Genomic DNA, 72,089 nt, shown 5'->3' with positions numbered 1-72,089 from the left:
TATAAGGAGTGCCTTAATCTATCCACCTATTGTATTGGTAGAGCGCCTTAATCCACCTTAGAAATAGCCATTAGTGTGGCCCACCTCACAATAAAAGCACCAATTGTTAGGGATGGTTGTTCAATAGGCCGCTCAAATTGTTCACATTTTATGAAAAACCCGATCGTTGGTTACGATCTGATTTGAGTTTGCGCACAAAAAATTGATGACAAGGAATTACCACCTAATTAGTTCAAGGATCTCTAAGTAATCCAATGAGTTTATTGAGCAACCATCATTGTTACGACTTAAGAATGCGAAGAAAGTCCAACATAAGCACCAAAATGCAACACTAATTCAATGTTAGGTAACAAAGTACTTTCATAAATGTACATACAAAATCTTACTCCTTTGATAATAGCCTTGAAACCAACATGTTTGTAGATAAGTGAACCCTTAATCTCCACTCATATCTATGATTAGATAGGATTTGTTCCATTTTATCTCTCCATTATTATAATTTTGAAGATTTATTTTTTTAGGTGCAACGTTTAAAAAAGTTTTTAATCGTATAAAAAATTACCAAATATCACATTAGATAATGGAAAAATAGAGGGGGTAAAAAATGGAGAGAATTTCAACTAATATATGATAGACCGTTTGTTGATTGAGACATCTATTTATATGGCTACCAAAGAAGTTTAAAGGAGATTTGGGATTCGACTTCTGCTGCTAAGAGATTCACTCTTCCCCTAACAAATCAACCACAAATATTTACGTATTATTTGAAGTAGGCCTGTAAATAGGCTTTCAGAGCCGATATATATATATATATGAAAATGGATTTCCATGCCTCAAAGTTAGTTTCTAACTTAAAACTAAAGAATGTGTTGAGTTCGGCCAAAAAAACAATTAATAACTTAAATAAACTTATAGAGGAGATAGCTACTTCACTTCCAACAATGACCAACAAAACGACATAATGAGGGTCGTATATATGGAGTTGCTAACAAGTACCCCCACATATGATTGTAACACACATACCCTACAATGCACAAGAAGACAAACTTCTTTAGCATCATCAAATTAATTATCTGTTTTTTAAGTTAGCACTCACTTTATTAGCATGCATCACCCATGTACTATGTTCTTACATGAGTTGTCAGATACTAAAACAAACAAACGAAACACAAGCATACAAAATCTATGTCATCAAAATCCCCACTTCATTTTATTAAATTCTAGTACGAACAAAATTTTACAAGATCAAATCATTTTGGTCTAAGTACCAAAGTAACAACTAATTCAATGAAAATGATCCAAACATGATCTTGTAATGTGCATAAAAAAAAAAAAAAAAAAAACTGAATTCTTTTTCCCTCTTAAAATTTTATCCTGATTATACCCTTGTTTTTGTATTCAACAAGTGGGAAAAAAAAGTGGGGGTTTAAATCCAGCAATAGGTCATATAAATGACCAATTAATGAATGAGAAAGCCAAGCAATGAACACTGTTGTCTTCAGCATGCACTTTCCACGCGACGGCTTGATCATATGAAGCATGTCGCCCCATTGTTGACATGCAGATCCCAGCTGGCATACAAGCAAACCCCTGAACGAAAAAAAATCCGTGCAACAATTCAGACATTTACTTAAGAGCATGGTGTGTTGTTTAAAACAAATTTGAGGTTGTAACGATAAAAAAAAGCTAAGCTAATGATGCCAAACTCCAGGAAATTACCTGCTGCATTAACTTCGCAAAATATGCAATCAAATTCTTGCGTGCAGACTCATCAAATATTTTGTCCAGTGTGATATCTTGTAGAGCCACTAGAGTTGTTTCCAACATGTCAAGGCCAGCCTGGTTAGCAAAGATGAATACGGGCACTTGCTGCAAAACCAAACAGGATAGAGAAGTTACATTAAAATCTTCGAAGTACTGCATTATTTATACACTTCCAGATTCAATTGTACCATAAAATGAGATCATGGACATACCTTCAAAGAGCAGCATAAAATAGCATCTGGATGATGCCACAAATGTTTCAGTAGCATATCACCAATAAGAGAATCAGATCTCAGCAGTTGCGCGCCCAGATGATGACTGCTTTCGGACAAGAGATATAGAAAGAGAGGTAAATAGAGAATCATGTTAGAAACTTTGAAAGAGAACATCAGAGATTCATGCAGACTTTACCTATAACTCTGGCAGATCCATTGAGCTAGTGTAAGTGCTTCTGGAGTGCCAGGGGAGAGCTTTGCTCCACCAGAAGTGTTAACACTGGATGGAGATATAGCCGTTGCAACCGCCTGCACGGCAGAAACTACACGCCGGACATATTGACGTGCCATGGCTGCAACATTATCCTGCAGACCGCTCTCAAAAGGAAACTGAAAGGCAACAGTCAACACACATCGATTGTTAGGACACGATGCGTCTCCGTTAGCATGAGCTGTTGCCGGGCTTACTTCAAGACCAGATGTCAAATCCAAGGTTCGATTTGCTGTTGTTGTGTTCTTTGTATCACCCTGAAACACAATATGATGTCAACTAGATTACTATGCTTCATATATGAACAGTACCGATTAGAGAAAAATCAAATACAAGAAACGGGACTCAACTGGTTGAGAATTCAACAGGACAATGCGGAAACCAGAAGGCACTAAGGGAGCATCTTCTGGGAACATGTCATCAATTGGAGCAAATATGAGCTCGGAACAAGCCCCCACAGCATTCTCATCAATTCCAGTACATAACTGTTCAAACGATGATGATGGTGATCATAAGAATTAAGCAACAACAAAAAACCGATAAACATGCAGGTAAACAAACCATAACAAGGGTCAGAGGAAGCACCTGTAAGAGATGAACATCCCTAGAAACAAAAGAATCATCTTGAGCAAGACCTTCAAGGCGGATAATTTCTAGCATCTGGAATTTCAACAGAAATCAGTATAAACCAAATCATAGAAAGTATATAAACCAAATCTTAGCCAAATGCAAATATGAATCTACCATCTTAAAAAGACATGGTCAAGGTCAAGCAAGCAAAAAATCTCTCATACCTCTTCATGTTCAATTGTATGTCCAAGAGGCATGATTGCTTGATTGCCGGTGAACTTTGTAGACCTCATTCCAGGATAGCCATAGGAGCCAGCTTTAAGTGATGCAGCAGAAAAGGCATCAACACTAAAATCAGCCCACTCCGAGCGATGCTCCCTCAGAAAGCGAACTAAAACAGCAGGAGTGGTGTTCTGCAAGTAAAACAAAGTGAAAACTTTCCGTGTAACGATTAGAAGAACTAAATGTTAAATTATAGAAGGACCGATTACTGCGCCATGCCAATGGATTTACGCACTTACTTGGAGTAACATAGAAGCTTTTGCACAGACAATTCCTCCAAGGAGTGAAAGGGAACTTGCTGGATTAGAAGTGCCACTCAAATTCTTGATTGAATTTACTGAAATAGTAACACCCTCAGCACCATCACAGTTCAGAACAGACCAACCATCATCATTGAATCCATTGACAGCGTCATTGAAACCTCTGCAAGAATGATGTTTAAATTTATTTTTACCAAACACAACAGATCGTTCTGTAAAAAGCAAGGCTGAAATAGGTTTTGAGGCATAAATTTATTTCACGTGACGTACCTGCTCAACCGTTGGCTAAAAGTTCTAAGAACTGCAGGTTGCCGACCCATGCTATACACCACGTCACCACTTGTTTCTTGAGCTACTTGCCTGATATAGCGAAGTGCCTGCACAAAAGCCATAATATTGATCACATTAGTCCACCAAAGCTTGCAATAGAATCCTACATCGTGAATTAATAATACTATGCTTACCGCAATTGTCAGTCTCTGAGCTACCATTTGCGACGATTCATAGATCGGCCGCAGCACTTCTGGCACACTCCATGCCTAGAAGAAAATGTTAATCATGTTAATTAATGTATATGAAAAGAAAATTCTGGATTTTGGTCAAAAAAAAAAATGTATATGAAAAGAAAATAAGAATATAGTAGGTATTCTAGCTAATGGTCAAGAACTCAAACCTGCAGGTTTAGGTGGTCTACAATGTGGATGATCGATCCTCCACCTTCACATGGTCGAATCAAATAGCCACTAGGGAGCATTTCAGCCCTCTCAAACTGTGAGGCGGCTGCAGCATTAGGGCCAGCACCAGTACCAGACAGTGACCTTTCACAAACCTTCCAAAGTGCAATTATATTAAATCGATGCAGCTAGATATATAATCCCATGCAACAATAGTAACGCTTTTGACAGCAAATATACTCACCACAACACTTCCGTTTTCCAAATTTGTAGTGTATCTTAGAGTCCAGAAGTCGCGAGCAGAAGCCAGTGTCATTGGAGCATATGTCTGCAGCAAACTAAACGTTTATGCAAAATGCTCATTAAATAATAAATAAAGCATCCTATTCACATTTGATTCTTCACCTGTGTGTAAACAAGTTCAATTGTTCCTCCATTTCCAGCTGGGAACATTGTGAAAACTTCTGAACTCCGACAATCACGGTACCAAGTTGGGCGATCTTTTAATATCTCCACAATCTATTGAAATTTTTCAGCAATTCAAAATTCAGATAGCTTACAAACTACATAAATAACATCAAAAGAAATTACTGAAAATATCCATCCACATGTCCTTTTTAATTACCTTAGTAGGTTCTAAACTAACAAGACCACAGGCTCGAGCTGCCACTCCGTTGCCACCTTGAGAAATGGCAAATATCCCAACCGAATCCGGACCAGGCTAACAAACAATGGTTGAAAGTAAATATAGTATGAGATATTAGTGGAAGGAAATTAACCTCCATGTCATAATCATCACAGTATCAAAATTGTAAAAGCAAAAACCAATTGTCCACTAGAAACATGATTCTCTACCTTCATCCCAGGCATCTGGACCCAATCGACAGCAGTTCCTGTAGCCTTTGAAAGGAACTCTGTCAATGTCTCCTCCGCAATTGATAGGAATCTGCAAAGATCAATCAAAGAAAGCTCAACAAGCGAAATAATTAAAATAAAATAAAAAGCACTCAAATCAAGAACTTCAAAATTACCCAGCAGGGCTATTAGCATCTCTCAATGAGTTCATAGGAGCAGCAGCCGCGGAATCAACGCCACTACCGTCAGCATTTGGAGCTGCTGGGGTCTGCAATGACATGACAGTAAGTAACAATACAAATTTACATTCAAAATAACCCAAATCATATCATATCATACAACAACTACATGCCTCAACCAAACAATGATAATTACCATTTCACAAAAAAAAAATGTATAGTAGTGAATGAAAATGAACAATGATAGGGCTTACAGGGTGTAGTTGCTGGCGCATAAATCCATTCTCATTCACCAGCTGTGAAACCTGCTTCTGCAGCCTCTCATTTTCCTCCATCAACAGCTTATTCATCGCAGAAAGTTTCCTGTTCACACTCTGAAGCTGAGAAGCCTCTTTTCTCTGCTTCTCCCTACACCTGCAAAACAAGAAAGACACAAATCAAATCACACAACCAAAAAGAGCCAAACCCTTCCACACGACACAAATTCAAAACAAACAAAAAAAGGTGAATCAGAATCTCCATTACCTCCTATTCTGAAACCAAACCTTGATCTGCTTAGGCTCAATGTTGGCCAGAACCGGGCACTCCCGAATCAGCTGTTGCCTTCTCAATGAACTAGGCTTAGGGCATTCCACATAAACCTTTTCCAAAGCTTCAATCTGTTCAGCAGTGTACCTCACATATTTGCCAGACGAATCAAGGTGTCTCTCAATGCTGTTATCTCTTTGTTGTTGTGCAACAGCCATAGCCATCTTCCTAATCTCAAATTAACTTAAACAATCACACCCTAGAATAAAACCAAAAAGGGCAATACAGCACAATACAATACAACACAGCACAGAACACTCTTAAGACCCCAAATAAGGGTTGTGTTTATAGTACACTACACACACAAAATACAAGTACAAATACACATACAAATACAATTACGATTACAAACAAATAAATATGTGTAACCAAGTAAAAAAGACCAAGTATCACAGAAACTTCAGAAGTGAAACTGAACTAAAAACCAATAGTTCCAACTAGTGAAACATGAAATCCTTGTTCACACAACCTTAAAAACCGTTACTTTTTTTTTTTCCTTTTCTGGTTTTCAACAAAACCAGTGGCAGCAAATGTTTTTTTGTCTCAAAAAAACCGGAATTTTTTGCTGTCTTATCTCTAGAAGAAGTAAAAAAACAGCTTCTAACTTGGAAGCTTCTCAACTAAATTTACGCGTTTTTCTTTTATTTGGGCAAAAGCCCAATGTAAAAGCCATAAAAAAAAAAGTTGTAAAAATTTGAACTTTGAACCGACCCTTTTAACTTAAGTGCTTCTTCTTCCTCTATGGAGCTTGAGGAAGAAGAAAGAGAAAGATGGTATGAAGAAAACTGAAGTTTTGAACTAGTTAGTACTATAAGAAGAAAACAATGAATGAAGAAAGGAACCCTAAGCTAAGCTTGTTCAAGAACATCAACAACAACAACAAACAACTGAGTTCAAAAAACTTGAAGAGAGAGAAAGATGAGACAGTGATCTGAGCTGAAACAGTGGGAATAAAGTCAGGGAAGAGAGAGAAGAGAGAGAGTTTGTATTGCACGCATATCGATTTCTCAAAACAGAGCTTTCTTTTTTAGTTCAATTCATTTACGTAATTGTCCTTGTTGTTTGTTTCTAATGACATGTTTACATAGCCCTACACTACTCATGTCATTTTCAACATTCACCACCTTTGTTTTTTCACCACCTTTGTTTTTGTGGATGTTTTAAAAATTGAACCGAAAATAGAATGGATGAAAAGTTTAGGTTATGGTCAATCGATTCAACCATATTTAAATTAGGTGATTCGTGAATAATAAATATATAAGAAAATGAATCAGTTGAATCTTAACTCAACTCGTTTAAATCTGATTTAATGTGAATCTTATAAAACTTAAAATGAACTATGATTGAACCAACCGCTCAAATGGACGGTTTTTGGTTGAACCAATATGTAAATCGGTTGATCCTTATTCAACCATTTGAATCAACCAATCTGGTTTTGAAAACACTAGTTTATAAATTACGATGTGATTCAATTGATTCAATCGGTTGAGTATTAATAAAAATTTAAAAAAAGAACAAGAAAAAAAAATGAGTCGATTGAATTGTGGTTCAACGTGTTTTGATCTAATTAAAATTTAAAGTGAATTGTGATTGAACCAACCGATTAAACGGTAGATCTATGGTTCAACAAATCAACGTGGCCCATTTTCATAACAATGCTTTGCATTGATATGTGATTCACTTTATTCAATCGGTCGAACCATAATTAAATCAGATGATAATGAAGAATTAAGAAGTAATAAAAAAAATGAAAAAACAAATCGTCTGAACCACGACACAACATTCACGACACAACATGTTTTGATCTCATTCAAACTTAGAGCGAACCATAGTTGAACCAATATAAAAAATTGGCCAATTTGTGGTTCAATTGATTCAATTAGTTGAACCACAGTTGAATCATATGACTACTAAAAAATTATAAATAAAATTTTTGAAAAAAAAAGAAACAAAGTGAATCGATTTAACTATGGTTCACCATGTGCTGGTCTAGTTCAAACATAGAGTAAACCATGCTTGAACCAACCAATGAAATGGTAAATTTCTGGTTCAATCGGTCGATTCAATTTGATTTACAAAATATTTATGTATTTTTCTTTTGATTTTGTTGTGATTTTTTTATAAAAAACTATATCGAGAGAAATTAACAACCAAAATGACATCAACTATCAATCAATAAAAAAATTCAAAAGAAAAAATAAACATTGTGGAGTATAAAAAAAACACAAGATAAAGTTGAAACCTAGAGAATACAAATATGTGCACACCTTTTTCAGATCGTCAAAGGAATGCTTGCAAAAAAGAGTTTTGAAAAAACTAGATTGAGACAGGGTTTGAGAAACTAAAACAAAGACGATTGTATGAGTAAGAGATGCAGAGAATAATCAAATTTATAGATAAAAAATATAATAAATACGTTTATAATATCGTTGAATATTCAAACTCATGCACTGTTTAATTTAATTTTTAAATATTAAATAAATTGACCTATGAATATAATCACCCTCGTTCGAGAAAAGTCTTGTGGTGAAATTCAAAATTAAAAGTTAAAATAATGTCAGTCAATTAAAAAAATATTAATTATTAGTATAGTTACTCTTGAATAGAAATCGAACTTTCTCCCTCCTTATAACTTTGATCTTTTTTTTTTCTTTTCAAATAATCAAATTTCAGTATTAAATTAACATGTACCCTACCCTAAGGATACATGTTAAGGTTTGCATAAAGATCAAGTATTTATTAAGAAACTTTATATTTCAATCTTGTGAGAAATAAGTTGCCACAATTTCCAACACATAACTTCTATCTTTGGTACTTTAACATGTATCGTAAAGACACATGTTAGCATTTCCCTTAAATTAAAGATATTTTAAGATCTTGTGAATGAGATGCCATCGAAAAAAGTCGTTTGGAACATGCGTCTTGAGTTTTCGTTAAAAACAAGGACTAAATTGGTAACCAGAATTTCAATCCTTGTTTATAATATCGTTGAATATTCAAACTCATACACTGTTTAATTTAATTTTTAAATATTAAATAAATTGACCTATGAATATAATCACCCTCGTTCGAGAAAAGTCTTGTGTTGAAATTCAAAATTAAAAGTTAAAATAATGTCGGTCAATTAAAAAAATATTAATTATTAGTATAGTTACTCTCGAATAGAAATCGAACTTTCTCCCTCCTTATAACTTTGATCTTTTTTTTTCTTTTCAAATAGTCAAATTTCAGTATTAAATTAACATGTGCCCTACCCTAAGGATACATGTTAAGGTTTGCATAAAGAGCAAGTATTTATTAAGAAATATTATATTTCAATCTTGTGAGAAATAAATTGCCACAATTTCCAACACATATTTTCCATCTTTGGTACTTTAACATGTACCTAAGGGCATATGTTAGCATTTCCTTAAATTAAAGATATTTTAAGATCTTGTGAATGAAATGTCATCGAAAAAAGTCGTTTGGAACTTGCGTCTTGAATTTTCGTTAAAAAGAAGGACTAAATTGGTAACTAGAATTTTAGATGGACCAAAATTTGAAGGAATTTTTTAGATGGACTGAAGATAAAATTTGGTATATTTAGAGGAACATAAAGCATATTTAATCATTTATCTTTAAATATCGTTCATAAACTACCCTTTGAACTCCTAATTCTCGTCACTTGGTTATTTTTCTTCTTCTTTTCATATAGCCTAATTTCGGTATTAAAATAAGGGTTAATGGTGATTTACCCCCCTTGTAATATAGGTCATTTTTTATTTTCCCCCCTGTAATTTTTTTTTATTTACCCCTGTAAAATATTTTTTTTTGGAATACCCACCTAATAGGCTGTGAAGCCCCGATACTTCAAAATAGATGACGTACCGTATCCCATGCGTATCCTGCACCGATACCTGCCCGATACTTCCCGATACGTATCCGGAGAGTATCCAAATATTAAATTTTATTTTTAAAAAAAATAATTATCCGATACTTTTCAATACATCCCGATACGCACGGATACTTGTGTTTTTTATATTATTTTGATTTATGTTTTTTTTTTCTAAAAAAAAAATAAGAACAAAAACATTATATTACTATAATATATATATATATATATATATATATATATATATATATATATATATATATATATATTTCCTTTATCTTTCTTTAGTGCCAGTACGACCCACACCACATCACACAACCAATTGCATCTTTCCTTTCTAAGAAATTAGGGTTTCAACTTTTTCTTCCAAAGTGGTCGCCGTCCACTTTGGCTACCGTCGAACTATCCAAAAGCTTGCTTTAAAGCTTCTTGTGCAACCTTGTTCTTCCTCCTCTTGTGAGAGAAATTTGAGTACTTTCTCTTCTATCCATTCTTTGAAAAGAAACAAAATGGATCCAAAAAGGGTATAAGATTTGGTTTATGTGCATACTAATCTTCGACTATTGTCAAGGAAAGAAGATGGATATAAGAAAGGACAATCAAGAATGTGGGACATTAGTGGAGATGCGCATGAACCGCTTGATGGTGTTGGAATTGAGTTAGCAGAGTTGTCTTTGGATGAACCGGATTTGGAAGTTGATTTGTATCTTGATGATGGGAATGGAGGAGAGGAGATGTAAACGTTAGTTACTTGTTAGTGTTAACTCTTAGTACTGATGTGTTCTTTTTTTGGATATAGTGATTCTTTTTTGGATCGATATAGTATAGCACTAACAAGTTCCTTTTGGATATAGTGTAGCATTGATGTATAACATTGATGATGCTCTTTTCGGTATATATTGAGTATGTAATTGACTAATGACCACTCTCTTAATCGTCAATATTATTTATATTTATGTTAATGTGCTATGTGCCTGGTTTCTTGTGTTTGTTAATATCCTTGCATATTAAAAAAATAGTTATAATTATATTGTACATTTAATTATATAATTTTTTTATTAACGTATCCCAGCCGTATCGTATCTTGATTTTTGAAATTTTTCCGTATCGGTGCAATATCGTATCCGGGCTTCACAACTAATAGGTCATAAAAAACGACTTTATTTTTTTTTTCATAATTTTTTCGTTTTTTTATGACCTATTAGGGGGTATTTAAAAAAAATAAAAAATTACAGGGGGTAAATCAAAAAAAATATTTTACAGGGAGGATAACCAAAAATGACCTATATTACAGGGGGGTAAAACACCATTAACCCTTAAAATAATGATATTTTAAGATCTTATGAATGATGTGTCATCGAAAAAAGTCATTTGGAATATGTGACATAAAAATTTTCTAAAAGCAAGGACTAAGTTGGTATCTGAAGATTTAGAGGGATTGAAATTTGAAGGAATTTTTTAGATAGACTAAAAATGAAGGTTGATATATTTACAAAGACACAACATTTTTAATCGTTTCTTTTTAAACATTGTCCACAAACAGCCCTTAGAACTCCTAAAATAGCATTGGATATGAGTCAATGTTTTTATCTTTGATTTCCTTTAACTTTGTCTGTTGTATACAACTGGTGCTTATCCATCAAGTGTTTTCCATTAAAATTTAGAATGATATAGGGTCTGAGAAGGAAGCAATAAAGAGATTTATTGAGAAAAAAACACTAAAATAATTTTATGGTGTAGTTGTAAAATTCATGCTCATACCTTATTTTATTTTTATTTAATAAACAAATTTATTTATAATTACAACCACCATCGTTCGAGAAGAAACTTTTGTTAAAATATTATTAATTATATTATAAAAAAAAAACTACCTTTTATTAGTATAACTATAATTTAGTTTAGAGTAGAAGTTTAGCATTCTCTCTTCTTATCATCATACTCTTTAAATATACAACGATTATCAAACTATCTTTATTTTTATAACTTCTAAAAGAGTGTCGGATACTGCCCTTAAAAAGAGGTAAATGTAAAGCATTTATGAGTATTCTTAAAGCACCGAGGTCTTTCTTACTTTAGGCGGGAGCACCAACTCTCTCCATAAACTTTTATTATAAATGAAATTGTGTTAAATATGAAGCAACATTATTAACTTTATTATTAACACAAATGGAGGCGAGTGTGAGAGAGAGAGGGGATGACCAAACTTATCAAAATTATATTTGGATTGAGGGAATGAGACAAAATGAACTGAAATAATGTTATGTTCTATTGTTTGGATTTAAAAAAAAAAATTGTGGAATGAAACGGAACCCAATGGTATCTATTCCATCTTATCATATCACTTACACCAATTTTGTTCCCCTCCAATTTGAGAGAAATAAGATGGAATCGCTAATCATCTATTTTTTATGGTTATAAAACTACTTGTTTGCCTTATATTTATCTTTGCAATGTTTTTTATTTTGTTGTTTTCTCTTATGATCTTGCATCTTCCTCTCATGCAGAACCATGACAACAACTCCTCATCAATTTTTTTATCTGTGAGTATATATTTTCTTCATGCTCTATTTTTAATTTGTTCTAATAAAAGGTTTCCAACAAAAAAAAAATATCAAGTTTGATTGATGCCTTGTGCCCTCATCTCTTCTCTCTTTTAACTCATTTTAGCAACCATTTTCCTTTGATTATATCCAATTACATTTTTGTTGCAAGTACGAATAGTAACACAATTGTTGTGTTGTGTTGTGTCTAGTCTTGTAAGATAATTATTGTGTCATGTAATGTAATGGTCGGTGATATTTTTATGGTTAATATGAGCTACGCTATGTCATTTTATGTGTTTCTTTCAAAATGAGACGTGGAATTAATCTTGTACAAATGGAGATTAAAGTGTCATGTGAATGTTGCTTTCATGCTTGGATAAAATTTTAAGCTATAAAATTTAGTTATTTAAAAAAGTATAATGTTTTTGTAAAAAAAAGGAAAGTATAATGTCTTTATTTTTTTAAATAAAAATAAAATAAAAATTGGATAATTTGTTCCATTCAATGTCCTTTATAAACAATGTAATGACAACTTTGCATGACACAACATGCCCAAACAACATAATGTGATTTTTATTTCATCTCATTCTATCCTGCTTCATTCCATTGTATTTCATCTTTATTTGTTCAGTTTTGATTAAAATATTCAAACAGATCCTAAAAAAATAGGTAAAATAACCTAACAATATAGTTGCAAAATTCATGTACACCATTATTAGTTGATAAATAAACTCGTTCATGGTTACAACCATAATTGTTCGAGAAGAAACTTATATTAGACTTGAGTTTTTTTAAAAGATATATCATAATTATGTTGACCACCGTCAGTGCTTTTTTTTGCGATAACGCATGTAAACTATGGATTTTTTTTTTTTTTTTTTGTAAAATTAGTTATATTTTGATTAAAATTATACGTAAAGATGTTTGTAATTTCAAAGTGTAACAATATGCATCTTTTTAAATTACACAAACAAAATAACAAATAAAATATAAAAATGTATCATTTTCAATGACATCAACAATACAACATTATTATAAAAATTTTTGTTAAGGGTGTAATTGGAATAAAAAAAAAAGATATGATCCAAAATCTCCTATTTTCTTTATATATTGTTAAATATAAGAGTGTTACTATTGTAGAGAGGTTGTTTCTATCTTAATGGGATTTAACTATTTTTTAATTAGTAACTTTAAGTGATATTAAAAAAAAGATAAAATAGTAAAAATAATTTTAATCAATCTTCTTAATTTTTTTTTAATAATTGATAAAATTAGAAAGTGAAAAAGTCAGCCCAATTGTTGTATTTTCTTTGTATGTAACTAGCGTATTGACGGGCATTATGTGCTCGTCTGCCACGTCTTTTTATTCCGTTATTGCGTATAAATTACGAAAAATAGGTTTTAAGAAATTTTGAATAAAATTAATTTGAATTTGATTAAAATTAGAAGTATATATAATATATATTCCTAAAAAAAAAGTATATATAATATATATTTCGCACTTTCATGTTGTGACAAATTATACTTGTCTTTTTAAACGATACCAACGATATATTAATTATAATATCTTAAAAAATAGTAAATATAATATAAATTCATATATTTTTGGCTTAAATATGTAAAAGGTCCCTGTAAGTTCGCGTGTTTTTGGTTTTCGTCCCTGTATCTTTTTTTGTTCTAAAACAAACCCTGTAAGTTGATAACTTTTTGAATTTCGTCCCTACCGTCAACTTCTGTTAAAAAAATGTCAAAGTGTCTAACGGCACATGACGTGGCAATCGTTGACATGGCATTAGTTGCGTACGTGGCCTTCCAGGTGATCCCTACTATATTACAGGGACCAAATTCAAAATTGAAAAAGAATAGAGGGATGAAAATAAAAAACGTGAACTTACAAAATTTGAAATTTAAAACCCATTTCTCCATCTTCTTCCTCTCTCTGTCTCTTATCCTCTCCAATTTTCCAATTCTTCCCAAATTACACCAATTACACCATATTACACCAGCTTTGTCCTTCAGACTCTTCCCATATTACACCAAATCAACTTTGTCCTTACAAAATTACACCAATTTTCCAATTCTTCCCAAATTACACCAATTATTAGTGTTCTTCAAACTCTAATAATTTATTTTTACTGGTTTGTTGTTCTGTGTGTGCTTTTGTTTGTAAAGAAAATGATAGCTCAGGGAAAAAAGTAGTAGCAATGGTACTTCAAACAAACTATGAGTCAAATTTGTCAAAATTTCAATCGAAGATAAAATTGGCAACAAGTAAAACAAAAACCATATGAAACAGTGGAGAGAATCAAAGTCAAGGAAGATGTGAAACTAGGTGTGGCAAGTAACACAAGAATGAATTGTCAGTTAGAAAGTGAAACTCAATTGCTGACTAATGTAATAGGTTGATGTATACAAAATTTCAACTTCAATTTTTGAGAAGAATTGGAAAATTGGAATTGAAGTAATTTGAGGGTTATGGAGTTACAAGTTGTGTTTCACTCTTGTGGAATTTATTAATGTGGTGTGGATGTGTTGTTTAGGATTGAAAAGAATAGAGAGGGATTAAAGTAAATGTGGGTTTGATGATTTTTTGATGAATGATGAATTTAGTTTTGAAGATGAAGATTCGAGAAAGAAGAATTTTTATGAGTTAGGATTGAAGAATGATGGTTTTTCTGGGTTAAGATGGAAGAAGATGAGAAGAGGATGAATAAAATCTGTGAAAATTATAAGTCGTTTTTTTCCCCGTTTAATCCCTCTTGTAATTTTCGTTTTTGAAATTGGTCCCTAAAACACAGAGAGAGATGAAGAATATGGAAACAACAAGGGTTTTAAATTTCAAATTTTGTTATTTAGGTGTTTTTAATTTCGTCCCTATGTACCTTTTCCTTTTTGGTTTTGGTCCCTGTAATATAGTCAGGGATCATCTGTCACGACACATAAGCGTTTTTTGCCACATCATCCTTTGCCATGTCAGTCGCCGTTAGACAGTGAGGCGTTTTTGTAACGGAAGTTGACGGGAGGGACGAAAATCAAAAAGTTATTAACTTATAGGGGTTGTTTTAGAACAAAAAAAGATACGGGGACGAAAACCAAAAACACGCGAACTTACAGGGACCTTTTACATATTTAAGCCTATATTTTTTAATGACACAAACAAAATAACATTCTTAGAGTCAAACTTGTTTAAGTGTGTAATTGAAAGGTGAAAAAATCAGGCCAAAATAGTCTACTTTCTTTTTATATAGTATAGTTGTCTGTACTATATATAAATAAAATAACATGTTTCGGCTCTTTTGGGCTAAATTTTTTGTTATTCCTTTTATACCCTTAAAATATTTTCCTGCAATAATATTAAATTGTTGATGTTATTAAAAAAGATAAGAATTTTTATTATATTTGTTATATTATTGTTGTCAATATGAAAAGATAAATATGGTTAGTTTTTTTTAATAAAAGATAAATATGGTTTGTTGAGTTTGTTATATTTGAAAGCCAAATATTTGTACTTATAATTTTAATAATATGAGAAAAAAATATTGTTTTTAATTTACACGTAAATTTTGATAAAATATCATTGATAATATACCCGCGCTAGTGCAATAAAAAAGCAGAAAGACTGGCACGTAAGTACCCGTCTTTTCGCTAGTTAATAGAAAAAACATAAACCAATGCCAGTAAAAAAAATTAAAAATGATAAATTTAAAAGACATGAGTTTTTTCAATGTTCTTCATTGTTTCTAATTAACAATTATTTTTTAAAGAAAAAATCATTGGAGTTTGTAGAAACAACTATTTTATCGTCACTTACGGACACCCTGAATTTACTAAAGAGCAAATGAATTTATAACTTGTAGCTTTACCTTTTGAGAGTTAGGAAATGTTGCTAAGGAGAAGAAGAAATGAATGTGTGTGTATACACACATATGATTTCCATGTGAGTTTAACTAAGTTGTTAGGGAGAATATATAATATATGCAAGCTGTGGGTTCGAATTCCAGACACACAAAAAAAATACACATGTTGTGGGTGGGAGGAAGAGAGAGAGAGAGAGTGAATGTAACGTGTAAAAGCATAGTTTTTTATATAGGCTAAAATATGGTTTTAGTCCCTGCAAATATGGCTCGTTTTGGTTTTAGTCCCTGTAAACAAAAAATTTTGTTTTTGGTCCCTGCAAAATTTTTTGTTTTTGAAAATAGTCACTTCAGGGACTATTTTCAAAAACAAAACATTTTGCAGGGACCTTTTTTAAAAACAAAATATTTTGCAGGGACCAAAAACTACAAAATTGGTTGAGTTATAATGTGCCACGTATGCAAATCATCACAAAAGTGGGGTCAGGGACTATTTTCAAAAACAAAATATTTTGCAGGGACCAAAAACAAAATTTTCTTTTTACAGGGACTAAAACTAAAATGAGGCATATTTGCAGGGACTAAAACCATATTTTAGCCTTTTATATATAACGTGTAAAAGTATCCTATTGTGATTTTATATATACTATATATAAAGAAAATAATATATTTTGCTTTTCTGAGCTGACTTTTTCTTTTTCTAAATTTACCCCCAACTTTCAATATAAATAGCACATATGACAAATAGATAAGAGTAAATTCAAATATTAAAATAAAAGTGTAACAAACACAATATTTGTATATATTTGTCCAATTTTTTTCTTTATCATTTAAAAAGTGTAACAAACTAGATAGGTATATTTATACTTACTTTTTCATTATTGTAATGATACTCTTAAAACAATTTTTCTATAATAAAGATTGTTGTTGATGTCATTAAAAATATAAAAAATTTATATTATATATTTTTTGCTATACTGGTATCATTGAAATAGAGAATTATGGTTAATTTAGTTTGTTATAACTTGAAAGAAACAAACATTTATATTTTTAGTTTTAGGTCCTGTTTGGTTTGAGCTTATGTAAATAAATAGCTTTTATTTTAATTTATAAACTCTCACTAACGAAAAGTGTATCTTCATAAACGGTTTTTTTTTTCCTTCATAAACTACCTTAAAAACTTATAAATAATACATAAAAACTTATTTATTTGCATAAGCTGTTTTTTATAAGCTCTAAAATAAGCTAATCCAAACGGGCCGTTAATCAAAATCAAAATTTCATAAAACAATCACCATTCATAATTTTCAAACGTTGTCACAATAAAAAGAGTGGAAGGATGTACATGTGAGTGCCCATCTTTTTGCTAGTAGATATATCAAGGGGAATGATAGGGCATTTGGTAATAAGTATACATATTAGAAGTAATATTTATACCAGATTGACCCACCATGAGAATACTACATAACATGTTATGAAGTGTCATAAGATAGTCTCATAGTGATAATGATGTATACCACTCTTAGACATGAAACCACTATCATGAGTAGATGTGGACTCAAGTGCTTTATTATCAAATCAACATTATTTGTAACATGATAAATATAAAGTTGGTTAGTGGTTAGTTGATGAATCATGTTGAGGGACATGAGTGTCCTAGATGATATTTTCCCCTCTTATATAACATGAGAAATATCTTTTGGTCTCTTGATGGAATATGACTGTAAAATTACATGGCCATGCCGAACTAAGTCAATGTGAGATATTAGATTTATTCGTTACTCTATATATTTAAGGATAACAAAAATATAAGTATTGGGTTATACAAGGGTGACACGATTCATACCTTATGTTCAATATAGATATAAGGCCAAAAGAGTAATTATACAAATTGTCATTATCACTTGGGTGACAACGACGTATTCTTATATGTCTATCGTTGTTTATAATATTAATATATGATTTAATATTATTATCAATGTTACGAGAAACTACAAGGTCACACACATATTATGACAGACAAATGAAAGAATAAATAAATGAGACTTATATATATATATATATATATATATATATATATATATATATATATAATGTTAAAGTAAGGTTATTCTCATTACAACAATTCACAAGCGTCGTTCTCTTATGCATTTCAATTTTTTGCAATACGTTCTTCTTTATTTTCTAACATCTAAGTATTTTTTCATAAGATCAATTATCCGCACATCCACTTTTTACATTGGAAGGCCCCCAACTTTTCCAAAACATAGTAAGAAGTTGTTCCCCCTTCTCATGACGCGCTTTCTCCATGTTGAAAGCAGACGATAGAATTGCGTACGTCGAACTAACCGAGTAGACCCCATTCGTGTCATACTTCCATAAAGAAAAATATCCCTCATAGAGAGACTACAATCATCAAGCATCAACCTCAGATTGTCCAACATCTCATGCTTATATGTACTCTACCTCCCTCTATATCTCTGTCTCTATATCTATATCTATATATATATATATATATATATATATATATACACTGAGAAGAAAATTTCAATCTTTATCATTATCTTCCTCCAACAATAAAGAATGTTTAGATTGGACCTATACAAATTAATCATTTAAATATAAGCATTAATTAGACTGAAATCTAACAAATTATACCTAAAACATTCATTCGATATTTACTCTTTATAAAAAGCGCTACACATATCTTGCATTGTATTATTGTTATTGTTATTGTTGTTGTTGTTGTTGTTGTTCTTCTTCTTCTTCTTCTTCTTCTTCTTATTATTATTATTATTATTATTACTATTATTATTACTACTATTTTTATATATTGTTTGTATTTTAGAAAATCAACTTGAAAAATAGTTAAAAATCTCCCAATTCATATTAACTATTACTCACCAAACTACATGTTAATTTTATATATATTGTAATATTGATATCATTATCTAAGTCACCACGAGTCATCCCATATTTAGCACGGGTCACTACACTAGTATTTATAAATAAGTAAATAAGTAGTGACTTGTTATTTAATTAACGAAATTAGAGAAACTTGGTACTCCATAAGATACAATGTATTTTAATAAAACGTGGTGCACCATATGATATGGTGCACACTAGTGAGTCTATAAATAAGAATCATTAGGGCGCATGTTATAATCATCAGAAAAAATATAAACCATAGCCGCTCTAAGTTCTCTAACCGTTATCTCAAAAGCTCCGTGCGTTTTGGCTAGCACCTACCACCAGAGAAGAGCTGTATGTGTGGACGAGTAACCACTTTCATATTACTCACCTGACACACAACAGATGAGGTATCTTCTTATATACTCACCGTAAATACAATTGGCATTGCTAACTCAAACTAATGAACAATACACACAAATATATTAAATATAAAAGAAAAGATATTAGAAGTTGGAGGAACATAAAAACCAAGGCCAATAAAACTAAATGGATGGAGAGAGAGAGAGAGAGAGAGAGAGAGGGAGGGAGGGAGGGAGGGAGGGAGAGAGTATTCGTAAAACTTTAACATATTCAAAGACCCGACCCACTCCGGTTCTTGTGATTATTGTACACACAATTTAAATCAAACAGGATGGTCTGACGGCCCTCTCTTATTCGATGGTTCCAACGAGAAAGTCTAATATAGCCACAACCCCAAATCAAAAAGATTTAGACACACTCACATAAAATGAAAAAAATTACAACAAAAAATAAATTCAGTCACATCAATTATTATCATTTAATTTTATTCTTATTTAAATTTTTATCCAAATTATTTTGATTTGGGGTTGTGCCCATCTAAAACTTTCTTTGGTTCCAACTAAATAAATGAACCATATGACTGACTCATTTGGTTTTTGACTTTAAGTTATTAAGTTTGGTCTTTACCACTATGAGCTATGTGGGTTATAGGCTAATCATACTCATTTCATTTTTTCTCGTTACTTTGATATACTACTAGTTTCCCGTAATTATCGATTAAGTTAAATAATTTTAATTTTTTTAAAAAAAAATCATGTGAATATGTTGATAGTGGACCGATTCAAAGTTAAATTCTCTAGATGGAGTTTAAAGCCCCATGTATGGGATAGAGACAATTCATAATACAACTTGTTTTTGCTGTTTGAATTTTTTCCTAATACATGACAAGGAAGGAGCTATGAATGGAACCGTATATACATATTGCTTTAGAATTTAGATTCAAAGACAAAATAACAACTTATTATAATGAAGACAAACAATCATGTCTTTACTGCTTGATGTTTGATGGTACAATCGGCACAAGCAAACATCCACACTTCTATTAGCATGAAGATGGATGGACTTTTCAAGTCAGAGCTGCGTTTGAAGGATCATTTGCACACTTAACTTACCATTCAAGCTAGAGTTGAGGTCAAATGGCCCTTCAACGTCCCATAACTTGATATAGAATAATAAATATTCCTCCTTAACAATGATACAAGGAAGAGAAATCACAAAATTTGAAAAATAAATAAACTGTACTGTAAAATGACATAAAACTAAAACCAGACATTCCAAAACCACTCTTAACATGCCCTTATACAAGTTAACACAAACCTAGCTAATAAAATTAATGAAATCAACTTTTTTGTCTAAAAAAAAACTAAAATCAACTTTGTAATTGTAGTAGCCAATAATGGTTCAAACCAAAGTCTCGTGGATTTAGTTGGAGTATGATTTAAATCAATGTGGTCGAATCAGTAAAAATAAGATAGCATCATTTTTTTCTGTAGACATCAACTTTTTTTTATCCAGTTTTTACTTTTTTTTTTTTTATCTAGAGATAATATCAACTTATACAATTGATCTTACTACAAGTCACTCAATAATTCAAAAATTTTATTTACCAGAGAGAGATATTAGCGCATGATAAGGAAACTCTTTTAATTGTTTTGGTCAACCCTAAAAAGCCAAAAACAACAGAAGTAGTGGCATGTGGATGAAAAATGCTTGGTCAAAAATAAATAAACAATGTAAATGGTATTCTTTTACTAAATATATAGGTTACAATGAGATATACTTTTATTTTTTTATTTTTTTGAAGAAGCAACAAAGAGATATACTTAAAGTCAAATGAGAATATTTTCTTTTCTAAACTTTACAATAATGGGATTAACATCCTTCCACTTTGTCCCCTCCTAATCTGATTGCTTTTATCTTTTGTGTTCTCTTTATGATTTACAATTCATATCAATCTTCTTATTCTTTCTAGTTCCTAATCTTCTTTTGCTTTTTAGGTCACAGCTTTTATCATATAAATGAAATATTTAGTCATTTTCTATGACTCCCTCTAAGAAAAAAAACCCTTTTGGCCCCATCTTTGGTCCAATCATGTGGGGTCTTCTGTATGGGCTGACTTCATGAACACACCCTCTCATTCTTTTGTTTTTTTCATTTAAATTTAAAATTATTAATTGGTTAATCAATACATAAAATGTTGATATGAGTGTGATATGGCCTTTGCTTTGATAGGTTGGTCATTTGGTGTCGTCAAAGTGGAGACTTGGTCCCATTTGGTTCAAGTCACTTTGATAAGCAAGTTTTTACTACTAGCATTCTTGAAATCTTTATTTTCTTGCCCTAGAGTAACTTTTTATTTACACTTTTCTTTCTTCTTTTCCACAAAAAACTTAACATTCAAAATATTTGTACATATTGACTTGACATGAACATTCCCAAATTGCTTAGGGTTGTTGTCTCCACAATCACACAATTAGGGCAAATCACCATGTTCACATGGTTGAGACTTGAGAGGCACCAAAACCCTATTACTTAAGTAAATATATTTTATTTGACACATCCAAACATTTGGGGATGTATAGATAATGAGTTGCAATATCTTATTATAGTTATTAGCTATCTACAAAAATAAAATTAATCACATATTATAACTATCTAAGTTTTCATCAACATTTGATATAAATTTCGTGTTTCAAAATACCCTCAATCCAAGACATGCCAATTTGTTAATTATTATTACCACTACATAACAAGCAAAATAATTATGACTTGTATAACAACCTGATGTAAGCCACTACATTGTCAAAAAGACATGTTTATTTAGGGCATAGGTGAAATGCACAGGGGACCCATCAGTCACTTCATGTGAGTGAATGTAATCAAATCACCGATGCTTGACAAAAAATTAAAGTCAAAATAATTCAGCACCACCAAAAGTCTTCGTATAAGAAGTTCCCTTCAAAAAAATTCAAATACACTGTGAATTTGTGAAGTAAATCCATACCAATAAAAGGTTCCCAATAAGGGTGCAAACAAACAGCAATTGATTAAATTTGAAGAATAGTACCTACAATTGAGATGCAAAAGGAATCTTGAGTTGTTTCATGACCATTTTTCCCGCTGTTTTTGTCTTCACTATACCATGATGGAAATGAGATGTTTTACCATAATAAGTTCCTTTTCATTTCCTGTTATGCTACTCTTTCTTTTGTTTTATGTAAAAATTTACATGAAAAAATTGTTAAATGGCTATAAATAACTGGTTTATGTTAGGGTTGAAGGAGAGATGATAAACTAATATAGGCTATAGTCATTATTGTCAAGTGCTGCAATAGATTGTTTAAGTTAGTTTTTTATGCTATTTTTAAGGCAAATAAAAATTACAGTGGCTGATAGAACAAAACTATTTTATCTTGTATTTTAAGCACGTTTTTTGTGCTTACCAAGTAGACATATATATATATTTTTTAAGCAAAATTGGGATGCTAGCCTATTGGCACACAATGATTATCATCTCTATAAATATGTGAAAAGATAAAGTTCATCTTAAGAATGAGAGGAAGATATGATAACTCTCGATAATATGCATGTTTTTAGGGTTTTTTGAGTCTTTATTTGGTTATGTTCTAGGTTTTTGTTAGATTGATTCGATTTAAATAAACTTTGGGTTTGTAATTCTAGTCCTTTAGGTGTGTTTGCTTTTAATTTCTACCCAATCATACAATTCGTGCAATTTTGTTCTATTTCTTGTGTTTAGAAACAAATTATCGGTCCTCGTGAACTTAACTCAATTGATATGAACAATGCATAATGTATGCAAGATTCGAGGTTCAAACCCCGGCTACCAAAAAAAAAAAAAAACAAATTATCCGTGAGAAGTGAAATTTCAATAGGAAAGTTAGGAAGTGATTGTTAATATACATCATGATGATAGAATGATGTCAAAATTCAAGCATCAACAATAATAATTCACAAGCTGCTTCTTTATCTTTGATGGAGAAAATCACGACATTTGGGATATACGAGTGAAGTCCTATACCTAAAGGATTTAGATATTGTGAAACTTGCCAATTCAGTGATTGAACTTTCAAAATTAGTTTTTTTTTTTTTTCCTTCACATATTTGGAATTTATAGTTTCTTCCTGTATATCATCATAACATATGAATGAAGATATTAGCAACAAAAAAAAAAAGTAGGGTTTTCTAGTAGTGTTACTAAGAGTGTTTGGATGAATTAGTTGGAAATTTTGGGAAAATTAGAATTCATGGCAATTCAAATACTTCCATGGAACTCCCTTCATATTTACATTTTGTTGTTTGGATAGAGTAATAAAATTCTTCATTCTTATACATTGTTGGACTAATATTTTTTTTTTGAGAGATTAGTATAAATATATAATAAGAACTGATCCAAAATAAAAAAATTTAAAAGTCTTGGCTCAAATGTGAAATTTCAAATAGGGACCAATTTCAAAATATAAAAAAAAATATCAATTTATAAATTATGAAAATTTATAAGGACTTACTTGCAAATTATTCATTTTGAAAATTTATAAAGATCAATTTGCAAAATTTGTAACAAAAATCCAGGGACCAATTCTCTAAGGGTGTAGTCCATATATTGTTTAGATATTTTTTTATATTTTTTTTGAAAGAATATTGTTTAGAAATTTTAAAACTGGTCCTTATAATTTTCAAATAAACCCCAAACTTTTTAATAAATTGCAGATTAGACCTTATCCTTGTAATTTTCAAATTGATCCCTCAACTATCTTAAATTTTAACTTTGACCTAAAACTTCCAAAATTCTCATTTTAACCCACTTTTTACTATATAAATTTATGCTTTTATTTTTTTTATTAGACCAAAAAATTTAGAAACAAAGAGAATTCAATTGAAATATTTGTAAGGCCTATATAACTGTAATTCTTTTAAAAATTTCAATTCAATAAAAAATAACCTAGTGATCAAAACAATTTTTCCCCACTAAGAATATCCTTTATATATTTTGCTGATTTGCAGATTTGACATACTTCCACTAGACTAACCTTGTTAGATGAACTTAAATCCTCTATATCTGGCTTTATAGCTCAACTAATCTTGGGTATAGCTTTCTAGGAGTTAAGAGGATCATGCATTCACGCATTCAAACTTCGATAATCGTTCGATTAAACGACCAATAAATTAAAATTTCAATTTTTTAGATCGTCTGATTTTGATCGAGCGACTATCGATAACGTAGATGCATGAATGTGTGCTTTCTTTAATAGCAGCAAATCCAATTTCCTTAATCTTACGGTCTACAACCGACCGCAGCATAAACTGGACCATATAGGATATATTTTGATGTGTTATTGGAGGTGGTGTTTAATACTAGCATTACTACAAGAAGAGCCGGACAAAACAAGGTTGGATTGCAATAAATGAATGGGAATAACCAATTGTATGTTTTTGGGACCTCTGACCTAAATTATGACAATTACTTGCACTTTGTGATGGTTATGTTTATGGAAAAGAGGGTCTGCTAACTTCATAAGTAATTATTGACTCCTCCGTATGAAACGTGATGCAGCTTAAAATTCTGCCCAATTCAAACAAGCATTAAACAAACACAACTACCTCTCCATAAGTCATTCTGAAGTTCCATTTAAGTCTCCGACACTGTTAAGGTTCCAGATTATCAGTCTGTACCTCTGTTTGTTTAATTGTAGAATCTCAAAATTGTAATCTATCTTGTAAGATTTACATAGTAAAAATGTCCTCATCTTTGAATACTATTTCATACAGGTAAGGGGTTGTAATACAACTACTATAGGATGAAAATGACTTCACATGTTTTCTTTTTCTGATTCAATGTAACTTCACATTCCAACAACTTGAGTGCCTGTTTCAATTAGTTGAATAGAACATGACACAGATGATTGAGAAAATGGATGACAATGCAAGTTCATCAACAAAATTAGTGGTTCCATACAAGATATAGGTCTATTTCATGTGACTATTGTGTGTGTCCCTATGCACTAAAACTTTATGAATATCAGCCTGTACCATAAGACATTGTAAAGGAAGATGGATAAAAACAACATATATCCAAATGAATGAAGACAAATGCTAACATTTGCCGAGTGTCCTAAGATATTAACTAAGAAACAAACATGTGTTTGATACAGACATAAAAGAGCTTACACATATAGTCATGAATTGTTTTATAAATACATCTCAACAATAGTATAAATATGGTGTATGGGTTCTCGCAACCAAAAGTTGCAAAGATATTGTTTATGGGTTTTAAAACAAGGTAATTCTTCATTAAAAATGCATTAATCAATAACAGGTAAAGGTGCGAAGCTAATAAAAGAACAAGACCCCTGAATTAACCTAGGAACCTTTGCATAAGCCATGCCATTGTCTTGTCCGTTTCATGAGCAAAAATTCAAGAGAACCAGTATGTGGAAGCATCTACTTTTCTTTTCCATGTACATATTCTCATAACTCAGATTCGTTCACATTCACGTGAGCCAAAGAAATGAAGAATATCAATACACAATTGTGGAGCATTACTAATCACAGGATAAAGTGAGCAATAATCATTAATCATGCTCACATACTTGATTAAAAGGTATGATAAAATATAACATAAATACATACAGTACAAACTAGTAAAATTAATGCCAAACTGCTTTGAATTTTACAGAAATTGTACTGCTGATGCTAATTAACATGTGCCAACCCTTGAATTTAACAGGACAAAATGGGGTAAGGAAGGAAAAAGGAAGGGATAATTTTACATCACTCGTTATAGGATGCGAACCAAGCTATCACAACAAAAACATGATGGTGTTCTTCTGATGAATTCAGACTGACTCAAATAAATTTCAAATTTTCAACTGCTCCAAACTCTGCAGAGTCTCTGGTTGTGGTGGTGAATTGTTCTCAGTCTTGTCCATCTCAAGAATTTTAGCTGGAAGCTTATCTTGCTCGACAGGGGTACTACTGGCAGGTAGATCTTTTTGGATGGGGGCAGGTTCATCTTTTCTTAGTGGTGGGGCAGCAAATACAGGAACAGCTTGCCGAATACTGACTGGAGGAGCAATTCGTACAGGAGGAGCCCGTATTATCTGATGCACTGAGGTAGGTGGTGGAAGAGGTGGTGCAGAGAACACAGGTATTACAGTCCTAACAGACACTGCAGGTGCAATCCCATGGCAAGGTCTCATTTGTCGAATAGGAACATAAGGGGGTGCTCCTGCTGCAGGGAACCTCAGAGGACGGGTCACCCGGCTTTCTATTGCAGAAGATTGTGGCTGCTGCAAAATGGACTTGTCACTGGTTGCTGCGGCTTGCGGATGCCTGCTTCGAGGATTTTCATTTGGTGTTGCCGATGAAGGTCTGTTTCGAGGTCCTGTCTTTTGGCAAATTAGAGGAAGGATCTTTGATGTGGTGGCAGGAGATTGGGAACTAGTTGGTCTGATATTTTGAATCTGAAACTTCTTCTGAAATGGAATCCGAGCATTTGGATTAGACATTGACATCTTTTCCTTCAGACGGTAGTTCAACAAAGCCCGTGCTATAGTGATCTGTTCTAATTCGTCATTGTTCTCCGGTTCAGTTGAAGAGCTAGCAGTCTCTTTTGCCACTGATGAGAAAGGAAATTATTGTCAGTTCATATTCAGTTCTTTCTTTACAAGGGAAATAAACTATCTGACTCGATTACACAGAAAATGCTTAAGTGGTTTAGATTGTGACAAATGTAACAAACTATATGGCACATAGTGATAATATCACGTTGTTCAATGAATTTAACTTGGAATAAAAATACTTAGGCATCTAAATGGAAATTATTGCCCATTCATATTTCAGTCTGTAACACACCTGAGGCACTAGCTGGTAAGGGCTTAGCATTGTAAACCTCAATGTAGTGAGTTCAAATCCCCTCAGGATGGTTGTAAAATGGCTACTACCACTTCAATAAAATTCCCTCCTTCCTGATTTTTTTTTTATTTTATAAAAAAATCAGTCCTTAACAAGGGAAATAAAAAATCTGACTCCGAGAGACAGAAAATGATAAAATGGCTTAACTTGTGCCAAAGGTAACAAGCTTTATGGCAGGCACATAATTATAATATCATGTCTTTAAAGGATTTAACTTGGAATAAAAATATGTAGGCGTCCAAGAAGGTTTGTTATTACTGTGTTGAAGATCATATTGGCCCCGAAGACAAATAAATTATGGAAGCACAATAATTTTGAAAAAGTTTAGTTTTTTTTTTTAGAGCATCACCGATTCACCACAATACCATAAGATAAATTTTTCAGCCAAAATCATTGGGCAAATGTCCTAAAGACCTGAACAAATGTGAAAAATCAGGGAAATGGGCTTTAGTTAGGTATTGGCTTTGTGGCCTATGTATATTCAGAAGACGAGTTGATTGAACATCCATATATTTCCATGAAAGTAATTAATTTTTCAAACAAAAGGTTAGCCACCCACTTACATTGCTTTAAAGATGACCAAGCTGCCATAGCAGCATTTTTCTCGGCTTGTTTCTTATTCTTCGCAGGTTCACCAGTAAATGTGATTCCAGCCAATTCTACTATCCCAGTAAAAACAGGTAAATGTCCAAGGCCCGATCTGTACGTTGTGTACTGAGGCAATGGAGCCCCTACTCGCTGTGCAATTTCTTGCAAGAGGTTCTTGTAGACTCCAGTCTCATCCTAAAAAAAGTTGAGCGTGATAAGTATAAGAACAAAGCTACTGTGTAAAGAAGACATGCCAATCAGTGTAGATATATAAACATATTAGCAATGGTATCAGGCGAAAAGAAAAAATAACACATTTAGAACAAGGCTGCCTAAAATAAATCCAATAATGGATCAGACAGACCCATCAGTGGACCACTTATCCTTTTCTAAGAAACTCTCTTTTGATTTGGATATATATTGGATACTTGAAGGAGACGTAATACATACTGCATACATAGGAGAAAATATAGTGCCCTGCATCATGTGCGGGATTCCTACATATTCCACTTTAGAAGATAAGGTGAAGATCAAAGGTGATATCCCTCATATTCCACTTTTAGATAGGTTTCTAACAAAGACTATATATCTGTAATGGGCCTAACCCTTCCCTGTAACCCCTCACTATGAAAGAAGATTTACAGCACTAGGTTGTCTTCGCTTTTCATTAGCAACAACAATTAATGGTAAGATCGTTAGTTATATACCTATCAACACCCTATGAAGCACAAACATTTCTCCATCTTCAAGAGTTGGGGTTCAAACACACTTTCTTCAGACAAAAACACCGGTATAACACATGCATAACACTCCTTACTAGGCGTCTGATTAAAAAAAAAATATATTTTTTATTGACATGGAAATGTGCCATACATGGCTAGGATACCTCTTGGACAATTCACCAATACTCAACTATGGGTTGAAAAATGTAGTATACAACTCTTATAAAAGAATTTTAATTTTGTTTTCAAAAAACTTTTGTTAATGTCAACTATACTCAACTATCCATGAATGGTTGAAATTGACTTCATTCATTCATACTCTTAACTAACAGCACCATATATATATGCATGCATATCTTGCCCCATTGTCACATATACATTAGACATTGTGTTGGTGTGTTTGTGTTGATGTCAGTACACATGTCTAGTGTGAGTTTTAGTCTGCAAAATTTGTGCTTTAATTTTAAATTAAAAAAGACAACAAATGTGTAAGTACAACTCATGATAAAAAGCAGCAAAGACATTGATATGCTGCAAAGACTGAATATGAGGAGTCCTGTAAGTACAACTCATATGATAAAAAACTGCAAGAAATTGATATGCTGGGGCGCTGGTTTGAATCCGCAACTCCCCACATCTTAGCACATAGTGTTCGTAAATGTTACCACTAGACTCTTTGAAACAGAAACAAAAGATCGAATTCGAGGATTAATATAAAAGACCACTTAAAAAACGGTCAAACCACTATAATTTTCCAAACTGTGTTTACATAGTAAACAGTCAAACACCGTAAGTACAAGTCATACTGTGACACTTTTGCTATATACAAACGGTAAAACACAATAATTTTCCACTCGAACATTATCAACCAAACTCACTTTGATGCATTAGGTTCTTCATTAACCTTTGTTGAACCAATACAATATTTGATCTTATTCAACACGTAAAACACAAAAAAAAAAAAATGAGTATTCTCAACTTTTAATTTTCATTCTAAGTAACATAGATGGTTCAAATTCAACGTTCATCAGAACGCACAGTGCGCACGTTAGCAAAACAGATAATACTTTGCTATTGTACACTTTTCATTTCACAACACAAAAATTTCAAGCATTGAAATGAGAGAGAAAACGAAACTCACGAGGATCTTAGCGGCGAGAGAGTGAGAAGGACCACGGTGAGAAAGCGAATTAAGCGCAACTTCAGCGGCGGAGTGTTCAGCTTGACGGAGAGTTGAACAGTAGTGAGGACTTTCGAAGATCTCGCCGTTAAAGTTAACGGTAGCTTTAAACCTCGGCGCGTGATCAGGACCTTCACGAATGCAAGTGTAAGAAGGAAGATTGAAGCAGCTTCTCTGCGCCAGCTCTTGAAGCTGGTTCTTGTACATTTTCCGATCTCGAGAGAATACAATCAATGGTGGAAAATGGATCGGGTCGGGTTATTCTCCGCTGGAAATTGTTGCCGGTGGTTGAATTTGGTGTTAGGGTTCCGGGAGGAAGTTAGAGAGAGAAAGTGGAGGAGCGAGAAAGGGAAAGGAAAGGAGGAGAAGTAGAGGAGAGTAGTGGACAGAGTAAAGAAAGAGTAATTAGTCATTTCTGGGTAAACAACGGTATACTATTATTATTAATTATTAATATTATATTATTATATAATTTTTTTTAACTCGATATCAAACTAAAAACCGATTATTATGAAGATCATAGATACTTAAAGATCTCAAACCAACGTCATCAAATCAACTCAAATAATTTATTTTAATTGTTATTTTGAATAAAAAAATTATAGTTGTTATAAGAATTTAATCAGTATATTTTGTTAATATACAATTATTTTACACATACATTTAATAATATATTGTCACGTCAATTAATAAATATAAGAATAAGATTTATTATATTCATTAATTGATCTCCCATATTATAACGATTAAACTCTTGTTATAAGGCAAATTTTATGGTACATTCAAAATTTTGAGTGTACCGGTACACCAAATCGTTAAATTAACCATTAAATGAGTTGTTTTTTGAAGAAAAAGAATTATTTTCTATCATTCACAATTATAATAATCAAATCTTATTTACCAAAAGCTTCGACGAAATAAAATTTACTTTTTTTGTATTTTTATTACTCATAATAAAGAATATTGATTATTTTTTATGAGAAAATGTTAAAAATTTAATATGATTCTTATAAACAACGAAATGATGTTTTTCTTATAAAATGATGTTTTTTAAAATATAAATATTGAAAAATAGCTTTTTATTTCATGAAATGATCGTTAATTTATAATTTTATGGAGCAAGAGTATCGATACACCTCAATTTATGAGGTGTACAATAGAAGTTCCCTACATATAAACCCATAAAATAAAGTATTAGGAGGTTATTGAATGCGTTGTTGTTGTTGGGAGTCAATTTAACGTTGTTAGGCTGCTATGCAGGTGTAGCACTGCATGAATGTCATCTTTTCCTATATTATGTATCTCTATATTTTATTGTTACATTTTCTTATCTCCATTATAAGATTTCTCTACACAAGATAATCTTATTTGAATGATGAGAAATGATAAGATTTTTTTACCGCAAGAAGTGATTCATTGGGAAAAACCAATGAGAGGAAGTTACAAATGTAATATCGATGCCTCATTCTCCTCTTCTCTTAACAGAGTTGGTATTGACATATGTATCAGAGATGATGCAGGTGACTTTGTGCTTGCGAGAACTGATTGGTTTTCTCCTCTATGTGAAGTCACGATAGGAGAAGCAGTTGGGTTACACACGGCGATGCAGTGGATATTAGACCTCCAATTTGATAATGTTGATTTTGTCCTAGATTCAAAGCAGGTCGTAAATTCTTTTCATACAGAAGTAGATGATGATAGCGAACTTGGTTGTATTATTACTGCATGTAGACAGTTGTTTCAGGATAGTTTTCAAAACTCTCATGTCAAGTTTAATATGAGGCAAGCTAATGGGGTCACTCATGAATTAGCGAGGGTAGCCCCATCTGATCCTAGCCCCACCATTTATGATGATGTACCGTCATGTATTTGACATCTTTTGAGTAATGAAATGAATTAATTTCTTTCCTTAAAAAAAAAGGATTTTTTTACACAAGATAATCTTATTTGAATGACGAAAAATGATATTTAAAGAACTATTTTATGATAACTTTTGTGACGACTTTATCTCTTATATTTATATTGTATTTTTATTTTTTCTCTTCATTGTTTTAGTTTCTGTGTCAAACATTTTTTTGTGTCTATATTTTAGTTGTTCAATAAATTATTTTAAAAAGTAGCTGTTCAAATAACTTTTCTTTTGAATTATTGTTGAATATTAAATGTAAATATTTCTTTCTAAAATTTAAATTTTGATTCATTATACTGTGAAAGATGAGATCATTCGATTGATTCAACTTCGTTTGCAATTGCAAGGACAAATCTATGTCTTTTGCAAATCGATGATTTTCCGCACTTTTTGTCATTAGATTTTTTAGAAAAAAAAAAAAGTAAAGTTTTACCTCCATTAAATGAAAATGCATACCATGAAAATAGTTTTTCTTTTGTGAATTCTGAATTTTGTGAAGAATCAAACATGCATCGTACAAGAAATCATGTTTTTCAATGACCGTGTTGTAATATAAAGATACTATTTTTATTCAAGAACATAAAGCAATTTTTTTTTAGGGATAATATTTTGCCACTTATATATGTTTTTTCATATAGGTCTTTTATCTCTATAAACATACATAAGTTAATAATATTTTGAATTTTTTATTAAAAAACCGATGATGTGGCAAACCATATAGGATAATATTTTTTATGATTAAAAGTTAAGAATATGATGCATCTTCCTTTTTCCTGGTTTTATTTATTTATTTTTAGTGGGTTGAAGGTGAAAGTGAAGATTAGGATGAAGAAGAAGATGAATATTGTTATAATTCCTGAGTTTCTTAATTTTCAACATAAACTTTTTTTAAAAACTATATTATCCTACGTGGCTTGGCTTGTCACACCGTCCGTTTTTTAATAAAAAAATGCAAAAAAAGGATGAACTTGTATGCCTTTATAGAGATAAAGGACCTATATGAACAAAAAAGTCGAAAAATCGATTTGTTACAATTAAATAAGATAAAAGATTATGAAGTGATCTTGCCTAAAATTAATTTTAGCTTTATAAAAGAACCAAACACCCCTTAACTTTTTTCTTCTAATCGAGAACATTCAAATATGTTAAAATCATCTAAAAATGCTTAGATGAGATGTCACATGTTTCTTCTAACTTAATCAAGGTTCATGGTTCGAATACAACTTTGAGCATACAATAACGCTAAAACTCTTAGAGAGAGTTTGCCGCTAGGTCCTACAAGGTTTGAGAGATTAGTCTCTGCAGTTGCGCACACGGAAAATACTTGATTTTAAAAAAAATATTATTTAAAAAATAGTTTTAGCTTTCCAACGGAATTAAACACCCCTAAATAAAAGAACCAAACGCACAAATTACATTGATAATTATTTTAAATTTTATATTGTTTTTTTTAAGGAAAGTTTATAGTACTCGCCTTGGTTGCCTAAAAACTTGTCTTTTTCATACTCTAATCAGTAGCGTTTACACGACAAAGCAGACTTTTAGAAGTTCCGTTTTGGCTGTATTATTTGTTTAATGGAGAAGCAATATATTAGTAGAGCAAGTAGCATTTTTCTAAACAAAATCTTGTTCACGGGTAATATTTTAATCAGGGTCAGTATTAGGGCGAAGAGCTTAGATTCTCTTAAAAGTTTCCTTTTTCAGAAATAAATAATTTCTTAATTTCTGTGAATAATTATGTTAAAAATTGAAAAATGTGTGTCTTGATATACTAAAAATTATAATAGAGCTTTCCACTTATCATAAAAAAATATTATTCTGAATTACACTTTGTTTTAGTGGAGCAAAAGAGTGTTAAGTGTCGCCTTTTTGGTAATGGAATGGATTATGGAATGAGGGTGTGGAAGTTTGTCAGTTGTTTTCATGCTCATTCAAAGCACATTACTACTATCTGTTTTTGTGATAAATGAGGGGTTAAGTTGGGGAACATAATCTTTTTAAATTTCCGGAATTGTGGAACTTTGACATCAAAATATAGTTAGATTGCCATAAAGGAGTTTAATTGCACCTATGACAAATTGGAGCCACCGAATCCATTGTGAAGATCCTAAATGTAAATGTACATCAATTATGAACCCATGAATAAGGGAGGCTGAGAGAACGAAGAAAATTAAAGTTGAACGCGCATTATCCTTATTGACACTATGCATTAAATGGGATGGAGCATCATATGCCATTACAAGTTATTAATATTTTCAACTTTTGCTATACATTGGTTTAAATATGAAAACAATCAAAACATTGTATCGTTCACTAAGGTGTGGAGAAAGATTCAATAAACATAAACAAATATACAAGATTTAGATCTAACTATGAAGAAGTGTAATTTGACACCACCCCAAAAAAGGAAGTAGTGTTACAACCATACTATGGTTCATCTGCAAACACTCTGTTTTGAATCAGTCATGATTTTACAGTCAAAAAAGTGTTTCGAATCAGAAGTGAAGAGGAGAAGAAATAGTGCTCTATAAAATAGAGTTAAGATTTGTACCATACAACTGCTTTTTCAAATATGTTATAAATAACCATCTATTCCAATGGGCTCCTCCAAATAAAAGTCGTCATATTAATGCATGTGCAGAAATCATGTCACCATCTTTAATTCCTTTACTCTCACAGAGCTGGTGATGTTATTATAAGAATAACACAAGGTATAGTAATAGACACACTGTATACTGATTTAACATCCAAATATTTTCATAAGAAACTACATGAAATAATAAAGAATAAACTTTATAAAACTTTTATTAAATACTTTCTCTTACATGTTTACAGTATTTGATAGGAAATCACCATGAAAAAGGGCTACCTCCTAGCAAAAATAATTCATTTTCGACATCTTTAACCCATTGACATACCCGGTTGCACGTCTTTATTGCTGAGGCCTGCAGAAGGTCATTGTGCAAATAAAGTCAGAATTTTTCCCAGCAGAGTAGGGAAAATAAATAAACTTTCTACTTTCACATCACTTTTAGAGCCATTTTTCAAATAAATGGACCATTGGACCAGCGATGTTTTTTCTCCCAACTAACCATCAATCGTATTGATGAAAAGATGGATGAGGACTATCCTGATATTTTATCGGATCTTCATTTGATATCCATGATGAATATAATAACTAAGAAATCTTTTTTGAAACGAATAACTGAGAAATCTTGTAGGCAAGAAAAAAAAATACCTTGTCTGCAAGGGGATCAAATGCAGCATAAAGTTCAAAATCCTGAGCTACCCAACAGAGCAGAACTGCCACACGAAAAATGATATTCTTAGTTTGATCACTGTTCAATGAAGCATGCAAATGCAATGACACTTTATAACTCAAAGCAACAAAGACAAAAAAGGTTAACTCTGGAGGGGTAGATCACCCAAGAGTTTAGTTTTCAGGATCAGAGTTGATTTTTCGCACAAAAAAATAAACAAGTAAAGATTTCCCTGTCTTTTATCGCACCTTATGAAAAGCAAGGGGTCAAATTTTCTAAAGAATCACTCATTATGAAACAAAAAATTAAAGTAGAGAACAAATACCTAAGAGAAAAACTTGATCCCCACTCATTTCTCATAAAAACAAAACATCAGTTCATATAATTCAAGAACAGAGAGAATTGCATCAATACATCCATTTCTTGGATGTACCATAATACTACAAAATATGAATTAAAATATTCATTACCATAGTTTTCATCCCTTTTAAACTGAGTTTTGTGTGGCCCAATTCCTTTATCATGCATGGATGCAAAAAGCTTCTGGTACGCTCTAAACAATCTGAAACAATAAAAGCAGATTATGCTTTAGATAGAACAAAAATGCAAAAAAAAAAAGAAAAAGGATAGTGTCATAACATTACTACCTTTTCTGCTGCTGAGGAGTGTTTATAGGTGGTGAGAACTCTGAACATACATACTGATCCAGATATTTGCTACGATATACGAAATGCCACAAACCAGCAACGCCACCAACAACAGAATTAGATTCTCTCAATCTATCAGGAGAATCTGGTTGAAGCCTATCCTGGCCCAAATGAGGAGATGATCCAGAACGAGATAAGGGTGGCAGATCATCAACATGCATTCCACCATCAAGCAAGGATCTCTGAACTTCCGCAAGGACATTTGACTTCAAAAGGACCGACTCAATACGAATCCTATGAATTGGCAGGCAAATTTTTTAACCATGCATGAAAAATATAGTACTTCAAAAGGATCTCTTTGCTATGAACCATTATGTTCTTTCCTCTTTTTTATTTTACTTTTTAATAAAAAAAATAATGAACAGAACAGATGCAGTGATCATATTACCAAAACATCCTTTACCTGCAATCCTTGAGATGGTAAAATGTATCAGAATTATTTGTCAGCAATATCAAGTATGTGTCATCCTGCGACAGATATACATAAAACTGTCATTTATGAACTTAATGTATAACATATGTAAATTGTCTATGCACTTCTCACTCACATCAAAATAATGGATATAAGCATACAAAAATGCTAAAGGGTTGTATCTTGGCAAGCAAACAGGGGAAAATGCCTCTGAGGTCCTGCATGATTATAGTCCAAAAGAAGAGAATGAGAAAGCCAATAAATCTACTTGCAACTGAGCAACATAAAAGTAGTTTACTGCTCATAGGGTCAACAAAACAAGACATACAGAGTCGTATATAGACTGCACGAATAGAAAACTATGCCATCAAACCATCTCTGAGATGCTATTTGAAATATAAAATAATGCCGGTTCTACTTGCCTAAAGGACTCTGTGGACATAACAAAGTTGGCCAGTAGCAGCATATCATCTGGATGAAGAGAGGCTTTCTGAGCACCAAATAGACTGATTACCTGCCTTCAACCTTTAACAAGTTATTTTATCATTTTATGTCTGCACATGACTTGACAAATTGAGTATAGTGCTAAACCTTGTGTCTACACATCAGTATTGCAAACAGAACCCCGGAATCAGCAACGTCTTGCAAGATGGCACCAGCAGCTTGCCTTGTTGCATATGCAAGAGGCAGACAAGTATAGGCATGAAGAAATGTAGCTGGATTCCTGATACAATCACACAATAACAACCTTAACTACTGAGATATAGCATAGGGTGATGGGAAACCAGAAATATTAAACAAACGAACAACCTCCACAACTCTTCCCACCAAGGGTAAACACAAACAGCAGAAAAAGCGTATAAAGATACTCCTATACCTTGGAGAAAAGATTTTATAGTTTCTCCTTTAAAACAAAATATCAGACTGCCTAGATTAGAGAAACGAACCAACTAAAAGAGTGGATCAGCGAAGAGAAGACAGTGTCTGTTCCACCAAGCAAGGGCGTCATATCAAACTTAGGATTCTTCTCAAAACATTTGTTTACTGACTTTGTAAGTATAACAATCATCTGCATATGTATAAAAAATAGGAATGCATCATATAACTGTCACAATTCACAACATTACCAGTCCATTTGAATAATTAAAAAAGTGATGCAACGGCGTACAAGCATCAAACTCAATTATACCTGTCCATAAATGAGATCCAATTGCCTTCTTAGGGACTCGTATGGCTCTTCTGTGCAGGTGATGCAGACTAAGTAAATCGGTCCTTTCACAAGAAAAACCACCTGCACCATAATTTCAAACTAAGATTTCACAACACATAATCATTGCGTTGCTACAGAAATGCCTAATAAATAAAATCCTCTCTCTAAAACCACTGATGAACATAATATGAGAAACTCAGCAACCAAAAGAACAACATACAACCAATATTTCTATCTTACAGCAAGGATTGAAATATCATTTTGCATAACATGATACTAGTTATGTGGGCTTCAAGTACCGACTTATAGGAAATAATGCTAAACCAAACAATATATTGATTAACAAAACTTTTACTAGAGAAAAATGTGTGATCAGACCTGATGCTTTCCAGCCTTCACCAATTTGACACGGTCACCCCTGAAAACAAAGAGAGAAATCTTTGAAAATTCCTTCTCAAATTATATCTAGATAACGAATCAAATACATTCAAGAATGTTTTAATAAATTAACCAGAACAAAGCCAGTTACAATACCCATTCTCAACAAAGGAAATGATTGCTTGCAAAGTTGCTGAAAAACCAGCAAGCTTGTGTTCATCTCCATACCTGGAAAAAAAAGTGAGAAACAAAAAATAGAGAAAAGGAGCACAAGTTTAAGGCAGCAATCATAGAGATATATGAACAATGATTGAGGGAAGCTCGCATGAGGAGTTGATAAACACTAACCTAGAGTATATTGGTTTTCCGGAATGACTCAGAACAAAAAAATGCTTCTTCCTTTTCCTCCATGATATGGAAGCATCATCCTGCACTTTATTCATTAATCAATCAGGATGTGGTATTACAGGTATTTTCAGTGTAATGCCTCATAGGGCATGAATTTGAAGAGAAATGTTTGTATCAGAAAGCTAAAGTACTTAGCAAGAATTGCAGAACAGCTCTTAATAGTATCTATAACAGATTCACAGTTGATTTGAGTTTGGAAGTCAGTGCTTAGCACCAAAACAACATTTATCCATTTTTAAAGCTGAGATGCTGTTAGGATATAGAATAAAGGGGGAATTAGACTATTTAAGAGTTGTTGGAGCAATTAGTTAGTTAATTGGTTACTGACTACCATGTGTTAATAGTTGTTAGAGTAGTTAGAAATTATCATGCATATATCAAAGAATTTATTGATAGAGGGAATCATCGACTATTGTAAACGTTTTGTAAATAGACTAATAGAGTGGTGACTCTATGATTGAACTGGAAACCCTTGCAGGAGAGTTTTCTCTATTATTCTTTCATATTTTCTCAATAAAGGTGTTCCTACTATTCAGTCTAATTTTCGGGTTACTAACAGGGTTACTAACAGACGTCAACTTCATTCCTGTTTTGTCATTCATGCATTTAATTGTGTGTTGCGACCAGAATCTTAAGCACAGTGGGAAATCCTTAAACAGACGTCAACTTCATTCCTGTTTCCCATGCTTTTCATTTTCACTCATGCATTTAATTGCTCAAGTTAGATGCTTATGTATGTCTTTTGATTTTCATTTTAGACCGTCTAAATAAATTAACATATATGTGTCCTTGTCGGAGTCCATGCTTCATAAACGAAAAGTCAAGTGATTTTAAATTTGATAACAAACAACGCTGTTTGTTTAATAAAACCTATACTCTCAATATTAATGAATCTTCATCCTTAAGGAACAGCTGAATGGAATGAATCTGTAAGTTGAATTTCAAAGTCATTCATTGAAGACTAAACATCGGTTCATAATCAGTAGCCACATGAACAAATCAAAATTTAGATTTCTAAACAGTCAAAACAAACACAATTAGGGTCTGTTTGGATTGGTTTTTGTGCTTATCTACTGATGAGACTGTTTGGGAGAACTATGAAAACAACTTTTAACATTGTCCATAAACTGTTTTCAACTTATTTTCATAAGTTCTCCAATATAGCTTATGAAAACAACTTATGGCATTGTTCATAAACTGTTTTCAGCTAATTTTCATAAGTTCTCCAATATAGCTTATGAAAACAACTTATGGCATTGTTCATAAACTGTTTTCAGCTAATTTTCATAAGTTCTCCAATATAGCTTATGAAAACAACTTATGGCATTGTTCATAAACTATTTTCAGCTAATTTTCATAAGTTCTCCAACATAGCTTATGAAAACAACTTATATCTTATACCAAAACAATTTAACTTCATTTTGTTTTTAAATAGACTATACATAAACGCTTATCACGATGGGTGCACACTTGTGCTATAAGCTACAAATAAGTTGTTTATCCAAACAAAGCCTAAAACAATGAAGCAAAATCACATTAATCCTATACCAATGAAAAGAAAATGAACCTAATTTTCTAAACTGAATGACACAAATTACACCTAACACTATCATCACGAGATCAATCACAATAAACGAGATGTTGAAAGCAAAATTGCGAATAAGGAAGAATATATACCTCATCAAGATGTCGTTCATCAGGAAAACAAGAATCATGCGAATCATTAGAAACTGAGGGTGGAGGATGATGAATATTCATTTCTTGAATTTCATGAGAAATGGAATCTTCATCAACATGAGACACACTTGTGGCGGTGCTGCTGGCGCTACCTCTTTCGGCAGCGTAACCGCTACTGGTAGGACTTGAAGGTTCGGAGGAGTGTTTGGAGGGAGTAGATCCATGAAAGACTTCGTTTTGTTGTTCGGAGGATGATGGTTCGCCGTCGAAGAGGCTTAGAGAGAGTGGTGGGAGGTTGAATTGGATCGGAGAAGAGGAGGAGGAGGAAAGAGATTGGTCCATCGGTGGTGCAATTCAACTGTGATGAGAGAGAGAGAGATTGTTTTTGTTTGGATTTGGATTATGATAGAGAGTTCTAGTCGTTCGATCAAGATTCGATGATCTGAATTTAAAACAAGTTTGCTTGTATCATTTCATTTCTGCTGTTTTAAATTTGAAAACTTTTGATCATGATCGGATAATCAGATCTCTCATGACTGCATGCCATTTTAAATGCATAATTCAAACTTGTTTTTTGCTTTTGGCGAGATTTGAGTGGTGCATCGGATGTGAAACCTGCCACGCAATGAAATATTTCGTAATCAGATGCTCTTCTAATTACCTATTTTACCCCTAACAAACATCGATTTTCCGAATTTAAAAGGTAAAAAATATACATAAGTTTGATAATAATTTTGAAACTCGTAAACTTTGATATTTTTTGCGTTTAAAACAATGGTTATGTAACTATTTTTTTTTAAGGATGCAGCTCTAAAGTCATTATCATTGTTATTTTTCGTGTATTTTTTTTGGTGATAAACCTAGACGGGACATGCTTGGAAGGTACGTTTTGGTATGATAAGAAAGTGTGTATGGATTGTCCATCTAGTAGTTATGAATTATGGTTTTTAAAATTTTATTTCCATTTCATGATATTATGTAGGTTATGGAATATCCTAAAATTGATTTGACATGGGACATTACCAAACCAATGATTTTGAGGATCTTAAAACTTTCTTTGTATATGAGTTTTGAGGTGGTACTTATCACTTTGTCTTCAAACAACAAAAAAACCGTATTATTTTGCAGTCAATCCAATTTACTTTTGAACATGAGCACGCAAGTTTCACTTCCAATTGTTTGGCGTCTTTACATCAAAAGTAACAATGCTTGTTTTAAACATTTTGAGCATGCAAAATTATGTATTATCGATAGGATAATACATAATTGATCACATACCTTTTAATTTAGTGTTCATATAAATTGGATTGGATAGAATCATAGAAGTCATAAAATATCATGCAAATAAAAGGAAATTACACTCAATGTGAAAGAATCAAAATATTTTTTATTCAACTGTATATTCAATTACAATTTGACAATTGCATTATATAGCAATGTCCATCAACCAATGGCGGAGCCAGGAATATTGTAAAGCCCGGGCAAAAAAAAATTTGCAACACATTTATAGGGCGTACATAAGAAATTGCAAGCAAATAATAAAAAATGTAAAGAAATTGCCCAATTTATAGGGATTTATATAAGAAATTTATAGGGATTTACATAAAAAATTGCAAAAAATTTGGCCCGGAGCCCGGACAAGTGCCCGGGGTCGCCGGGCCTTAGAACCGCCCCTGCCACCAACGAACCCTAATTACAAATAACTAACTAAGCCACCTCATCAATTACTAAAATTACTTTCTAAACTTATCCAAACTGAATTTTCTTTTAGTATTTGACATTAGTCGACGACACTAAAGAATAACCATCCAGTCGATGGGCTCCTTCAAATAAAATTTGCCATAATAATGCAGGTGCAGAAATCATGTCATCACTTTTTCTTAGTTAACTATATGTTCTATATTTTAAATTTTTGCCAAGAAAACTCAAAGTCTTTTTAAAAGAAACTCAATGAAACTGATTGAACTATATATAATAGAATATCCATGAAAATTTGAAATGTGAAGTATCTTGAGAGAAGAAATTTGAAACAATAAGGCACTGGAATTTATGCATAGTTTCTCTTATCCACGAGTTTGCCAATTCCCTAAATTGGAATCAATTAACAAGTTAGTGGATAGAAGTAAATATCATTGTTTTAACAATGAAATGAGACAGATTAAGCAGGATATAATTAAGGTGTACCTGAGGAAAAACAAGAGCTTCCAATTTAGGACACCTTAAGAGGAATTCCATTAATGTTTTTCTACTGAAGATAATCTCCAAATCCAGACAAAGATGTGTCAAATTGTGGAGCTCAGGAAGGGGATGGAGATGATCAATTACATAGAGAGGTTCCTAGTAAAAGGAAACAACAATAGACTTGCATGGGAAACACAGCCAAAGGCAACATTGTGCGTCAATACGCATCTTATTATATTATACACAATATTTAAAAAGATAAATGAAGATGTTCAGAAAAAAGACAATACATACCCTAAAAGTGTCCGAATAAGGAGAAGAAACATATTTCATTAAATAAGTAATTGGAAGGTGTATGTCAAATTCAATATATGCATCAACTATGGAAGTTGGGGGGTTAACAATGATATATTGTATGGTTGGACGACTTGTGCAAGTTAAAGATACAAGATTGACAGCATCAATCTTGACTGAGAAATCGGAGAAATCATCACAATTTAGGCAATAAGGGTCAGAACGGATGGTCAAAATCCTCAATGTGGAGGTAGCAATGGTGATTTGCTTGATGTACAACCAACAGCAATAGTTCAAAGTCAATTCTTGTAGGACAGGGCACCCCTCAGAAAAAAAATTGTTCAATTGATTTGTCACTTTCAAAGGTAGCATATGAACGATTTAAAGTTTTGAGGGTAGGGAATCGAATATCTGTAGGAATAAATAGAGTAAAGCCACCAAGATGTAACGATAGTTTAGTCAATGAGTGAGATGTTGAGAAACTACGGCGTAACACACAAGTGGTATTTCAATATTTTTCTACATTTTGAGTGATGATTCATTGATGAGATATGCTTTACTCCCCAAAACAAGGTATGGAAGAAGATGATGGACATCATTGGACACCAAGCTGCTGCTGATTTCAATCTTCTTTTTCTTAAACATCTTTGTTTGTATTAATATACGTATTAGAAGATTATTATATATAAATATTATACGTTAACTTGTCAAAACAATAATCTAATTATATGTTAATTTGTTAAACACTATGCCTATTGGACATTTAACTTCTTATATTTCTCAAATTACTAGTCATAACCAACAACAAGAAAAGAAAAAAGTGAGATAGAGATAAATTCAGCATTGTAATGATCTATGTCTAGTAGAATCTGTTAATTATCACCTGGTTTCACTATCTTTCTATATTGATCAAGAAAATGAAGTACTCATTCTGAATATTATTGTTATTTTTTTTTATAAAGGCTAAAAAACAATAAAAGGCATGAGAGGGCCTGAACCCTATACAAAGAGAGAACATACAAGAGAAAGCAAGCCAAAACTACTCCTAAGATGCAAAGAAACTTCTAGCATCTAGTTTAAGCTTTGCTTAAAATCAAAAGAAACCTAAGCTGCTAAACAAGGAAAAGCAGCCATGTTCACCAACATAACTAGCACTACAGCAGAGAAAGACCAAAAATCAAAACAATCAAAAATATCCCACTAAGAAAGAATTTTCAACCATCCAAACAATTACAAATATTTGGGATTGCTTTTGATGACACCCTTTTTAGAACGAGTTTGTATTTGTTCACTAAATGTGTTGTTGAACCCCTGTATCATTTAGCTTATTGGCATGTTTCTTCTTCTTATTATTCTTCTGCCTTCTTGACATAAAAGGAGTGAATAAACTTCCCTCCGCAATATTTCTATCAAGGTTCTGCTCTTGCTCATCACTCATATCCTTCTCCTCATCAGAAGCATGATCAGAATCCAATTTATCAGCCCATAATTTGCTTAGAAGTTTTTCACTTTTCTTGCAAGCTTCAAAAGTATTTTTAGAGTTGGCAGGTTGAGATATCCTGCCTTTGTCAGGTCCAAGATTCTCATCATAAGTGGTAATGGGAGTGGTAATAGTAGCATCCTAAGTAGCTATTTTAGATGAGGCAGCTTGCTTGCTTAGAATTGGATCCCCAACAAAGATAGCTGACACAGTAGCAGCACTGGGGTATCTGCTTTGTAGAGGAACAAAAATGTCATTGAGGGGCAGCTGCTGCTCAGCATTGCTGCACAGCTCAGAAGTTGATGTAACTGATATGGGGAGCTTATCAGCGTGCAACATAACATGTTTGGAAGCTCTCCCTTTGTCAGGCTCCAACACTGCATCAGAAGCATATTAATTAAGAAAAGAAAGGGCATCATTTGATATCATTGCTTAATTATAGCTTTAAATAAATTCAAAGAAAAGGCACAAACACAATCAGAAGATTTCCTTAAGTAATTAGAAACCTAAGGTGTGGCAGAAAATATGTGGTACACATATGTACTACCATGTTTATTAGCCATTGGATATATTACTACAACAATGGATGCTTGAGATTATTCAGAGTGACTTGGTAACTCAAGGTTGCAGTTCTCCAACCAAACCATTTCAAATTTGAGAAATGTTTCATGAACACTCGTGCATTCTATCTACACTTCGAGAGACAAATAGAGAGAATGGTGTGATAAATGAGATATGTTTGTGATTTGATAGAAAAAAATAAGATGTTAAATGAGTACCAAAGAGTTAAAATGTGTCCAAATATAATCACCATTCAAATGTACTAACTAACAATGAGGCTATGAATTCAATGAGGCTATCACATTATACTAACTAACAAACTAACTTCTCTGTAGATCCCAAAATTCCAATGTGGAAAGCAATTATTTCAAAAATGATCATGAAATGTGTAATAGCACCAAGTAAGTACTAATGTATGGACCACAATAATGATCAATGTATCCTTTAATCAAGTTAAGTAATCATGCACCTTCATATAGATAGATAATAATTACAATTGCCTAAAAAATGACACTAATAACTACAAAGCATGAAACACTTTGTTTCCAAACCTATGTTCAATCTAACTAAAATAGGGAGTAAAACTCTATTTTTACAGCTTTTCCTGAATGGTTTATCACCATCCTATCAATATCGCCAGCTAATACTAGTACAAATGTTATATTCATTGTATGAGTTGCTATCAATCACAATGCAGTACACATTAATGCTAAAGAACGGTGGTGAACTCAATCAAATCAAATATATGATCATTTACTTCCCTTCAAAATAAACAGAAATACCACTTCTTCTACTATATCCTCTCCTTCACCCTCTTTATCACCTTTTCTCCATGCTTCATTCTTTTTGTTACAATATTTGACATGTCACCATCTCTAATGGCATATTTGAGGTGAAAAGTGACAAGAGAAACAATTGTGCAACAAAGGCAGTGAAGAACATGTTAACTAAAACCACAATACTTTGTACCGCGGACCGTATCTCTAAGGGGAAAATTTCACTTTGAACCAACCATCCCAAGGGATCCCATGGTCTTCAAAACACCAAAACATACAAGCAAATCAGGATGACAAGAAATGCACTTGCGTGCCTTTTGAAAGTTCCTTGCCATGTCCGACTACACAATTACATTTCTTGTTATAGTGATTTTCTTGTATGTGTTGATGTGTGGATGATTATGGGATCCTTTAGGATGGTTGATTCAAAGTGAGGTCTTCGCATTGGAGATACGCTCGGCTGCACAAAGTATTGTAGTTTGTGTTAACATGTTCTTCACTCTCTATGTACAATTGTTTCTCTTCTCACTTTGTCACCTCAAATATGGATTCTTCTTGATTTGCTTTGTACTCTTCCTTTTGCCGGAAACAAAAGAAGTTTCAACTGAGGAGATAGATTTATCTTCTTTTCGAAAACCATTGGTTCTCGAACAACATTGTAAGACAAGGGACGAAAGAAGGAACAATATCAAATGGGAAGCCAGTAGCTGCTTAATATTCTCAACAAGGTAGATTTACAGCTTGGTGATCATCAAATTTTCATGCAATTTGGTCTATGTAGTTATTGATTAATTAATTTGGGATATTTTGTATGAAGGTGAAAAAAAGATTTCTTTATGATTAAGTGAAGCACTCATCTGAAAGCACTTATGGATGCTTATTGTTACCTGAAGTACTTAATATTTAACTTTAGAGATCAATTATAAGTATTGATTCACTTAATAGCATTTGTACGCCATTTTACTATTATCTATGTCTTTTATTGCGGAAAATTTCATTTTGCTATGAATGAACAACTCTTCAGAAAAAGTGTACACTGTTAAGATGATTGAAAAGTGAGCAACAATAATTCAGGTTATAAAATTTTGTTAAGCATGCATTATAGTTTTGGCAAAATTAATTTTTTGCAGCTTGTTATGTGAGTGTATTTTTTTTTCGCCCCTGCATATTATATGCAATGTCCCTATCAATTCATGAGATGTGTATATTATTAAATTATTAGTAATTGTTGCAGACTATGCATCATGTAGAACTTCTTTTGTAGTTGTTGCAGCAAATCTGGTGCAAAATTGGTAGCATTTACTGCAGAATTTAGTTCACTATTTTTTTTCTCATGAATTTTTCTCTACAAGTTTCAAGAATTGTCATCTTCATGCAGGCCTTGTTCTATTAATTTTGTTTAAGTCTTGACTTTACGGTACATTAGTGTCACTGTCACCCTTCAAAACTATTGATGTAGATTCAACAATCATTATGAAGGACCCTCAAAATTTGCATGAGTCTTGCACCACACAATATTTATTCAGAGGGAAGATACACAGCAAGGACAGACTAATGTCTTGCTAATTTATTTAATTTTTCTGGAATTAAAGAGGGCTTAAGCTAAAGAAAAAATACAAAACAATCAAACAAGGAGTAGCAACTCCATAACTATCAGCTGCAAAAGGAAACCTAAGCTGAGCAGGAATGTCTTACAAATATTTAATTGAAAGAAAATAGACTTCCTTGATAATACAAAAGCATTTGATTTTTGGGGTTTGTGATGGATATGATGTTAATTAGGAATCAAGTGTTACTACAGGAGAGAACATAAAATTGGAGATAATTGGTAAGATAACTATGTGAATATTGATTCTTCATACACATATTAGCTATATCAGATTTTTATATTATTATTCTTTTTTTAACATGATATAATTTATCATGTAATAAACACAGTCTTACAGTTTTATATGTTGATATGTAAAATTGCCTATGGCCCTCTACTTAAACTTTGCTCCACCATAATGTTGTCCAATTTCCATTTGAACTACCTACTCTATCAAAGGGTAACATTTTTATAACAAAACCAGTTCTAGATATTAAAGTACAAGGAAAAGATGGATAAATTATTGACAGTAAGAATAAAGCTTCATTCATATCACTATGTGTTGAAGAAAAAGTTTTACCTTGTAAAATAATTCACATTTTTGTACTCTCCATTAAGAACTTATGGGCAGTGTATGAGTAGATACAATTACCTGGATGTGCTACAGGGACAATACAAGAGGTGAAAACTAGAAACCCAATACATCTTCATGTTAAGAGAATTCATAGTTCAAATTTCCAGCTTAAAATCTGAATGCTTGCCTCTGCTGGTAGATTATCATTTATGTAATTGCAGTATGACATCCCAACCACTTGCTATAAAATGTGTGCCGTACTTGCTAAACTTCAAATGGCTGACATTGTCTAAGTTGCATGTGTAGTTTATCTCTAAAACTATTGTTAAGTTCTCCACCCGATTAGTAAGTTCGTCGTGCAAAGTTTTTCCACAATATCAAATTAATTGGGCTCATACTGAATGAAAAAATAGACAGAAACTCAGTAATTCAAGTGCTCACTTGCAATTGTTCCAGACCTCGGGAAAACAATATTTTCAAAGACAACTGCAACTCCGGAGTTCAATTTTGGACCCATACATCTATGTCAAGTTAAGGTATGGGAGGAATTATGAAGTTAGATATGCAGGTGGATTAAACAAGTGGCCATTTCTTCATCCGAATGCAACAAAACTATTTTGGATCTCCACTACATTCAAGGCAGGTGCAATATGTCACATATTTTATTTATCCCCTTCTCGAATTTATGTAAAGGTTGACAAAATTTTGAAGGGATGCAAACAATGAACTCAATTTTAGAACTGAATATACATCAAAATTTTACCAATAATCCCGACAAGAACATGCACCATCACTGAAACAATGGAATCTATTATTATCCCTAATGACTATCTCTCTCCCTGTAACTTTTGAAATGTGTTTTATTGCCTCATGACAATCACCGCATACACGAAGATTTTTAACAACACGAATCACATATTTGGCACCAGTACTGATCAGTGCAAATGCAACAGCTAATTTCTCACTATGACAGCCAAGGAAGTGCTCTTTTTCCTCTTCCTCTACATCAAAGAGCACAAACTCGGTGGTCGGATTATAACCAGCTTCTTTCAAGTCCTTAAATAAGCTTTCAAGCTTTTCATATATCTTCTGTGATAACGGATGGGAAGTGTCCCCCACAAGGAATTCATGAACAACCCCATCAACTTCAACCCAACTATACCCAGGTAACTTTTGCATCCCTTTCTCATTCACTGTTGACCTGATTTTTTCTGCCTCGTCCCATCTACGACTTGCTGAATATATATTTGATAAGAGAACATAATGTCCCGAATTCCATGGTTCTAACTCAATCAGCTGCTTCAGCACATGTTCAGCCAACTGTGTTTCCCGATGCAACCGACATCCTCCCAACAGTGACCCCCAAACAATAACATTAGCCTTCATTGGCATACCCTTGATCAAATTATGTGCTTCATCTAAGAAACCTGCACGGGCTAGGAGATCCACCATGCATCCATAATGTTCAATAGTAGGAGTTACAGAAAAGTCATGACTCATGCTATTAAAATAATGACGGCCATCATCAACCAGACCGGCATGAGTACATCCACAAAGCAAACCAACAAAAGTATGCTCATTCGGCGGAATTCCAAACTTCCCCATTTGGCCAAAAACACCAAATGCAGCTCCAACTTGTCCGTACATAGCCAGTCCAGAAATAACAGCATTGAAAACCACGCGATCTTTCTCCTTCATCATTTTGTAAACCCCCAAAGCCTCCTCCATGCTTCCACATTTTGCATAAAAATCAATCAAGGAAGTACCTAACACAGGGTTAGACAAAAACTCCTCATAATTCATCAAACCCTTAGCCCAATTTCCCAACTCCAACGCTCCCAAACTCGCACATGAAGAGAGAGCTCCCACCATAGCATAACAATCCGGTCTCACATTTACCTTCCTCATTTCAAAAAACAACTCAATTGCCTCTCTAGGCAACCCATTCGACGCATAACCCTGAATCATAGCACTCCAACAAACAATATCCTTCTCAACCATTCCATCAAACACAAACCTCGCTTCCTCCATACTTCCACATTTCGTATACATATCCACCAAAGAAGTTGCCACAAAAACATTCCTAGACAAACCACACTCCCTCATACACCTATCAATCCACCTCCCACTTTCCAAATCACCTAACCTAGCACAAGCACGCAAAACCCTCACAATAACAAAACCATCCGGCCTCAAACCACTCTCTAACAACCCTCTGAACAAATCAACCGCTTCCCTAAACTTACCAAACTCAATACACCCACAAATCATACCAGTCCAAGACACAACATTTTTCACAACCATATCATCAAACACCTTCCATGCATCCCTTAAAAACCCACATTTTGAATAAAAACAAACCACATTCGTTTTCACAAAAACATCACAATCAAAACCAGTCTTAAACACAAGCGAATGTATCATCACACCCAGATGAAAAAGGTTGAGTCTTGCACAAGCTTTAAGTACAAAACTGAAAGTGAAGCTATCAGGAACAATAGCAGCTTTGTGCATTGAAGCATAGAGATGAACAGCGTTGTTGAACCGGTCTTTAGACACCATGCCGCGGATCATGGTGTTGTAGAGAAATGTGTTTGAATTTGTTGGAGTTTTGTGGAAAACGAGGATTGGGTATTGGGCGTTGTTGGAGAAGTTTATGGTAGAGCGGAGGATGATGCTGAGGAGGTCGTTGTCATGGTGGAGGTTGAGGCGGAGGAGGCGGCAGTGTGCGAGCTTAGCGTGCTTCAAGCACTTCAATCCTGATGCTATGCACCAGTTCGTTAGTTCTAAGGCCATCTTGCTATACGTTCGTTGTTGTGCTGATACATGTTTCAAACTAGTGTAACGCCCCGTGCCAAGCCAAGCACGGGATATATTTTATTTAAATTTTTTTAACAGGGTTTACACATAAATAAGTTTTTTAGATATTATTTGACTTTTTTAGTTTGATTTCATTCATAATTTTGATATTATGTAGTACTTTATCTTCATATTTAAAACTGAGACAGAGTTGGCACGGACATGCCAACTCTACTTAAAATAGTGAGAAAAAGTACAACTATACTTAAAATATAAAAATACTATAAATAATTAGTATATTCTTAAAAATATATCTAATTAATAAGAGGTATGATTACCTCTGTTATAAGAGGTACGAAACCTTCATCACTTACGATGTACCAACATGCAACGATGGTGCGATGAGTGATATCGTCCTCCCGCACCACCCTTTTTTCCGATTCCCACAATAATTTGTGTCGTTGGTTTCCGATTCAATCAGTACCGCATCTGCTACAGGTGGTGGTTGCTTAATTGTTGGTATTCGTAAATTGTTGGTTGTCACCGGCGATCTTGTTTGATTTTGTGTCTTGGCTTCTTAATGGCAGAACCCCGCATTGGTTTGGTTGAAACCCGAAAGGGTCCGCTCTTTATCCTCTATTTTGCCACCGTTTTAGACCTTTTTCTCCGCCGTGTGGATTGGTTACGGTGGATCATTCGAATCCGCCGTCTCCACCATTTCTTTGGAGGTGGTTGTGGTTTTATGTTGGGCCATAATTGACTGTTAATTTGATGTTGATCATAGCAGTAAACAATTAGTGCGTGTGAATTTGTTAATTACCGTGTTGGCGGTTTAATCTACTCCTCACTCTCAAGAATATGTATGTGTTTCGTATCCCATTAATCCTTGATTGACATGAGATTGTGTGGACTTGAAAGAGTCGTTAATGCTTGTTGCCGTTGTTGCAGGGAGCTGATAGCACGTGATCCGATTTTGTGTTGAAGATCGATCAATTCGCCAAATTATAGACCCGATTTGCTCTCACAAACGTCTATCGTTAATGGTATTCGTTTGTTAGAATTAATTAGGGTTGAATCCATTTTGTTAATCTTTTTTTTGATGTATTACCCGTTAGGGTGGATCCACTTGGATTGACTGGATCATTTTTTTTTGTCCTCCCAGGTTTTATATAATTTTTTCCTTTTTTTTAATAATATATATGAGCAACTGGCAATCGATTAAAGTAGGGTACCAACTTAATTGAGATTATTCTTTTTGCTCTTGTCTTATAAAAATATAATAAAAAACCTACCACTTTGAATAAAGCTATTACTTTTTTTATTTAATCACTCTCTCGGATTTCAATTATAAAAAAAAATATCTAAGTTCAAAAATTTACTCATATGCAATTAGTTTTCTCGAATATTTCTAAAAAAATATAAAATTATGAAAAGTACCATCTATTGGAACTTGTTTCATGAGAATAAAAAAATATTAAAAATAAAACTTACATGAATTAAAATGTATATTAGAATAAATAACATTAAATAAAGTCAAAGTAAGTTATATATATTTTTTAATTTAAGATAATAAAATGTAGTTGTTTATTTGTTATATTTAAGATTGGACTGAGTCCCTAAAAAAATATTGGAGAGAGTATTTCTCTCGGATGCAAATTATCTCTAGTGAGAAAAAATTGAGAAAACAATTTTATTTAATCTCCTCTCTTCATTTTTTTTAATTAGAGATCAAGGGTCACAAATTAAAACAATCTAACCTAATTTTGTTATATTTTAGTGTAGTTATGATTTCCAATTCATCGTTTTCCCTTTTTTTCAAGCAAACACTTCCTCCTTCTTAATGTTCCTAACCGAAATCCACAAACTAAAACCTCCATCAAACATGGGGAAGAAAAAGGTAGGAGATCTATGTCAACCCACTCAATTTCATGCAAGTTCTTTAACTTCAATGGTGATCCTAAGAGTAAGATTAAAAAATTCTTCTGGTATGCTAATGTGGGATAGATCAAGCAACTAAAAATAAAGGTAATTGTTTTACCATTTATTAGAAAATGTATTTACTAAAAGGATTGTGGAAAAAAAATCTCCTTCATCAAAATAAGCATACATTTTCTTTAGTTCTTTTTGTCTCCATAATTTAACGGTTGAATTTGATCTTAGTTGATTGAAAAGAATTTTGTAACATCGTTTTCCAATCTCTAAAGAAACAAATAAAATGGTTCAAGTAAATGAATAAATATGTACGTTTTAATGGTATTAAATAATCAAGTTGATAGTTATATATACTTACTTAGGAACAACTTAACTTTTGCAACAAAATTGTCAGATTCGCCTTTTTAAATTTACCGGAAGATAGAAAAAAGAGTACGTTCAAACTGATATCTCAAAAATTATTGACAAATAATTAAAATAATAATTAAATATCATAATGTATTATATATTAAAAATGAAAACAAATCGATTTCACCCATTCGAATTCAATTCAGTGTTCTTCTAATGTATCTTTGTATTCTCCTTCAATATCCACCACAATTGGTTTAATTTCTTTCATTCTTCAAGGCTTACTTAAGTAAAAATTATTTTATTGAATCCTTATTATTTTTAGTGTGGACAGAGTGTGGAAGCTAGTAAAGTCAATTGGTTTAAGTGAGATAAGGTGTGTCTTGGTCGATATAGTTGTTGCTTGAGGGTTCATATAATGCAGAATTTTAACTTATCTTTGTTACGTGAATAGTTTTGAAGGCTGATATGGATCAATGAGTTTGCATTTTAGAGTTTTAGCTTCTTAGAATAGGTAGGATGAGTTCATATGAAGAGTGGGGACAATTAGGCGTATGTGTGGTAAAATTACTTCCATGATGTTAAAATAGGGGCGAAGATGGGGATTAGAAATTGGTTTGATGACAACTTGATGATAGTGGAGAGTAATGAGAAAAATACTCCTTTTTTTTGCAATGATTCGTGGTTGTAGAGTGGTCCTTTGTGTGATATATTTAGAAGAACTTTTGAGTTATATCAAAATAACTCTATGCCATTTAAGGAGATACGTAGGTTAGGGTTGGATGGGGTGGAGACGATGTCATAGAATTTTTTTTGAAATGAGATTGTTGTTATTTGATGGACAACATTATTTTTAAGGCTAGCGTTTTTTATAAGTTTCTTTAAAGTTGATCATGGTAAAAGGTACCCTGACAAAGGGGTATATCATCTAGTTGCAAGTGGAGCATGATGTACCTATGGCTCTAAAAAATCTCATTAGGAACAAAGTAGCTCCTCTAAATGTCTCTCTCTTTTCGTGGAGGCTCTTGAATATCTGAATTCTAATAAATGACAACTTAGCTTGATGGAGTATTTAAAATATGGACTTATTTTTATGTTCTGGCAGATGTGAAAAGGAGGAGAATTATCTTTTTTATGTTTAGTGTGAATTCTTTGGTAGCATATGACATAATATTCTAAAGTGGTTGGAATTATTGTGTTCTTTCAATTAATTATTGTGAGGGTACTCTTCATTTCAGTGGTTCTCAATTGTTCCAAAAAAAGTTCGTTTTAGTTTTCAGTTGATTTTGCTGACTTGCATTTGGATTATTTGAAAAGACAAAAATTCTTACATTTTTGTCACAAGAACCAGTTTATGGTGTTGTTAGATAAATTATATTTCTCGTTTACTGGATACAAATTGCTAAGCAATCATGTATGTATTTTGAGTTGAAATGTTGGTGGAATAATCTTTCTACTTGTCTTGGTTATTCTACCTCATGATTTGGTTCTTTTGAATCTATGCATCTTGAACTTTGTATTTTTCTTTAGTTGGCACATCTTGTGCTTGAAGGGTTTTTAATATAATTAATTTGAGGTCTTCATACAAACAAAATCCACCACAGTCATGACACAAACTACATTAATATATAATTTATTTCATGTTGTTAGAAAGGGATGCGGGTTTGAAATTAGTTTGATGATAAAAATATGATTCAAATTACATTTCATGTCGTAAAAATTATTGAAAACATCATATGCAGTGTAAACGAATACATGTTTGTAGGGACCAAAAAAGATTTAGGTATTTTGATTTTTGTGTTAATTGTAAAATTCAGTTTGTATTCGTTGTGTTATGGTCTATACAAACCACTGTTGTAAGCAAAATCAAATGAGAAAATCGTGAACACCATTCCCTCTTGGAGCTGCTCCTTGAACTTGTAGATCAATGTTCTTCGTATAAACGCACTTATTCGATCACCCTAGATATGAACAAAAAAAAAACAAAAACGGTATGAAAAAAGTACCTTTCAATCCATTAGAATCAACTCCATAGAAAATGGTATTTTTATTTTTATTTTTGTAGTCTTGAGCAAACCAAGCACGAACAACCCTCACAACCAATGTTCACGATTATTTTCTTGGCGAAACATTAGAGATGAAGTCGTGTTTCGTATACGTTTTTCTTTGTAATAGAAAAAATTAAAGAAATTATTTAGAATATAGATATCAGAGAACCATAGAATAGAAAAAGAAGAACTATATTTTGTGATTGTTGTGTACTCGTACCCAAAAGCGCTACTATTGATATAAAAAAATACTATAACGGTTAATATCTATTAATTATTATTTTGACCGTTTTAAAATTAATATTATCAACGTATTTAATATTATAAAATGTGCATTAAACGATTAGATTATATTTCATGTAACCTACAAAAAATTAACTTCATAACATTTAAAATTTAATAATATCTTATTAATATTAAGTAATATAATTTTGTAACGAATAAAAATTAATTATATAACCTTAAAAACTAATTACTACAATTAAATTTTTAATTAGTAGATTACTGTCATAGTGTAACGGACAAAAATTCAAAATATAATTTATTCAAGTTATTTATTATAATTTTGTAACCTACCAAATTTTTAATGTACCATATAAATGTTAATTGAATAATAATTATATTAATAATCATTTGATTGTAACGTACAAATTTTTAATGTAACATATAAATTTTAATCGAAACAATTATTATATTAATAATGATTTGATTGTAACCAACTGTGTATTTTATGTACAATTTAATGATTAATAAAAAACGGTTTTTAATAATAATTATAATTATTAAGCTTGTATTAAAAATTAGGAGAAATTTTTGGAACAAATGCCAAGTAGGATTATGATGATGTGGACATCTTTAGAGGAGAGGATTTTGAAATAGGCTATTTCTAAAAACTCTAAATTGTTATTATAAAGATACTATGTTCTTTCTCCTTTAGTAAAAAAATAGTATATCATCAATTTGGTTCATGTAAGTCACTCTCACATTAGAGTAAATGACTAATTTGACGGTAACTTACGAAGATAGTGACCAATTGAGTGGTTTACTCATTAAAAATATGTTTCACTAAATTTTGATATGTGTGCTCGCCTAACACAACAATAATCTTAGTTGAGTAAAACCTCAGTGAGTGGCAAAGTTCTCCTTAAAAAATTGAATCCTTTTGCATTCTTATGATGGGAATTAGACCTCTTTTTGAGCTGGAAAAAGACCTTAATTAATTTAAGTAAATGTTTTTTTTTAACAGTAAAATTTGTTAAAAAACTTGATATTTGTTCAAGACGAACAAAGACACAATACGCCCCCTTCGAAATATCATAAAAGACACAATACACTCATCACCTAACCAACCAACATCATCACTAAAGTCAAACTCCATCACAAACGACCGCTAAAAAAGCAAAAATCATAAACCCCCTTCTACTTGCTACTCACCCAAAAATCACCCCTCTAAATCAAACGCCCTCTTCTCATCACCTTAAGTAAATGTTATTGTTAAATCCTATTAAAATATGAACCGCGCTCCAATATGAACAATATTACATACTATTAGATACACTAAAAAAAGGTTATTTTAATTTGAACAATGTTATATATCAAGAAAGATTTTATCAAGAAATTGTCCCGAAATTAATATTAGCCAATAAAATCTCACCCTGACCGGAAATTATGGGGTGGTGGGTGTTATGTATTTATTTTTTATGAAACGTTAACAAATAAAACTGAAATCTAAGAGTTATTATTCTACCATGTCATTCTTGAATCCATCGTGAAAATCCATTCTTGATATCTAGCATTTTCCTTTTAATTTATTTGGAGAAAAATCTTATTCGTCGAAAATAATTAATAATAATATATATATCAAATTATATGTCTTTTTATATACAATTAAGGCTGCACAGTAGAAAAATAAATAGTTGATTATGTCTCTTCTCTAAGTATGTGTTTGGCATCACTTTTTTAGTAGCCAAACCTGAGTTTACTTTTTCAAACGTGGTTTCCAGATTTTTTTTCTTGTTTGGGAGAATGAAAAGTGCTATCAGGAAACTCAGTTTTGATCTCAAAACGTCAGTACAACATAAGCTGGTATTCCTAGTTTCTGCTTTTGTGAAACTCAGTTTTGATTACAATGACATGTATAGTTACCAATATACCCATGTTTTCTTCCCCAATTTCCTATGAATAAACATTTTTCTTCTTCTTCTTCCTCAAAAAGAACATCTTTCTTCTTCTTTATTTTTGCTGATCTATCCTAATTTTGTTGGATTTGCAGATGAAATAGATAGAAAAAGATGCAAAAGGAAAATAGTGATGAGTGATGGAGAGATTTGTTCTTAATTGGTGAGTTGAGTAATAGAGTGATTTTTCAAAATGTCGTTATAGGAAGTGAGTTGGATGATTTTGGGTGCCTGGATATATATAGAGAGGACTGGGCAAGTTTTTGGATCAAAAAAGAGATTAGGGAGCTTAAAAATGAGGATTTAGTGTGAAAAATGTCAAAACTCCCGAGAGAAACTATTTTCTGCTCGCCACGGCGAATGACTTACTCGTCATAGCGAGTAGCCATTTCCTTGAGCTTGCCATAGCGAGCAGTGCACTCGCCTGGCAAGATTGCACAGTAGCTGATGCCACCTTGTGTTTTTCGCGTATTTGTTCGCATACGTTGTTTTCGTTGGACTTTTAGGTAGAGTAAATAATTATGATTAATTATGTTATTTTTACCAGAGCTGTTGATTTGAATATGATTGATTGTTGATTGTTGATTTATGTGTAATTGCATTTAATTAAAATATACAAAGTTGTTGAATGCCATTGCCAAAAGTTGTTGTGTCACAAGTTGACCATGTTGAGATGTACGTCATATTTAAATATGCACTGTTGTGTAGTAGTTGTTGTTGTTGTCCATGATGTCGTTGTTGTAGATGATGTTGTATGTTGATATACACAAAGTTGAGTCCATTGCATACTCATAAATTGTTGAGTAAGACATAAGTTAAAGAGTTAAATTTAGAAATTAATTATTTTTTTAGATATTAACTTATGCCTTTAGGAAACAAATTAGCATGACCCATAATTGAATGTGACGATGCTTACTAACTTTGCAAGCACAAAATGAAAACCACACTGGCCATAATTAAGCAGCTACGTACCTTCAAAGTCACATATTTAGCCAGATGCACGTTTGTGTCCATAAATAAAAACATCAATGGATGTGAGATTTATTGTAGAGTATGGTTAGATCGGTGGTATATATGTAATGAAATGAAGGGGAATAAACTAAATGAAATGGAATGATGACAAGTGCAATAAAACAAAACCTCATCCTTGAAAATTGCTCTTCTCTCGACATAAATTGCTCACTCCAAACCGAACTTCCCAAAATACCTCTACGTGACTTAACTCGTGTAAGTATATAATCTATGTGACTTCAGCCACGTTGGAATACAACCTACGTGACTTATGATCCATCCGGAGTACCAGCACACGTCATGAAAAGGCGCCACGTCTCGTCGGTGCTCGTACGGCATCCAGATGACATGACAATGCACCATCGAATCCATCAAGCCTCTGAAGTGATCAGCATCAGCAAATCCCCTTTTAGGTCTCCATCTACCCTCATACGGGTTCTCCCGTTCGTAATCTTCATATTTCTTCCTCGGAACGACATGTCTGAAGTGAGTTATAACTCATCCTTGCAAACACAAAGAGACAAATTTATATCAGCACACAAGTATCATACAAAAAACTATACATTTACGATTAATTTTAAAATATATATATATATTACCACAAGCAAGGTCATGTAACCACCAATGACGCCAACATTTGAGTTGGAGGTAAGAGAGAGCTGCTCATACAAGAAAGCAAGTCACATCCCGCCCCATGCATCCATAATGTTCAATAGTAGGAGTCACAGAAAAGTTACGACTCATGCTTAAAATAACAACGACCATCATCAACCAGACCGGCATGAGTACATCCACAAAGCAAACCAACAAAAGTATGCTCATTTGGCGGAATTCCAAACTTCCCCATTTGGCCAAAAACACCAAATGCAGCCCCAACTTGTCCGTACATAGCCAGTCCAGAAATAACAGCATTGAAAACCATGCGATCTTTCTCCTTCATCATTTTGTAAACCCCCAAAGCCTCCTCCATGCTTCCACATTTTTCATAAAAATCAATCAAGTAAGTACCCAACACAGGGTCAGACAAAAACTCCTCGTAATTCATCAAACCTTTAGTCCAATTTCCCAACTCCAACGCTCCCAAACTCGCACATTGATGATATCTCGTCATTACGTAATTTTTATATGTATTTTGATCACAAAGTGGAGTTCACAAGGCAACTTATGTAGCAAAAAGAGCAGAAAAACTGGAGAAAATACAAAGAAGAAAACGTGTCACGATTTGGTAAAAACGTGACACGATTTTAGAAGACCAAAATCATGCTTCGACATTGAAGAAATCGTGGCACGATGGCATAATCGTGACACGATTTGAGGAAATCCTAATTCAGATATTTGCGATTCAAGGAGAATCGTGCCACGGTTTACTTAAAACGTGGCACGATTTTAGGTGGAATTTTGTGCCTATTTAAGCTGAAGTCTATTCCAAAGACAAAGGTTACGATTTTGAGAGAGCAAAGTGCGATTTTGAGACTACAAGACGGCAAGAAGGGCGATTTCTTCACTCATTTACCAATTCATGTATGTATTGATTCCTCTAATGATTATGTTATTTGTAAACACCATCATGAGTAGCTAAATCCATCAGAGGTTAGGTCTGAGATGATTCTTTGTAACCCTAATTGACTCATGTTGTTGTGAAACTCTATTATTTGTGAATGACAATCTAGTTTTTATTCAATTCAATTGTTCTTAATGCTTTTTATATCCTGATCAAATATAAACATGATTTAGTGAGAACGAATGACTACTGACCATAGTTTTCGACTTAGACCTAATTGAATTGTTCTAATAAACATGGTTAGTTTAGGAATGGATAATCATTTATTAGTGATATTAGGTTAACGTGCTTAAACCTTCAACGATTATTATACCACCTAAGGAATTAGGCGCTGTAACCCTATAAGAAGGTCCTAACTCAAGGGATTGATTAAGACTATTTTGTTAACTATCGTAAAACTAGGGACTCATTCACAAGAATAGGTGCAGTATACCAATTAGGGGAACATAGATGATTCGAACGACCTAAACTCATCTCTCTCTTATTCTTAAAACCAATCTTTATTTTCTGTCATTGCTTATGCAAACAAACCAATCAATTGCCTAGTGGCAAATTAAAAGAACCTTTATACATCCTAATTTACAACGTAATTGAATTATAGAGATTAAAACCAGTCCTTGTGGGAACGATATTTTTACTACTTCGATAGTATTTGGTACACTTGCCAAAAATCTATCACACATGAAGAGAGAGCTCCCATCATAGCATAACAATCCGGTCTCACATTTACCTTCCTCATTTCAAAAAACAACTCAATTGCCTCTCTAGGTAACCCATTCGACGCATAACCCTAAATCATAACACTCCAACAAACAACATCTTTCTCAACCATTCCATCAAACACAAATCTCGCTTCCTCCATACTTCCACATTTAGTATACATATCCACCAAAGACGTAGCCACAAAAACATTCCTAGACAAACCACAGTCCCTTAAACACCTATCGATCCACCTCCCACTGTCCAAATCACCTAACCTTGCACAAGCACGCAAAACCCTCACAATAACAAAACCATCCGGCCTCAAACCACTCTCCAACAACCCTCTAAACAAATAAACCGCTTCCCTAAACTTCCCAAACTCAATACACCCACAAATCATACCAGTCCAAGACACAATATTTTTCACAACCATATCATCAAACATCTTCCATGCATCCTTTAAAAACCCACATTTCGAGTAAAAACAAACCACATTCGTTTTCACAAAAACATCACAATCAAAACCAGTTTTAAACACAAGGGAATGCATCATCATACCCAGATGAAAAAGATTGAGTCTTGCACAAGCTTTAAGTACAAAACTGAAAGTGAAGCTGTCAGGAACAATAGCAGCTTTGTGCATTGAAGCGTAGAGATGAACTGCGTCGTTGAACCGGTCTTTGGACACCATACCGTGGATCATGGTGTCGTAGAGAAATGTGTTTGAATTTGTTGGAGTTTTGTGGAAAAGGAGGATTGGGTATTGGGGGTTGGTGGAGAAGGATATGGTAGAGCGGAGAATGATGCTGAGAAGGTCGTTCGGAGGAGGCGGCAGTGAGCGAGCTTAGCGTGCTTTAAGGACTTCAGTCCTGATGCTATGCACCAGTTCGTAAGCTCTAAGGCCATTTTGTCATGCGTCCGTTGCTGTGCTAAGACATGTTTCAAATACTATGTTCTTTTTCCTTTTTTTTTTTTAAGGAAATCCGGAGCACTGGTTAAGGAAACAAATGTAGAAGCTTTTGCATTGTAATTAAGGCTTCAAAAGTCAAAAAAATGTCTTTTTTTAATTTAATATTTCCTTTTTTAGATACCTTATCCAGTGCTCGGGGGCACCGGTTAACACAACCCTTTTTTTTTTTAAATAGCACTGGTCCTTGTCTAAGTTTTTTATTTTTTATTTTATTTTTTATTTTTTATGACGAGTTAGACAAAAATACTAACTAGTTTGAAATATTAGCAGAGTAAATGACTAATTTGACGATGACTTACGAAGATAAAAACTAATTTAAAGATTTACTCGTAAAAATATGTCGTACTAACTTGTACTAACTTTTCGTAACATGATTCTAAATTAAATTAAGTAAATGTATTGTTAAATCAATCACATTCCAATATGAACAATATTGCATGCTATTAATATTAGGTACAATAAAAAGAGCTTATTTTAATTTATTTGGACAAGAATCTTATTTGTCGAAAATATTTAATAATAATATTTATCAAATTGATATGTCTTTTTTTATACAATTAAGGGTGCACGATGAAAAATGAATAGTTGAGCACGTTTCTTCTCTAATACTAGTAATAAAAGAGATGCATCATTTTTTTACTATATTCTACTTTTTTTAGTGGCCGGGATTCGAACATGTACCTTGAATATATTATACATTGTCCATACCAATTGAGTTAAGCTCACGAGGACAATTGTATTTTATTTTTGATATATCTAAATTACCCCCAAACAATTTTATATAAACATCTCTTTGTAACATTAATAATTCAATTTTTGTTTTAATTTTAAATCTGCCCCATAATTTAAAAAACTAAAAGCTAACTGCAATTTTTAGTTAATCTTTTTCTAAAACAAATTATAATTTTTTCTGAGCAATTATATTATAACATTAATTAAAATCGGTATAATACAAATAAAAAATGCACATAGATGTTTAGCTAGTGAAAATTAACGGTAACTTTGAAGACGTAAAAGTTTAGAGAAACCATTGCTTCATGGAAATATTTAGAATTGTTAAAAATGAAAGTTAGTTTATTTTGTTTTTGATATATCATGAGCATTATTTATTTATTATTGTCCTCATCATCATCATCCAAAGAAAGTGTAAAAGTAAAAACAAAAATCCCACCAATCATTGAACTACTGCTACTTCTACAACAACGGGTCCACCAACCATACACGATCCAATTGTGGAAGAAATTCAACCAAATTATTCCCAAAAACAAACTCAATAAACAACGTAAATGAACAAGAATCATATTAATTAATAATGATAACAGAAAAATAACACAAGACTAATAAAAATCCTCAGAAAATTTCCATCAAAATCAAAATGAAAGGCTCCGCAAAAAAAAAAAAAAGAAGAAATTATAACAAAAACAAGTTTCAATGATTTTGTGAAGTTCAAATCCAGTAATAAAAATGTTCGATCTAGTCTTGAAAACCAGTTTTAGCCCAAATTGCATTTCGAACCCTACTAAGATCACGTCCTTTCAAAGTTCTACCAACACCTTCATGAACAGAGAATGAAGCCATTCTTGTTCTAGCAAGAAACTCATGCGGTGGAATTTTCTCATCATCACCTTCATCTTCTTCATCAACATCATCGTAGTTTCTTCTCCGATTGTGTCGGTAGTCTTCTCCAAGTATCTTTGACCAATCCGGAACATTCACCGGCAGCGACGAAACACGACCATCGGTGGTAGAAGATGATGAAGTACCTTGAAAACGAGAAGCGCGAATGGATTTGCGAAACTCAGGGGAATTTGAGTTGGTGTTGTAGAGTTCTGATTCGTCGAACTCGAAGAGTGAATCGGTGACAGAATTGTTGTTTGTTGAAGGAAGAAAGTGGTAGGTTTGTTTTCGAACATGGTGGTTCTTAGTTGTTGTTGTTGCTGCCATTGAAATTGTGTGTGTTTTTGGTTTGGTTATGAAAATGAATTTCAATTTGATGTGTTTTTTTATAAAGGTTTGGTTTTGTGTGGTTTTTGAATGAAACAAAAGGGATGGGTTTTGTTTTCTCTTGCGTATAGACTTGTGTACTTTCGAGTGGATAAGAGCAAGAGGGATTCATTTACGGTAACACCCCCACACATTTGAACTCAATTAATGGTATACTATATCAGGTCTTATTATTATAAAATATAAAAATAAAAAAAAAACATTTTTAGATTCTTTAAATAAATTGATGAATTTGGTGCATGTTTTTGACCAGATACATAAGTTACTTAATGTACATAAAAAAACATTTAATTCGGTTACTATTATAAAAAAAAATTACTTTTTAGATTCATTGAATAACTGAACTATTTGATCAATAATATAAACTAAATATATAAATTATTCAATGAATCTAAAAATATTTTTTTTAATTACAATAATGATCGGATGAAGTGATTTTTTTGTTTAGTTTAACCACATTTATGGCGAGTCTACATAATTTTGTAAGATCTACATATAATATAGTATATGTTTCATATCACATTTGTCAAAATTAAACTTTTTTCTCTTTCATTGATTTCACGAGCCTAAATACTCTATCTCATAATTTCATTCAGAAAATTGGTGATTTATCATAATATCAATCATGCATTAAGTGTGTGTTTGGTTCTGAGGTGTGTAGAATTGATTCTGACAGAATTGATTCTGAAAGAATTGATTTTGACAGAATTGATTCTGACAGAATTGATTTATGTTTGGATGCAATAATGCAGAATTGATTAAACAGAATGATTGTTGTTTGGATAGTTTTGATCAAAATTACTTTTGAATGTATAATTACCAAAATAGACATAGTTAAATACAAATAAATAGAAATTACTAAATTAAGATAATTAAGTGCAATATAGTCCTAAAATATAAGGTATTACAATACTAACATCATGAAAATAAAAATTACAAATAGATAATAGAATTTAAAGTGCAATAGAGTATTAAAATATTATTACAAAACTAACATAATGTGTATTATAGTACTAAAATATTGATATAATAATTTAAAGTACAATACTAATTATTTTGCCTGTGCTCAATAATTTCATTGCAGAATTTTTTCTTCTTGTTGTTCTCTTCACCACAATTTTTCCTTGTAGGAGATGATGTTGTTATATAAGCTGATGGTAATAAATTTTTGGATTAAATTTGGGAAGGGTGGTTGAATTATGGTTGAGAAAAGTGGACTGTGAAGGGGGAATGGAATTAATAGAATTGAGAGTTAAGACTGCAGAAAATAAATGTTATTCTCTTCACCAACATTTATTTTAATAAGACTGCAGAAAGAAAAAATTCGGTTGGAGAAGGGTTAGAAAAATTAATGAGGGCAGGGATGGAATTAATAGAATTGAGGGTGTAGAATTGATTCTAGGAAAGTAAGAAGCTAGGAATTGTAGCTTCAACTAGAATTGCTTTTGGAGGATAAAAGCTATTTTGAAAAGCCAAACCAAACATGTTAAATATTGCAGAATTGCTTTTGAAATGCTCCAGAATTGATTCTGGCTTTGCAAAAGCCAAACCAAACAGAGGCTAAGTTACTTTACAAAATATTAAAATAAAGTTAATGAATGTTGGGTTAGTTAGTAAGGATCAAGATCCTCTTCATTTATAACTTTTTTCATTTGTTGCAATTTGGAGAGAGATAGACACATAGAAAATAATGATGGTGGGATCCACTTAGTGATAGGACCCACCACTTATTATTTTGTGTCTATCTCTCCCCAAATTGCAACAAATGGAAAAAGTTATAAATGGAGAGGATCTTTATCCAGTTAGTAAGAAGTTGATTCATACTAGATAAAGATGTGAATTTAACTACTAATATCAATGTGAGAAAGCAATTTGTAAATTTTTCTTTTAGCCTATTTTTGGTAGCACAGTGATCGTATTTTTTCAATATCTACATTTTATAACTTGGATGAAATCACAATAAATCGTTCTACTCTGGTCATCTCGAAGACCCAACTTAATTAATATTTTCTCGATATAGAGTATGATTGATGAGGGTAAATATGGAAAGGGGGAATAAGGGTAGTTGTTACGAGGAGATTGGGGGTTGGATGGAGAGAAAAGGTGGTCCTATTCGAATTGGTTTAGAAGTTCAAGGATGATGACATGTGTGAAGAGGAGGTTACGTGAGAAAGGAGAGGAAGGGGCGTGATAGCACGTGAACAAAGTAGCTTCACTTGGATCAAGTGCTTTGCATCGCTTTCCATTTTCTGCCAGCTCACTCCTAACTGGATAAATCACTTGTCCTCTCAAATGCGACATCCCAATTATTTTCTCATTTTTCTAACTCCTTAAATTATCCTTTGTCAATAAATAATCAGCACCCTTTCTTCTCTATTCAAATCAACCCACTCATCTGCTTTATCATTGCTCATTTCTTTGTCGTTTTCTATCCTTTTTATTTTATTAATTAAGGTACTCCCTTCCCTCCCTTCAACCTTATTTATAAAAATAGAAAATAAATGCATAGTTGTTTTGTACCGTTAACCCGTTACTATTAAACTCTTAATTATGTTTGTTTTCTTAATTAGTGTCTTAAAGACATTTATTAATATTTTCCTAAATTAAATGCATTTACTGTCTATTTCGGATTGCCGAAGTAAAATCCCCCACCGTAGCTCCCATAAAAGGAAGAATAGACTACAACCTTAAAATTTCAGGTCTCCTCGAAGGTCCCTATCAAACATGTGCACCACTGACCCGTCATCATCTACCGTGACGATCTAGGTCATCTAGTCCAAGGGTGATAAAGTGCCTTGAGAACCATTCATGAGAAGAATCAAGAATTGTCGGATTCCCACCTCCTTAGAGAAACCGCTCAATATGGAATCATATAACATGACAATTGATCCCGATGAAAGCATAAAAAACATAGAAAATCGTCTTCGTCTATCGTAGAGTTTGAGGTGCGCCCAATTGAGACGTTTCACCTGAACACTCAAAATGGGAGCGATGATGTAGCACAAAAGCGCTTCAACTAAGAATCAATTCAAGTTCGTGAAGTTGGTGTTTAAATGAAGGTATTTTTGCTTGAGTGAGGTCTTTAAAGGAGGAACATAATTTGCCAAAGCCATTGGGTTAAAAGAACCAAGAGATGTCAACAAATTCTTGACAGAGCTAAATTGTACACCAACTACGAAGAGAAACTTACAGTCATGGAGACCAGACGAGACAAGAAAGTCCTGACATGGAGAAGAGACACAAGGAGAATCCCAATAAGAAAATCTTTAGAGAAACGTTGAGACGATAAGCCTTGCAAAAAAATCAAAGACCAACAAGACGCTTTAGTGGATACACTTCTATATATTGTCATCTAGAGAACGCATCATATGGTAGTTACACTTATAGAAAAACAAGTTAATATATGCACTAATCATATATTAGATTTTACGGAAGTTGGCATTCATCAACGAGTCATCCATATTTCTTAGTTCGATTACTTAATAACTTGTAATACAATTTCTTTCATTTAATACTAGAAACTTTTTGTTGACTAACTTCTGGGGTATTTGTGCTTATCAACCTTTGTTTCACTTGGAATTTGAATGACATTACTTATATATGGTTCCATTGTGATATGTGCTTCTAATACCTTTTTTTTTTGATAGATTAAATTTCCATGTTTCTTATTTGTGATGTTTCAATTCAATTGATAATTACACATGAACAGAAGGCAAGCGTACAACAAGCTGCACCGCCAGACCTTTTAGGAAAGGAGATATGAAATACTTAATATCCACATTAAGATTTTGATGAATAATTATTGACCTTTAAATTACATGAAATGAACGTTTAGGATTTGGTGTCAACGAATCCGTTGACACCTGGTGTTAATGGATCATATCTTATATATATATATAATTTTTTTTTAGATTTCTATAAAAACATGAAATTATTTGATATACTATTCAGGTGTGTCAAGATTAATGTCTTTTATTAAACACCTTTATGTTAAATGAAGTTAAATGATTTCATTTTTGCGGTATGAATCTTCACACTCACTCTCTTGCTCTCCCCTATGTGTGTTGGAACAAAATGTGTTTCACAATGAACCTTATTAAGTTTTGATGATAACAAGGTATTAAAAATTGTCAATTGGTTATTACTAATTATTGTTCAAGTGTACAGGACCAAAGGCTACTCAAGTTATTTCAATAGGTCTTGGAAGAACAATGGAAAGAAAAAGAAATTCTGAGCATCTGAAGAAAACTGCTCCTGAAGCTGAAGTGCTTCTGAAGTGATGACGTCATCAGAAGCAGAAGGTCATCAGAAGCAAAAGTTTTCATCAGAAGCAATATCTTCACCAGAAGCTACGTTTGATCCTTTAATCAAACTAAAGATTCAAAGTAGCTGATTCTCAATTCAGTCTTATCAAAGAAGAACGAAGAATTGAAAGGGAGGTATCAACGGATATATGGATAGCACTGAGCACTTGTCTCTCATTAATAGAGTTGACAAAGTACAAGTGTACAACCACTACCTCCACTACTCTGTTTTCTGTCTACGCTACAAGACAAAACAACAGCCATGCCTGCAGAATTTGTACACTCAAGATGGGAATGAATTTGAAGCTTATTCTTCAAAGGACTACACCCAAATCAGGCAAAGGATCACTGGTGGATAATCAAAGGATTTCAAACGACTCTTTAGACGTGCTGATTATCTCAACGTCTCTTTCACGCCTCTATATAAAGGAGTGAAGACTTGAAGATTGTAGATAGAGATACATAAGTTCAAAAGCGCCAAAACTCTGTCAATTTGATTCTACAAAGCACACTGAATTTCTGCACTGATTTGATACATCTTAGAAATTCAAAGTCTAGAGTCTTTTCTGTATTGTATTGTGAACACCACTGATTGTATAATCAAGTGTTCAATTCAAACTCAATTCTCTGTATTTTTGTTTGATTAGAAGTCGCTTGCCTGCGTGCTTGAGCATTAGAAGTCTCTTGCTTAGTGCTTGAGCATTGGAAGACTCTTGCGTGTGTGCTTGAGCATTTTTGTGAAGTCTCATACTTAGAAAGTATTGAGCAGTTGTAATCTTTGTGATTATAGTGAAATCTCCTTGGAAGTGCAAGGGGGACTGGACTACTTCCGTGTTGTGGAAGGAACCAGGATAACTGCTTGTGTCTTTGTCTTTCTTTTCTCTGCTCTGTTCTTTTCCGCTGCAATCTGACTCTGATCATTTCATCAGAAGCAATCAAACTGCTTCTGAAGTTTTATCAGAAGAAGTATTTTTTAAGAGAAAAAGAAAACACAATTCAACCCCCCCCCCTTCTTGTGTTTTTCACCTTCAATTGGTATCAGAGCCTGCTCTGTTATCACAGCACTTAACCGTGTTACAGTTCAAGATCTATTAGAAAAACATGTCTGGAGATGAGGAATCAGTTACTACAAAATACACAAGTGTCAAGCATGACTATGATACTGCTGACAAGAAAACAGACTCTGGAAAAGCTCCAAAGTTTAATGGAGATCCAGAAGAGTTTTCATGGTGGAAAACTAATATGTACAGCTTTATCATGAGATTGGATGAAGAGTTATGGGACATACTGGAAGATGGAGTTGATGATCTGGATTTGGATGAAGAAGGAGCTGCTATAGACAGAAGAATACATACTCCTGCTCAGAAGAAGCTTTATAAGAAACACCACAAGATAAGAGGAATCATTGTGGCTTCTATACCTCGCACCGAATACATGAAAATGAGTGACAAATCTACTGCGAAGGCTATGTTTGCTTCTCTATGTGCAAACTTTGAAGACAGCAAGAAAGTAAAAGAGGCTAAAGCTTTGATGCTAGTTCATCAGTATGAACTTTTCAGAATGAAGGATGATGAAAGTATAGAAGAAATGTACTCAAGATTTCAAACTTTAGTTTCTGGATTGCAAATACTGAAGAAAAGCTATGTTGCTTCTGATCATGTTAGTAAGATTTTGAGAAGCTTACCTTCAAGATGGAGACCCAAAGTAACTGCTATTGAGGAAGCTAAGGATCTAAATACTTTAAGTGTTGAAGATCTTGTTAGCTCACTCAAAGTGCATGAAATGAGTTTAAATGAGCATGAAACCTCTAAGAAGAGTAAATCCATTGCTTTACCATCTAAAGGAAAGATCTCAAAATCTTCCAAAGCCTACAAAGCCAGTGAATCTGAAGAAGAATCACCTGATGGAGATTCTGATGAAGATCAATCTGTAAAAATGGCTATGCTGTCCAACAAGCTTGAGTATCTGGCAAGGAAGCAGAAGAAATTTTTGAGCAAGAGAGGTAGCTACAAGAACTCCAAGAAAGAAGATCAGAAGGGATGCTTCAATTGTAAGAAGCCTGGTCATTTCATTGCTGATTGCCCTGATCTTCAGAAGGAGAAGTTTAAAGGCAAATCCAAGAAATCAAGCTTCAACTCCAGTAAATTCAGAAAGCAAATCAAAAAGAGCTTGATGGCGACCTGGGAAGATTTGGATAGTGAATCTGGTTCTGATAAAGAAGAAGCTGATGATGATGCTAAGGCAGCCGTGGGGTTAGTGGCAACAGTATCATCAGAAGCAGTATCAGAAGCTGAATCAGATTCAGAAGATGAAAATGAGGTATATTCCAAAATCCCTAGACAAGAACTTGTTGATTCTCTAAAAGAACTTTTATCACTGTTTGAACACAGAACCAATGAGTTGACAGATTTAAAAGAAAAATATGTTGATTTGATGAAACAACAAAAGTCAACTCTATTGGAACTGAAAGCTTCTGAAGAAGAACTCAAAGGGTTTAACCTCATATCAACAACATATGAAGATAGACTCAAGAGTCTTTGTCAGAAGCTACAAGAAAAATGTGATAAAGGTTCAGGCAATAAACATGAGATTGCCTTGGATGATTTTATTATGGCTGGAATAGACAGAAGCAAAGTTGCTTCTATGATCTACAGCACATACAAGAACAAAGGCAAAGGGATTGAATATTCTGAGGAGAAATCCAAAGAATACAGTCTCAAGAGCTACTGTGATTGTATCAAGGATGGATTGAAATCCACCTTTGTGCCTGAAGGTACAAATGCTATAACTGCTGTTCAGTCAAAACCTGAAGCTTCTGGTTCACAGGCTAAGATCACATCAAAGCCAGAAAACCTTAAGATCAAGGTAATGACAAAATCTGATCCTAAGAGTCAAAAGATTAAAATTCTGAAAAGATCAGAACCTGTTCATCAGAATCTGATTAAACCAGAATCTAAAATCCCAAAACAAAAGGATCAGAAGAACAAAGCAGCTACTGCTTCTGAGAAAACAATACCAAAAGGTGTCAAACCTAAAGTATTGAATGATCAGAAGCCACTCAGCATTCACCCTAAGGTACAAGGGAGGAAAAGTAAAACCTCCAAAACTAACCCAAAAGGACCCATGAAGATATGGGTACCTAAATCTGAATTGGCCAAAAATGCAGGTGTGCTTAAGGGCAAGAGAGAAACAAAGGTCATGGTACCTAGACAGCGGATGTTCAAGGCACATGACTGGAGAGAAAGCTTTGTTCCTTACCCTTACAATGAAAGATGGAGGAGAAGTGAAGTTTGGTGGCAACCAAACTGGAAAGATCATTGGTACAGGTACTATTGGTAATTCCTCCATCTCAATTAATAATGTGTGGCTAGTAGATGGTCTGAAGCATAACCTATTGAGCATTAGTCAATTTTGTGACAATGGGTATGATGTAACGTTCAGTAAGACCAACTGCACACTAGTCAACAAGGATGACAAATCCATTACATTCAAGGGAAAGAGAGTTGAGAATGTCTATAAAATAAATTTCTCTGATCTGGCTGATCAGAAGGTAGTTTGCCTTCTGTCAATGAATGATAAAAAATGGGTATGGCATAAAAGGTTGGGACATGCTAATTGGAGATTAATTTCTAAAATTAGCAAGTTACAACTGGTCAAAGGATTGCCTAACATTGATTATCATTCAGATGCACTTTGTGGTGCATGTCAGAAAGGGAAAATTGTGAAAAGTTCTTTCAAATCTAAAGACATTGTATCAACCTCCAGACCCTTAGAATTACTCCATATTGATCTTTTTGGTCCAGTTAACACTGCATCTTTATATGGAAGTAAATATGGATTAGTCATTGTTGATGATTACAGCAGATGGACTTGGGTAAAATTCATTAAAAGTAAAGACTATGCATGTGAAGTGTTTAGCAGCTTCTGCACTCAAATACAATCTGAAAAAGAATTGAAAATTTTGAAAGTCAGAAGTGATCATGGTGGAGAATTTGAAAATGAGCCATTTGAACTTTTTTGTGAAAAACATGGGATTCTCCATGAGTTTTCCTCTCCTAGAACTCCACAACAAAATGGGGTTGTAGAGAGAAAGAACAGAACATTACAAGAAATGGCCAGAACCATGATCCATGAAAACAACTTAGCTAAACATTTTTGGGCAGAAGCAGTCAATACTTCATGTTATATTCAAAATAGGATCTATATCAGACCTATGTTGGAGAAAACAGCATATGAACTCTTTAAAGGAAGAAGACCCAATATCTCTTACTTTCATCAGTTTGGATGTACTTGTTACATCTTAAACACTAAAGACTATCTGAAGAAATTTGATGCCAAGGCTCAAAGATGAATCTTTTTAGGTTACTCTGAAAGGTCAAAGGCATACAGAGTGTATAATTCAGAAACACAATGTGTTGAAGAATCTATGCATGTAAAATTTGATGATAGAGAGCCTGGAAGTAAAACTTCAGAGCAAAGTGAAAGTAATGCAGGTACAACTGATTCTGAAGATGCATCAGAATCTGATCAACCTTCTGATTCTGAAAAGTATACAGAAGTTGAATCTAGTCCAGAAGCTGAAATCACTCCAGAAGCTGAGTCTAATTCAGAAGCAGAACCTAGCCCAAAAGTACAGATTGAAAGTGCTTCTGAGGACTTTCAAGATAACACTCAGCAGGTTATTCAACCTAAATTCAAGCACAAATCTTCACATCCTGAGGAGCTAATCATTGGAAGCAAAGATAGTCCTAGAAGAACAAGATCACATTTTAGACAAGAAGAGTCATTAATAGGACTGCTTTCAATAATTGAGCCTAAAACTGTTGAAGAAGCTCTCTCAGATGATGGATGGATATTAGCTATGCAAGAAGAGCTAAATCAATTTCAAAGGAATGATGTGTGGGATCTGGTACCCAAACCCTTTTAGAAGAACATTATTGGAACAAAATGGGTATTCAGAAACAAGCTGAATGAACAAGGAGAAGTAACCAGAAACAAAGCCAGACTTGTTGCTCAAGGCTACAGTCAACAAGAAGGCATTGATTACACTGAAACATTTGCTCCAGTTGCAAGATTGGAAGCAATCAGGTTACTTCTATCCTACGCAATTAATCATGGCATAATATTATATCAAATGGATGTCAAAAGTGCCTTTCTTAATGGTGTCATTGAAGAAGAAGTGTATGTTAAATAACCT

The 72,089-nt window shown here is 33.0% G+C and overlaps 6 protein-coding genes and 1 pseudogene across 8 annotated transcripts; all 7 read right to left on the bottom strand.

Moving 5' to 3' along the window:
- Positions 1 to 1,186: 1,186 nt before the first annotated feature.
- LOC11413259 (homeobox-leucine zipper protein REVOLUTA) lies at positions 1,187 to 6,700 on the bottom strand. Its single transcript, XM_003597204.4, has 18 exons — positions 5,596 to 6,700; positions 5,325 to 5,484; positions 5,068 to 5,159; positions 4,892 to 4,982; positions 4,662 to 4,757; positions 4,442 to 4,555; positions 4,281 to 4,364; positions 4,036 to 4,191; positions 3,827 to 3,901; positions 3,633 to 3,739; positions 3,342 to 3,525; positions 3,045 to 3,233; positions 2,836 to 2,910; positions 2,601 to 2,735; positions 2,176 to 2,507; positions 1,977 to 2,082; positions 1,720 to 1,869; positions 1,187 to 1,590 (listed from the first exon to the last, which is right to left on the bottom strand). Exons 1-18 carry the CDS (start codon positions 5,820 to 5,822, stop codon positions 1,444 to 1,446), a joined length of 2,520 nt encoding a protein of 839 aa, XP_003597252.2. The 5' UTR covers positions 5,823 to 6,700; the 3' UTR covers positions 1,187 to 1,443.
- A 19,063-nt stretch (positions 6,701 to 25,763) lies between these two features.
- LOC11408899 (double-stranded RNA-binding protein 2) lies at positions 25,764 to 30,031 on the bottom strand. The gene is made up of 3 exons (XM_003597202.4): positions 29,583 to 30,031; positions 27,695 to 27,914; positions 25,764 to 26,835 (listed from the first exon to the last, which is right to left on the bottom strand). The coding sequence occupies exons 1-3, from the start codon at positions 29,826 to 29,828 to the stop codon at positions 26,075 to 26,077; spliced, it is 1,227 nt and encodes a 408-aa protein (XP_003597250.1). The 5' UTR covers positions 29,829 to 30,031; the 3' UTR covers positions 25,764 to 26,074.
- A 3,820-nt stretch (positions 30,032 to 33,851) lies between these two features.
- Positions 33,852 to 40,184, bottom strand: LOC11411455 (vacuolar fusion protein MON1 homolog). Of its 2 annotated transcripts, XM_024776834.2 has the most exons (15): positions 39,583 to 40,184; positions 37,846 to 37,925; positions 37,654 to 37,725; positions 37,498 to 37,537; positions 37,099 to 37,200; positions 36,857 to 36,978; positions 36,501 to 36,633; positions 36,332 to 36,423; positions 36,046 to 36,127; positions 35,901 to 35,965; positions 35,438 to 35,731; positions 35,261 to 35,352; positions 34,769 to 34,833; positions 34,356 to 34,475; positions 33,852 to 34,265 (listed from the first exon to the last, which is right to left on the bottom strand). In XM_024776834.2, exons 1-14 carry the CDS (start codon positions 39,922 to 39,924, stop codon positions 34,380 to 34,382), a joined length of 1,677 nt encoding a protein of 558 aa, XP_024632602.1. In that variant the 5' UTR covers positions 39,925 to 40,184; the 3' UTR covers positions 33,852 to 34,265; positions 34,356 to 34,379. The 2 variants fall into 2 exon arrangements, with proteins under 2 accessions (XP_024632602.1, XP_003597248.2); XM_003597200.4 differs by having other exon boundaries at positions 33,852 to 34,475.
- Positions 40,185 to 40,515: 331 nt separating this feature from the next.
- Positions 40,516 to 42,658, bottom strand: LOC120578266 (F-box/LRR-repeat protein At4g14096). Its single transcript, XM_039830835.1, has 4 exons — positions 42,058 to 42,658; positions 41,767 to 41,919; positions 41,592 to 41,668; positions 40,516 to 40,663 (listed from the first exon to the last, which is right to left on the bottom strand). Exons 1-3 carry the CDS (start codon positions 42,427 to 42,429, stop codon positions 41,630 to 41,632), a joined length of 564 nt encoding a protein of 187 aa, XP_039686769.1. The 5' UTR covers positions 42,430 to 42,658; the 3' UTR covers positions 40,516 to 40,663; positions 41,592 to 41,629.
- Positions 42,659 to 43,234: 576 nt separating this feature from the next.
- On the bottom strand, positions 43,235 to 49,870 carry LOC11422149 (putative pentatricopeptide repeat-containing protein At3g08820). 2 transcript variants are annotated; one of them, XM_003597196.4, is made up of 2 exons: positions 47,043 to 49,870; positions 43,235 to 43,914 (listed from the first exon to the last, which is right to left on the bottom strand). In XM_003597196.4, the coding sequence occupies exon 1, from the start codon at positions 49,830 to 49,832 to the stop codon at positions 47,796 to 47,798; it is 2,037 nt and encodes a 678-aa protein (XP_003597244.1). In that variant the 5' UTR covers positions 49,833 to 49,870; the 3' UTR covers positions 43,235 to 43,914; positions 47,043 to 47,795. The 2 variants fall into 2 exon arrangements, with proteins under 2 accessions (XP_003597244.1, XP_024631480.1); XM_024775712.2 differs by having other exon boundaries at positions 47,115 to 49,870.
- An 8,144-nt stretch (positions 49,871 to 58,014) lies between these two features.
- Positions 58,015 to 60,520, bottom strand: LOC11417579 (putative pentatricopeptide repeat-containing protein At3g08820; annotated as a pseudogene).
- A 1,217-nt stretch (positions 60,521 to 61,737) lies between these two features.
- Positions 61,738 to 62,690, bottom strand: LOC11418064 (uncharacterized). Its single transcript, XM_003597194.4, has one exon. It carries the CDS (start codon positions 62,526 to 62,528, stop codon positions 62,058 to 62,060), a length of 471 nt encoding a protein of 156 aa, XP_003597242.1. The 5' UTR covers positions 62,529 to 62,690; the 3' UTR covers positions 61,738 to 62,057.
- Between the last annotated feature and the right edge of the window lie 9,399 nt (positions 62,691 to 72,089).

Source organism: Medicago truncatula, chromosome 2 (genome assembly GCF_003473485.1).
Source record: "Medicago truncatula cultivar Jemalong A17 chromosome 2, MtrunA17r5.0-ANR, whole genome shotgun sequence".
In the NCBI taxonomy this organism is placed as follows: domain Eukaryota; kingdom Viridiplantae; phylum Streptophyta; class Magnoliopsida; order Fabales; family Fabaceae; genus Medicago; species Medicago truncatula.
This window is presented reverse-complemented; position numbering and strand designations above follow the sequence as displayed.

Excerpts from the sequence above, each read along its gene's own strand:
- LOC11411455 (XM_003597200.4), bottom strand. The coding sequence starts at position 39,924 with ATGGACCAATCTCTTTCCTCCTCCTCCTCTTCTCCGATCCAATTCAAC. Across the intron at positions 36,424-36,500 it reads TACTGATGTGTAGACACAAG|GTAATCAGTCTATTTGGTGC; the intron begins GTTTAGCACTAT and ends GGTTGAAGGCAG. Across the intron at positions 35,966-36,045 it reads CTTATATCCATTATTTTGAT|GATGACACATACTTGATATT; the intron begins GTGAGTGAGAAG and ends TATCTGTCGCAG.
- LOC120578266 (XM_039830835.1), bottom strand. The coding sequence starts at position 42,429 with ATGCTACCTTTGAAAGTGACAAATCAATTGAACAATTTTTTTTCTGAG. Across the intron at positions 41,920-42,057 it reads CTTATTCGGACACTTTTAGG|GAACCTCTCTATGTAATTGA; the intron begins GTATGTATTGTC and ends TCCTTTTACTAG. Across the intron at positions 41,669-41,766 it reads AAGCTCTTGTTTTTCCTCAG|GGAATTGGCAAACTCGTGGA; the intron begins GTACACCTTAAT and ends ATTCCAATTTAG.
- LOC11422149 (XM_003597196.4), bottom strand. The coding sequence starts at position 49,832 with ATGGCCTTAGAACTAACGAACTGGTGCATAGCATCAGGATTGAAGTGC.
- LOC11413259 (XM_003597204.4), bottom strand. The coding sequence starts at position 5,822 with ATGGCTATGGCTGTTGCACAACAACAAAGAGATAACAGCATTGAGAGA. Across the intron at positions 3,740-3,826 it reads CTCAGAGACTGACAATTGCG|GCACTTCGCTATATCAGGCA; the intron begins GTAAGCATAGTA and ends GCTTTTGTGCAG. Across the intron at positions 3,526-3,632 it reads TTTAGCCAACGGTTGAGCAG|AGGTTTCAATGACGCTGTCA; the intron begins GTACGTCACGTG and ends TCATTCTTGCAG.
- LOC11418064 (XM_003597194.4), bottom strand. The coding sequence starts at position 62,528 with ATGGCAGCAACAACAACAACTAAGAACCACCATGTTCGAAAACAAACC.
- LOC11408899 (XM_003597202.4), bottom strand. The coding sequence starts at position 29,828 with ATGTACAAGAACCAGCTTCAAGAGCTGGCGCAGAGAAGCTGCTTCAAT. Across the intron at positions 27,915-29,582 it reads CTCTCGCCGCTAAGATCCTC|GATGAGACTGGAGTCTACAA; the intron begins GTGAGTTTCGTT and ends AACTTTTTTTAG. Across the intron at positions 26,836-27,694 it reads TTGGTCATCTTTAAAGCAAT|TGGCAAAAGAGACTGCTAGC; the intron begins GTAAGTGGGTGG and ends CTTTCTCATCAG.